Here is a 72,089-nt window from a genome sequence, read left to right as displayed (position 1 = left end):
GACAAGAAGCCATCTAGCTAATAACTATGGACCCAAAGGTCTGTGGTAAACTACTCACAACTCATCGGAGGGGCAAGGATGTTGATGTAGAAGCCCTGCATGGTCGATTCCCCCTCCAACAGAGTGTCCGCTTCTCCAAGATGAGATCTCGCGGATACAGAAGGTTATGGCGGTGGAAATTGTGATTTGTTGGCTCCCTGGATGTTTTCAGGGTACGTAGGCTTATATAGGAGGAAGAAGTACGTCGGTGGATGCCCGAGGGGCCCATAAGACGGGGGGCGTCCTCCTATCTCGTGGAGGCCTCGACTGCTTCTTGACTTGCACTCCAAGTCCTCTGGATCACATTTTTTCCAAAAATCACGCTCCCAAAGGTTTCATTCCATTTGGACTCCGTTTGATATTCCTTTTCTTCGAAATACTGAAATAGGCAAAAAACAGCAATACGGGCCGGGCCTCCGGTTAGTAGGTTAGTCCCAAAAATGATATAAATGTGTAAAATAAATCCCATAACCATCCAAAAGGGGTAATACAATAGCATGGAACAATAAAAAATTATAGATACGTTGGAGATGTATCAAGCATCCCCAAGCTTAATTCCTGCTCGTCCTCGAGTAGGTAATTATAAAAAGAGAATTTTTGATGTGGAATGCTACCTAGCATAATTCTCAATGTAATTTTCTTTATTGTGTCATGAATGTTCAGATCCAAAGGATTCAAAATAAAAGGTCATATTGATAAAAGAAATAGTAACTCTTCAAGCATACTAATCAAAGTAATCATGTCTTCTCAAATAGCATGGCAAAAGAAAGTTCATCCCTACAAAATCATATAGTTAGGCTATGCTTCATTTTTGTCACACAAAGATGTTCCCAACTTCTATACCCCCGATGACAAGCCAAGCAATTGTTTCGTACTTAAATAATCTCAAACTTTTTCAACCTTCACGCAATACATGAATGTGAGCCATGGATATAGCACTATGGGTGGAATAGAATATGATGATGGGGATTGTGTGGAGAAGACAAAAAACAAGGAAGTCTCACATTGACGAGGATAATCAACGGGCTATGGAGATGTCCATCAATTGATGTCAACATGAGGAGTAGGGATTTCCATGCAACGGATGCACTAGAGCTATAAATGAATTCTCAACAAAAGAAAACTAGTGGGTGGGCATCCAACATGCTTGCTCATTAAGACCTAGGGCATTTGAGGAAGCCCATCGTGGGAATATACAAGCCAATATCTATAATGAAAAATTCCCACTATTATGACAAAGACAACTTATGAGACTCACTATATGAAAAACATGGTGCTACTTTGAAGCACAATATATGAGACTCACTACATGAAGAACAAGGTGCTACTTTGAAGCACAAGTGTGGAAAAGAGATAGTAACATTGCCCTTTTTATTTATTTTCCCTTTTTTTTCTTTTTTCTTTCTTTCTTTTTGGGCCTTTCTTTTTTTTCTTTTGGCCTTTCTTCTTTTTTTTCTTTTTTTTCTTTGGGCAATGCTCTAATAATGATGATCATCACACTTCTATTGATTACAACATATGAATTACAAGTCGAAACTAGAACAAGATATGACTCTATATGAATGCCTCCGGCTGTGTACCGGGATAGTGCAATGAATGAAGAGTGACATGTATGAAAGATAATGCATGGTGGCTTTGCCACAAATACGATGTCAACTACATGATCATGCGATGGCAATATTACAGAAGTAAGTATGTCATGATGATGATGAACGGAACGGTGGAAAGTTGCATGGCAATATATCTCGGAATGGCTATGGAAATGCCATAATAGGTAGGTATGGTGGCTATTTTGAGGAAGATATAAGGAGGTTTATGTGTGATAGAGCATATCGTATCATGGGGTTTGGATGCACCGGCGAAGTTTGCACCAACTCTCAAGGTGAGAAAGGGCAATGCACTGTACCGTAGAGGCTAGCAATGGCGGAAAGGTAAAAGTGCGTAAAATCCATTGACTCAACATTATCTCATATACTTATTGCAAAAATTTAGAAGTCATCGAAAATCAAGTACTACGCGCAAGCTCTTAGGGGGATAGATTGGTAGGAAAAGACCATTGCTCGTCCCCGACCACCACTCATAAGGATGCACAAGCCAGGTACACTTCATGCTTCAAATTTGTTACACAACTTTAACCATAGGTGCATGCTACGGGACTTGCTAACTTCAAAAGAAGCATTCTTTAAATTCATAATCATCCAACTTGCATGACTTTAATATCACTACCTCCCTATCTCAAAACAATTATCAAGTATCAAATTGATCATAGCATCCAATTCACTTCCTATGATAGTTTTTATTATACCCAACTTGGATGCCTACAATTCTACGACTAATTTTATAACCATAGAAAATACCATGCTGTTCTAAAAGACTCTCAAAATAATATAAGTTAAGCATGAGAGACTAGCAATTTCTTCAAAATTAAGTCACCACCGCGCTCTAAAAGATATAAGTGAAGCACTAGAGCAAAACCTATCAGGATCAAAAGATATAAGTGAAGCACAAAGAGTATTCTAGCAAATTCTAATCAAATAGGCTTCTCCCAAAAGGGGTTTAAAGCAAGGATGATTGTGGTAAAATAAATAGAAAATACTAATATAATACACGAAGCTCCAAGCAAAACACATATCATGTGGCGAATAAAAATATAGCTCCAAGTAAAGTTACCAATTTACAAAGATGAAAAGGGGATGCCTTCCCGGGGCATCCCCAAGATTAGGCTTTTGGCTATTCTTGAATATCTTGGGGTGCCTTGGGCATCCCCAAGCTTAGGATCTTGCCACTCCTTATTCCATAGTCCATAAAAGCTTTACCCAAAACTTGAAAACTTCACAACACAAAACTCAACAGGAAATCTTATAAGCTCCGTTAGTGAAAGAAAACAAAACCACCACATAACATACTGTAATGAACTCATTATTTATTTATTTTGGTGTTAAACCTATTGTATTCCAAGTTCTCTATGGTTTATAAACTAATTTACTAGCCATAGATGCTTCGAAATAAGCAAACAACACACGAAAAACAGAATCTGTCAAAAACAGAACAGTCTGTAGCAATCTGTAACTAACGCAAACTTCTGGAACTCTAAAACTCCTACCAAAATAGGAAGTCCTGGACAATTTGTTTATTGATCATCAACAAAAATAATCAACACAAAAGCAAGTTTCTGTGATTTAACAAAACTACATTTGTGCGCGCAAAGTTTCTGTTTTTCAGCAGAATCAAATCAACTATCATCATAGGTTATCCTATAGGTTCTACTTGGCACAAACACTAATTAAAAGATAAAAACACATCTAAACAGAAGGTAGATGCAAGATTTTTTAAATAACAGCCAGGAAAAATATTGGGTTGTCTCCCAACAGGCGCTTTTCTTTAAAGCCTTTTAGCTAGGCATTGATAATTTTAATGATGCTCACATGAAAGACAAGAATTGAAGCGCAAAGAAAGCATCAAGAAACATGTAACAAACACATCTAAGTCTAACATACTTCCTGTGCATATGCATATTATAAGCAAACAAATTTGCATGGCAAGCAAAAACTAGCATATGCAAGGAAGTAGAAAGAGACGATAGCAATCTCAACATGACGAGAGGTAATTTAGGAAGATAAAAATTTCTACGACCATATTTTCCTCTCTCATAGTAATTACATGTAGGATCATAGGAAAATTCAACAAAATAGCTATCACATAATATATTCTCAACACGATCGACATGCATGCAAAGTTGACACTCTTCCAAGATAGTGCGATTAACATTAACTAAAGTCATGAACTCTCCAAACCCACTTTTATCTAAAATTTCATAAGATTGATCAAAATCTAAATATGTGGGATCTAAAGTTGACACTCTTCCAAACCCACTTTCAATAATATTGCAAACACTATTATCAATCTCATATTCATCATGGGGGTTAAATAAATTTTCAAGGTTATAAGAAGAATCACCCAAATAATGATCATTGAAACAAGTAGTAGACATAGCAGAACTAGCATCGCCAAGCTTAGGGTTTTGCATATTATTAGCACAATTGACATCAAGAGAATTTATAGGAAAATCATTGCAATCATGCTTTTTATCCAGGGAGTTATCGTGAATCTGTTCATAAATTTGTTCATCATAATTTTCAGATTCACAATTTTTGAGCAAAGCCTTATAAAGATAATCTAGTGCACAAAACTCACTAGCAATTGGTTCATCATAATTGGATCTCTTAAAAAGATTAGCAAGCAGATGAGGATCCATAGATCTTAGGTTCTCTGTTTAGCAATAAATAAGCATCTATTCCAACCAAACGAGCAAACGAAAGGGAAAGCAAAAAAGAGAGAGAGGAGATTGGGAACGAGAGGGTGAATAAAACGGCAAGGGTGAAGTGGGGGAGAGGAAAACGAGAGGCAAATGGAAAATACTGTAAATGCGAGGGAGATGAGTTTGTGAGGGGTACTTGGTATGTCTTGACTTGAGCCAAGACCTCCCCGGCAACGGCGCCAGAAATCCTTCTTGGTACGTCTTGAGCTTGCGTTGGTTTTCCTTGAAGAGGAAAGGGTGATGCAGCAATAGTAGCGTAAGTATTTCCCTCAGTTTTTGAGAACCAAGGTATCAATCCAGTAGGAGGCTCCTCAAAAGTCCCACGCACCTACACAAACAAACAAAGAACTCGCAACCAACGCAATAAAGGGGTTGTAAATCCCTTCACGGTCGCTTCCGAAAGTGAGATCGGATAGAGATAGTATGATAAGATAAATATATTTTTGGTATTTTATAATATAGATGCAAAAGATAAAGATGCAAATAAAAGTAAATTGGAAGCAAATATGATAAGAGATAGACCCGGGGGCCATAGGTTTCACTAGCGGCTTCTCTCAAAATAGCATAAGTATTACGGTGGGTGAACAAATTACTGTCGAGTAATTGATAGAAAAGCGAATAATTATGAGATTATCTAGGCATTATCATGTATATAGGCATCACATCCGCAACAAGTAGACCGACTCCTCCTGCATCTACTACTATTACTCCACACATCGACCGACTCTTGCCTGCATCTAGAGTATTAAGTTCATAAAGAACAGAGTAATGCATTAAGCAAGATGACATGATGTAGAGGGATAAACTCAAGCAATATGATATAAAACCCATCTTTTTATCCTCGATGGCAACAATACATTACGTGCCTTGCAACCCTTGCTGTCACTGGGTAAGGACACCGCAAGATTGAACCCAAAGCTAAGCACTTCTCCCATGGCAAGAAAGATCAATCTAGTAGGCCAAACCAAACTGATAATTCGAAGAGACTTGCAAAGATAACTCAATCATACATAAAAGAATTCAGACAAGATTCAAATATTATTCGTAGATAAACTTGATCATAAACCCACAATTCATCGGATGTCGACAAACACACCGCAAAAAGAGTTTACATCGGATAGATCTCCACAAGAGAGGGGGAGAACATTGTATTGAGATACAAAAAGAGAGAAGAAGCCATCTAACTAATAACTATGGACCCGAAGGTCTGTGGTAAACTACTCACAACTCATCGGAGGGGCAAGGATGTTGATGTAGAAGCCCTCCGTGCTCGATTCCCCCTCCGACAGAGTGCCGGCAAAGGCTCCAAGATGAGATCTCGCGGATATAGAAGGTTACGGCGGTGGAAATTGTGTTTCATTGGCTCCCTGGATGTTTTCGGGGTACGTAGGCTTATATAGGAGGAAGAAGTACGTCGGTGGATGCCCGAGGGCCCACCAGACAGGGGGCGCACCCTATAGGGGGGGGGCACCCTCCTATCTCCTGGAGGCCTTGTGTCACGACCGGTTTTTCAATAAAATTCTTATTGAGAAAATCGATCTCTTGATCCCAGTATAGGAAGAGTTATCCTTACTGGTAGACAAATACTTGAATACAGAAGACTAGTAGCATTAAATATATTATAGGGTTGAGATGAGGCTGCTCAACAATTTATTACAAACGCACCAATATTGCACATAAGGGCGGTTATGACACAGGGGTGTGGTAACATGGTACTAGATCGAGATAAAAGTGGTGGTGGAGAACTTGACTCCTAAACTGGCAGCTCATCAAGCGTCGAGGTGAGGCTCGATGAATTTATTTCTGGGGTAGCGGAAGCGGATATAATACAGTGACCAAATCCAGGATCGCACGAGACTGACTGGGATTCCTCTAGGCGTTAGACTCTAGGGGGCCAACTGAAAAAAAACAGAAACGATTCGGGAAAAAGAGAAAACACTGACAAGGGGTCCCACCCGTCAGGTTTAAATTTTCAAAGGGGAAAAACAGGGCTCGACGGCGCCCGAGAGCTACGGTGGTCGCCGGCGGCGATCCACGGCGAGGCAAGGGGATCGGGCGGTACCTACGTGTTCAGCATGTCCTTCCGCGTCGGTGGGTGGTGGTGGCGGTCGCCGGCGAGCACTATGTCGACGGCGGCCCTTGCTCTGGCGGACGGCCGCTCGGGTGGCATTGGATCTCGTCGGGGAGGGCTGCGAAGGTCAAATCGAAGCTTGGGTTAGCTCACTGGGTGCTCGAGGTGGATACTGACGAGGTTTGGGCGTTGGGGATGGCCTCACCGGAGTGAATCGGGCTGGTGGCCGAGGCGGATCGGGGCGGCCGGAGTTTGGGGAGGAGACCTCCTCGAGGTCCTCCTAGTGGCTTGGCGGAGTGTTGGCGAGGTGTAGTGGTGGTGCGTTCTCAAGAGCGAGCTCGAGAGCGAGCTCGGGGCTCCTTTTTATAGGCGATCCGAGGCGGTGGCCGTGAACGAAGTTCTCCGGCGATGGTTACGGCGGCGCAGAGCTTGGTCGGGGCGGTTTAGGGAGTTGGGCGTCAACATGGAGTTCCACTGGTTCCGTTTTGACGCTAAACTAGCTTGGATTAGGAGTCCTCGGGGGGGGGGGTCGATGGAACGGGGCGGCGCGGGCCCGTCGGCGGCAAAGGGCACGCCCTGTGCTTGCCGGGCCACGGCGACAGTGCTGCGGGGATGCACTGGCATGCATGAGCCACACGGAGGGCTAGGGAGCAAATGGCGGTGCAGAACGGCGTAACGGGCCGGTGCTGGCTCCGTTTGGCCGCCACGGGTGGCCCTGCCACCGCAGAGGCTGTCGGCGTTGAAGATGCTCGCCGCCATTGACGCCTGCGTCCGTCCAAGCGGTCGTGCGGTGCTCTGGCCAGGGGGAAGAGGTGGTGCGCAAAGTGCCAAGGTGCACGGGTGATCAGTGACCATTCCCTGACGAAAAACGACACTGCAAATCTGAATTTACTGAACTTACTGAAAATGCGCATGAACAGTGCCGGCCAAGTGTTTGACGAAATGATTTTGGCATGTGGGGATTTTATCTGGGGCTGATCTTTGGTGTGGTGGTTTCTCATTGCATCTGGGGGCTGCCTAAATTTTGGTAGAATTTTAGGGGAAGAGGAGATATGAATTTCACCAAATTTGACAAATCTGGTCCAAACTTGCAGAGAGAGAAACTTGAAAATTTTGAAGAGAGGAATAGTGGATCTTGATGGTTCTAGGTTGTGGGTGCCAAGGACTATCCAGAGGAGTTGGTTTGAGATCAAAACTCAAAGGGAATTAGGCACTTGCTTTGCAAATGACCTAGGCTTGAAATAAATGACATAATTGTTTTGGGGGGGGGGGGAATAAATGTAATAAAATCCAAAAATGGATTTAACTTGTTGGGACAGAATGTTTGGATTGCCCCAAAGTGGAGGGAGGGGTTTTTGGGAGATTTTACCACAAGAGGTATGGTAAATCCAAGGATGGTTCTACACAAAAGAGTAGCTCAAAAACTTTTGAGTTTCTTTTTAAAAGAAAGTAAAATTTCCAAGAAATGTTTTTGAAGGAGAGATATTTTAGAAAGAATTTAATAAGGCCTTTTTTTCAAACCAAGCAAGGCTTTCTCTGAAAACAAAAATAAAAAAAAATTGGAGTGTCACAGCACCTACCCCCTTAGGAAAAATCTCGTCCCCGAGATTTCAGCTGATCCTTAAATAGGTGTGGGTGCTCGGTCCGAAGGAAATCCTCTCTTTCCCAAGTTGCTTCACTCTTGGTGTGATTGCTCCACTGGACCCTGAAAAACTTGATGGTTTTCTGTTGGGTCCTCCTTTTAGATTCCTCTAATATTTTTATTGGATGCTCCCGGTAGGTGAGGTCTGGTTGCACGTCAATGTTTTCATGGGATACTTGTTTCTCTGGATTGCTTACGTACTTTCTCAATTGCGATACGTGGAACATGTCGTGGACATCGGATAATTCTTCGGGTAAGTCTAGCTGGTAGGCTACCGTGCCTCTTCGAGCCATTATACAGAATGGTCTGATGAATCTTGGTGCTAGATTTCCCTTAACCTTAAACCGTTGCAGGCCCCTCATAGGGGATACTTGTAGATACACGAACTCTCCGGGTTCGAAACTGATTTCCCGATGCCTTTTATCATAGTAACTCTTTTGTCGACTTTGAGCGGTCTTGAGTTGATCCCTAATCATCTTAACTTTTTCCTCGGCTTCCTTGAGCATATCTGGGCCGAAGATATGGTTGTCTCCGGTCTCTGACCAATTTAGCGGTGTACGGAATCTTCGTCCGTATAGAGCTTCAAATGGTGCCATTTGCAGGCTGGCCTGGTAGCTGTTGTTGTATGCGAACTCTATGTACGGCAAGCTTTCTTCCCAACTGGTCCCATAGGTGAGGACACATGCTCTCAGCATGTCTTCTAGAATTTGGTTTACGCGTTCCGTCTATCCATCAGTCTAGGCGTGGTATGCGGTACTGAATGCTAGTTTGCTTTCCCAGTGCCTGTTGTAGGTGATCCCAAAATCTAGAGATGAATTGTGTGCCTCTGTCGGATATTATAGTCTTTTGGACTTCATGCAGGCAGACGATACGGGTAAGATAAAGCCGGTCAAGCTTCTGAGTGGTGTGAGTTGACTTCACCGGGATAAAATGTGCTACCTTAGTTAATCTGTCGGTGATGACCCATATGGCATTATTTCCGTGTTGTGACCGAGGTAGCCCAACAATAAAGTCCATTCCAATCTCGTCCCATTTCCACTCGGGTATCTTGTTTGGCTGTAATAGTCCGGCTGGTTTCTGGTGCTCGGCCTTGATGCGTTGACAAGAATCACAACATGCAATGAATGTGGCTATGTCCCTTTTCATATCGTGCCACCAAAATTTTTCCTGAAGGTCCTTGTACATTTTTGTTCCTCCAGGGTGGATTGAATATGGAGCGGTGTGGCTTTCAGCTAGAATCTGTTGTTTGAGGTCCTTGATATTCGGTACGCAAAGTCTCTCTCCATACAACAATATTCCTTGCTCGTCTACGTTGAATTCTAAGGTCCTGCCCAAACTCACTTTCCTTTTTATGCCATCAATGCTGGGGTGTCCATGCTGAGCCTCCTTCATCTTTTCCATCAGGATAGGCTGTATTTCCAAATTCCACACACTGCCTTCGGTGATCATTATTAAGTTGAGTTTGGCAAATTCCTGCTGAAATTCTGGTCTCAAATTTGGTATACTGTCGTTGCCCGAGCTGGGGTTCCGACTAAGGGCATCTGCCACTACATTTGCTTTTCCTGGATGGTAGTGGATTCCAACATCGTAATCCTTCACTAATTCCAACCAGCGTCGTTGCCGTAGATTGAGTTCCGGGTGTGTGAAAATATACTTGAGGCTCTTATGGTCCGTGTATATTTCACAATGATTTCCAAGTAGAAAATGTCTCCATTCTTGGAGTGCATGGATGACTGCTGCCAACTCCAAGTCATGAGTAGGATAATTTTCCTCATGCTTGCGAAGTTGTCTGGAGACATACGCAACTACCTTGCCTTCTAGCATCAATACGCATCCGAGGCCTTTCCGGGATGCGTCGCAATACACCTCAAAATTCTTGTGTATGTTTGGCACAATTAATACTGGTGCCGTTGTTAATTTCCTTTTTAGCTCTTGGAAACTTTTCTCACAAGCTTCCGTCCATTCAAACTTCTTATCTTTCTTGAGTAACTGCGTCATTGGCTTTGCTATGGTGGAGAATCCTTCAATAAATCTCCGGTAGTATCCTGCCATTCCCAAGAAAATTCGCACATCCGTTACACTGGCTGGTGGTTTCCAGCCAAGTACGGCCTTGACCTTTTCCGGGTCTACTGCAGTACCTTCTTGGGTCAGTACGTGGCCCAGAAAACCCACCTGTCTTAGCCAAAATTCACATTTGCTGAACTTGGCGTACAGTTGATGTTTCCTGAGTTCTCCTAGTACAATTCTGAGATGTTCGCCGTGCTCTTCTGGTGTCTTGGAGTATATCAGAATATCATCGATGAATACCACAACAAACTTGTCCATATATTTCATAAATACTTTGTTCATGAGGTGAACAAAATATGCGGGGGCGTTTGTTAGTCCAAATGGCATTACTGTGAACTCATATAGTCCATATCTGGAGGTGAAGGCTGTCTTGGCGATATCTTCTGTTCGCACTTTCAATTGATGGTATCCCGACCTTAAGTCAATTTTTTGAGAAGACTTTGGCCTGAGCGAGCTAATCAAATAAATCGTTTATTCGGGGCATTGGGTATTTGTTCTTGATTGTGACCATGTTAAGCGCTTGATAGTCTATGCACAATCTCAGTGTCCCATCTTTTTTCTTGGCAAATAAAATTGGTGAACCCCAAGGTGAGGAACTGGCTCGTATGTATCCTTTCTCCAACAATTCCTTTATTTGCCTCTTCAATTCTACCAACTCGGATGGTGCCATTCTGTATGGTTTCTTGTAAATGGGAGCGGTTCCGGGTGCTAGCTCAATGCTGAATTCTATCTCTCGGACTGCTGGCATGCCTGGTAGTTCTTCGGGAAATACGTCTGGAAATTCACACACTACTGGAACCTTGTTCAACTCAGAAACGTCTACCTTGTTTAATCTCGGTTGCCGAGATATTTGTCTTTCTTTGGCTGAAACCTTTACCGTCTTCCCGTGATGGTGGGTGAGGATTACGCTTCGGTTGAAGCAGTCAATAAAACCTTTGTTGGTGGTTAACCAATCCATTCCTAGGATGACATCCAGTCCTTTACTTTCCAATACAATAAGGTGGCGTAAAACTTCAATCCTTCGAATTCAATGGCCACACCTTGACAGTAACTCTGGGTCACTTGCTTAATCCCAGGGGACTTGATGATCATGGATTTTTCCAAGGGAAGCATCAAAAAATTATTTGGCAAAGCAAAACTCTTCGAAATGAATGAGTGAGAAGCTCCAGAATCAAACAAAACCATGGCAGGTATTGTGTTGACAGGGAACGTACCAAGTACGATATCTGGGGCGTTCTATGCTTTCTCTTTGGTCATGTGGTTTAGGTGACCCTTCCTGTGGTTGTTATTGGGGTTGAAATTGTTTCGCTTGGGCGCTGAATTATTTCCACTATTGTTTGGCTTTGGGGTTGAGTTCCTTGGTTTGGGGCACTGCTTGGCATAGTGCCCTTCTTCTCCACAAGCATAGCAAGTAACGCCTAGGCGATAAGTGAACTCTTTGTCCCTTGCATGGAAATTCTTGATTGGGCGAGAATTATTCATTGTGGGTTTGTGTGTCCCACTTTTCTGGAAATCTGTCTTGCTTCGGTGGTTTCGGGTCTGACTAGTCTGGTCCCTTTTGCGTTTGCGGAAATCCTCCAAACTGCGTCTCTCATTTTCCAAGGTAATGGCCTTATCCGCTAGTGTTTTGAAATCTGGGAAGGTGTGTACGACTAGCTGGCATCTGAGTGCGGGTGCCAGGCCTTCCAAGAATTTTTCCATCTTCTTGCTCTCAGTCATACGCTCTTCGTTGGCGTAGCGGGACAGCAGAGTAAACTGGCTGTTGTATTCTGACACCGTCATGGTCCTTTGTCCGAGGTCATCAAATTCTCTCTTCTTGATCTTCATAACACTTTTAGGCATGTGTGCCCCACGAAAACTTTCCTTGAATTCCTCCCAGGTTATTTCATTTTCGTTGGGGTGCATGTGTAGGAAATTTTCCAACCACGATGCAGCTGCTCCCGTGAGATAATGCGGTGCATATAGTACTTTCTCACGGTCTGAACACTGTGCAATAACTAATTTTCTCTCCATGTCTCGAAGCCAGTCCTCGGCCTCAAGAGGTTTGTCAGTATGAGAAAATGTTGGGGGACGCGTCTTCTGTAGCTCAGACAATTTGGATTGCTGTTGATACTGTCCATGGTGATTTCCCATATTGATGACTTGGTTCATCATTTCCTGATGTTGTTGCTGACTCTGTTCATAAAGGCGACACACTTGGGTAAATGTTGTTTGACTGTCCTGTTGACTTGACTGTCCCTGAGTGAAATTGTGGTTTGGTGGTGTGCCATAATTTTCCTTGGGCTGATTTGGCATGGAGTGTGTCCAAGGACGAGACATCTTTCACTCTGGGATATATTTTGTAAAACTCGTAAGAAAAGAAATTGAGTCGCAACAGCCAACAAAATTCATAAATACGGAAATTTTAAAAGCTCCAGATTTTTTTTTCAAGAAACAATCAACGATTTGCGCACGGAGAAGGATTATTACATATCTTACATGCGAGCAGCAATTATACAATACATCACTCAGGATAGGCGTACATAATCCTGACATGTTATTGAGGCTAGTGCACTTCTCCAGACCCTACATGATGCGCGAACAAGCTACTTCTCACAACCTATGTACATATAAACACATAGTACAAGTCGGTACATTGCATGACGGCTCAGCGTACTCAGTCGGAGATGGTGAGGATCTCCCTTGGCCTGCCGAGGGTGAGGCGCACAGAGGCGGGGAACTCAACTTCCTCCTCGCTAATAGGCTCCAGACGTGAAGCGCTGCGCTGAGCTGGTGGAGCGGGTGCCATAGGCAGAGTAACACAAATAGGAGTGGGCGCAATGGGCGGAGTGACAGGAATAGGAGTGGGCGCAATAGGTAGTGCAGATCGAACTGGAGTGGGTGCAATGACTTGGTTGAACTCCTCGGTGGTAGGTAGGTGAGGAGCAGTGGCGAGAATGGTAGGTGAATGGGATGCCGAGGGCAAGATGAAAGTCAGCGGTGGAGCGGTGTGCAGGAGCTCCCTCCTGTTGGCGGCACAGCCATGGACTAAGTCCATGCGGGCAGCAACAAGGTCGTCCACCATGCTGTCGAAGGCTGCCTCTAGAGCTCGGAGGTACTCGACAAGCATCTCAAAGGCCTCATCACGCTCTCCTCTAGGGCAAGCGAATGAGTAGTGACAGGTGTATGGCACGTGGCATGGAAGGTAGCGGTAACGACAAGTCTTCATTGAAGGAAGGACATCCCGTAGATGAGCTATCGCCTCACGGGCAGCCATCTGCATAGCATGCTTCTCCGTAGGCATGGCTCTCCCCAAGAACCAGAAGCGGCGTAACTCAACACGCCCTCCCTTGAATTGCACCGCGGCCTGGTGCATGGTTAGACTATCGTTCATCTTGTGTGGGTAGAGTGTGAAGACGGGGCGCACTGATGGCCCCATCGCGACCTGGACGATGAAGGAGAGGTGCTGGACGAACCCCTCAGGCACGTTGGCGAACACCTGTGACTCATAGTCGTTGCCAGCCATCTACAAAAGTAGGCGAAAATTCGGAATGGTCAGATCATAAATTTATGCTGATTGTCAGAAAATGACTACATTTGTAAAACAAAATATAAACTCTACTATGCTATTAACCGACTAGCGATCGCACCTAGTGGCTTCCTACAGTCAGCCTGGCTCTGGTACCATGTTTGTCACGATTGGTATCTCAATAAAATTCTTATTGAGAAAATCGATCTCTTGATCCCAGTATAGGAAGAGTTATCCTTACTGGTAGACAAATACTTGAATACAGAAGACCAGTAGCATTAAATATATTACAAGGTTGAGCTGAGGCTGCTCAACAATTTATTACAAACGCGCCAATATTGCACATAAGGGCGGTTATGACACAGGGGTGTGGTAACATGCTACTAGCTCGAGATAAAAGTGGTGGTGGACAACTTGACTCCTAAACTGGCAGCTCATCAAGCGTCGAGGTCAGGCTCGATGAATTTATTTCTGGGGTAGCGGAAGCGGATATAATACAGTGACCAAATCCAGGATCGCACGAGACTAACTGGGATTCCTCTAGGCGTCGGACTCGCTATCGAATTCTTCATCCATGAGATTGCCTTCATCAACATCTGGCCAAATCAACAAGCCAGGTGAGTACTTTGAAAGTACTCGCAAGAAAATTTAGACAAAAGATATAACAAAAGCATGCATGAATGCGTCATGAGTAAAAATAATGATGCTCATCCAAATAATAAAAACTACACGACATGGTAAGTAAAACAAACAACTGAAAACCGATCGGGTATCTGGAGCAACGCCTCGAAGGGTAAATAAGAAATAATCATGCTGCAGTTGGGCGTCTAAGGGACACCACATAAAGGGCTTATATTGAAAAGTAAGAGACAAGAGTGCCATAGTCGGATGTCTGAGCGACATCTCAGAAAGGGCTTTTATTGAAAATAAATAACAAGTATGCCATAGTCGGACGTCTGAGCGACATCATGAAAAGGGCTTATATCAAAAGTAAATAACAAGCGTGCCACAGTCGGACGTCTGAGCGACATCATAGAAAGGTCTTATATCAAAAGTAAATAAAAAGTGTACCACAGTCGGACGTCTGAGCGACATCACAGAAAGGGCTTATATCAAAAGTAAATAACAAGTGTGCCACAGTCGGACGTCTGAGCGACATCACAGAAAGGGCTTATATCAAAAGTAAATACAAGTGTGCCACAGTCGGACATCTGAGCGACATCACAGAAAGGGCTTGTATCAAAAATAAATAACAAGTTAGTCCATCCACAAGAATAAACTGTTAACCGGACTTAACACTCATGTGGTTCACCGGAGTTTATTTACTGAGACTGACCTGTGACAAGATAAGATGGTCATGCTACTTGGACATGTACAAGATGATTTAAAGGATTTTTGACTCTCCAGAGTTTGTACTAATTTGCCCACAGCCAACGGATTTCCGTAGTCACAAAGGACTAGTTCCGTTTACGGTATTTTAGTAGAAACACGTCTAACTAGTACACACCCATTCCACCTCACGATGCCAGGGATCACCCTTGACAACGTCCAAGAAAAACTTTGAGACAGGGAGGTCACAACCTCGAATAGCATGGGATCAAATTTCTATATGCGCGCTCTAAGGGGTGCCCCCCTCTCGGTCCCAACCGGAAACACCCATGCCCCCTTACCGGATGACGGGCTTTCATCCAGGGCCATGGAACCCTCATCCCGGCCTCTCTATTTGGTGTGTACCAGGAAAATGGTTTGCAACTTACTAAGCCATATTCCTTGCGGAAAACATGTGGTAGTACAGGAAAGGAAATGAATGGGAATGTGACTTGATTCACGTTGGCACTGAAGTCAAATAGACTAGCATAAGACTGGCATGCCACAACACTGCCATCTTACCCATTTTCATGCCATCACATGGCCATGCAAACTTATATCCAACACATATGGATTTCCGAAACTCACTTGCATCACCTTTGCATGAAATATAACATTTAACGAAATGCTCATAAACATGCCATGAAACTACTAAAATGCAAACATGCAACAACCACTCATCATATCAAAAGTTCAAACATGCTTGCCTGGTTCTGAGTAGTCGGAGTCTAACTTAGCGAAGTTCGCGGCTCCGTCACCTCCTCCGGTATCTACGGTATAAGAAAAATACGTACTTAACGTAAATACCGCGAGTGCACAGAAAAGTGTTCCAAATATTTTTTCAAATAAATAAGACAAAAAACTAGACAGAAAAATAAAGATGATAGAAAAAGAATCAATCAACAATAATTTTCTGTTTAAAATTTATAAAGGTTTTAGAACCAGGGACTTATCTGTGATGAAACAGAAAGTTTCCAGGGGGCCAACTGAAAAAAAAACAGAAACGATTCGGGAAAAAGAGAAAACACCGACAAGGGGTCCCACCCGTCAGGTTTAAATTTTCAAAGGGGGAAAAATAGGGCTCGACGGCGCCCGAGAGCTGCGGTGGTCGCCGGCGGCGATCCACAGCGAGGCAAGGGGATCGGGCGGTACCTACGTGTTCAGCGTGTCCTTCCGCGTCGGTGGGTGGTGGTGTCGGTCGCCGGCGAGCACTATGCCGACAGCGGCCCTTGCTCCGGCGGACGGCGGCTCGGGTGGCGTTGGATCTCGCCGGGGAGGGTTGCGAAGGTCAAATCGAAGCTTGGGTTAGCTCATTTGGTGCTCGAGGTGGCTACTGATGAGGTTTGGGCGTCGGGGATGGCCTCACCGGAGTGAATCGGGCTGGTGGCTGAGGCGGATTGGGGCGGCCGGAGTTTGGGGAGGAGACCTCCTCGAGGTCCTCCTAGTGGCTTGGCGGAGTGTTGGCGAGGTGTAGTGGTGGTGCGTGCTCGAGAGCGAGCTCGGGGCTCCTTTTTATAGGCGATCCGAGGCGGTGGCCATGAACGGAGTTCTCCGGCGATGGTTACGGCAGCGTAGATCTTGGTCGGGGCGGTTTAGGGAGTTGGGCGTCAACGTGGAGTTCTACTGGTTCCGTTTTGACGCTAAACTAGCTTGGATTAGGAGTCCGGGGGGGGGGTTCGACGGAAAGGGGCAGCGCGGGCCCGTCTGCGGCAGAGGGCACGCCCTGTGCTTGCCGGGCCACGGCGATGGTGCCGCAGGGGTGCGCTGGCATGCATGAGCCACGCGGAGGGCTAGGGAGCAAAGGGCGGCGCAGAACGGCGTAACGGGCCGGTGCTGGCTCCGTTTGGCCGCCACAGGTGGCCCTGCCACCGCAGAGGCTGCCGGCGTTGAAGATGCTCGCCGCCACCGACGCATGCGTCCGTCCAAGCGGCCGTGCGATGCTTTGGCCAGGGGGAAGAGGTTGTGCACAAAGTGCGAAGGTGCACGGGTGATCAGTGACCATTCCCTGACGAAAAACGACACTGCAAATCTGAATTTACTAAACTTACTGAAAATGCACATGAATAGTGTCGCCCAAGTGTTCGACGAAATGATTTTGGCATGTGGGGATTTTATCTGGGGCTGATCTTTGGTGTGGTGATCTCTCATTGCATCTGGGGGCTGCCTGAATTTTGGTAGAATTTTAGGGGAAGAGGAGATATGAATTTCGCCAAATTTGACAAATCTAGTCCAAACTTGCAGAGAGAGAAACTTGAAAATTTTGAAGAGAGGAAGAGTGGATCTTGATGGTTCTAGGTTGTGGGTGCCAAGGACTATCCAGAGGAGTTGGTTTGAGATCAAAACTCAACGGGAATTAGGCACTTGCTTTGCAAATGACCTAGGCTTAAAATAAATGACAGAATTGTTTTGGGGGGGGGGAATAAATGTAATAAAATCCAAAAATGGATTTAACTTGTTGGGACAGAATGTTTGGATTGCCCCAAAGTGGAGGGAGGGGTTTTTGGGAGATTTTACCACAAGAGGTATGGTAAATCCAAGGATGGTTCTACAAAAAAGAGTAGCTCAAAAACTTTTGAGTTTCTTTTTAAAAGAAAGTAAAATTTCCAAGAAATGTTTTTGTGGGAGAGATATTTTAGAAAGAATTTAACAACGCCTTTTTTTCAAACCAAGCAAGGCTTTTGCTGGAAAAAAAATTGGAGTGTCACACCTCGGCTGCTTCTTGACTTGCACTGCAAGTCCTCTGGATCACGTTTGTTCCAAAAATCACGCTCCCGAAGGTTTCATTCCGTTTGGACTCCGTTTGATATTCCTTTTCTTCGAAATACTGAAATAGGCAAAAAAACAGGAATACGGGCTGGGCCTCCGGTTAGTAGGTTAGTCCTAAAAATGATATAAATGTGTAAAATAAAGCCCATAAACATCCAAAAGGGGTAATATAATAGCATGGAACAATCAAAAATTATAGATATGTTCGAGACGTATCACCACGCACTGGGCCGCAGGCAGGAAAGTCTGGATACCCCCATATCCAGAACGCCAACACGACCGCTTGAGGGTGTCGATCTGAGGAAGCGCATTTACCAGCCGCTTCATGAGACCTAAGTGGCTGCTAGGTAAGGCCTCGGCTGGCCATAGACGGATTATCACATCCTTCATGGCCAGTCCGGCCACGCTGTGCAGCTCAGACATCTGCTTCAGCCGATCACTCAGGGGCACTGGAAGTTCTGGCGCAAGGTACTGCGACCAGAAGAACTTCTCGTCGAGCTCCCCTCTTTGGCTCGAAACAATGCAGCGGCATCTGCAATACTCTTCGGCAGATCCGCAAAGGCGCCTGGAGAACTCCAAACTCGGGTCAGTAAAATATATCTCTTACTTGTATATCTACTCTGCATGATAAAGGCCTTACCAGCCGCAATCTGCCTCGCCTCTTGAATCTCTTGCCGAGTGCCCTGTGCATCAACCTGGGCCTTCTTCAGGCTCTCAAGAGCTTTGGTGAGCTCAGAGGCTTGTTCTGAACTCTTTTGCTCCAAGGACTCACATCGGTCGATGGCATCCTTGAGCTCCTGTTCGACCTCCTCCACCCGTGCCTCATGTCTGTGGCGGGTGGTGTGCTCCACCTCTAACTCTTTGGCCGCTTTGTCCACGACCACCTTGCTCGCCTTCGCCTGTTTCTTGGCTTCGGAAAGGGCACTCTTGAGGGACTCGACCTCGGCTGCGCCAACTGCGAGTATAATTATAATATTCTTAGTCAGTTTAGAACCGACTAGCATGAATATAATTTTTGGATATGTTGAAATGTCGTATACCTTGGGTTTGATTGAACCGCTTGTTGATGCGGTTCAGTTCCTCATTGGTTAGCCGTAGCTTTTGACTGAGCTTGGCAATTTCTGCGGCTTGGGCAGTAGCCGCCAGCTTAGAAGCCTATCAAATAACATATACAATGCATTATATACTTGTTTATGATCCTCTGTTCAGATTGTCCTAATCCGGACAGAGTCTCAGGGGCTACTATCTACACACGGGCTTCACCTCACACACATATATATACACAAAATACTTGTGAAGAATAATACGTCAGTTACCTCGAAGCCTGCCAGTAGGCTGTGGAAAGCTTTGGTCAGTCTGCTCTTCATGGACTAAACCTTCTCCATAACCGCACCCATAAGGTACTACTTATTAGTAACACGTGAACCTGACAGAGAGAAGAGATCCTAATCCTTAACCCCCGATGGAAGAATGGACTGACTCAGATCAGAATGCCATGAGGTAAAGGAGTAAAAAGAGCCTTACGTTCCATCCCACAATCAATTCCCCTACATATAACTAAAGCATTTCTAGACTCAACATCGACCAGTTTGGCTTGGAGAACCTACAGGCAGTCCGGCTCTGATGCCAACGCTGTCAGGACCCTGACTGAATGGCACATCGATCTAGCTTGTAACACTTCATATCACTTTGCGGCCTCACGCACGGTATTCCCACGGGTGTCGCCTTACCTTGCCCGGGAACGTTTGCGCCTTTTGGCACACATATATGATAGTGTTGCTAGCATCCATATGACAAACATCCCGGGCTGACATGGCTAGTCGTGAACCCAAAGTGGCGCTAACTTACAGGGACATGCATACATGACCCAGCAACGAACGTGTCGGTCATCAGCAAGTGAATCCAGGCTATAGCACTGGGCTAGCAGGACTCCGGTAAACCAGGCTGTAGCGGGCTAATAGGACTCTGGTATTCATCGCGTGACATTTCCCTGAAGGGACAGACATAGGAACGAAGAAGGACACATGCCGGCCAGCCTAAGTGTTTCGGAGCAGTAGCAAGCTAACATGGCTCAGTGGAAGCACTAGGAGACATTTCCCGGTAAGAGAGGCTACTTAGGATAAACAACTAGGTAGTCAGATCCCACACATACCAAGCATTTCAATCATACACACAATATGCTCGATATGTGCAAATACAACAAGGCATCACAACATGCCTCTACAAACACAAGTGCTTTATTTAAAGGCTTAGAGAGCCATACATAACATAAACACAAGTACTGGTCACACGACCCAACATTCCAGTCATACAAGCATACAAGCCAACATCGGAAGTAACATGTCTGAGTACAGACAACTAGGAAATAAAAGAGGCTTGGGTAAGCCTGACTATACTACATGGTCCACCGTAAGCTCAAGATCACCACCTGGGCTTCAGCCTACTCGTCGACATCGACGTCTATGAAGAACCCATCAAAAGGTGTTGTAGCGTCTTCTATAAAACGTAAATTAAGCAACATGAGTACAAAGGTACTTAGCAAGACTTACATCAGATCCTACGTACATGCACATTATCAAGAAGGGTTGGTGGGGTTATTGCAGCAAGCCAGCTTTGACTCTTGGCTAAGCTATCTTACGAGACTCCAACTTGAAATGGTTTTGCGCACTCAAGTCCACTACTCACCAGTTCAATACACTACCAAGGATCCACCTCTGTCATCCTACGGAAGAGCCATCGTCGGCACTCACGCTTATCTTGAGGCTTTTAGTAGTATCCATTTACTTATCTATGAACTGTATAGGCAACCAAGTAGTCCTTTACCGCGGACGCGGCTATTCGAATAGATGATGTTAACCCTGCAGGGGTGTACTTCTTCATACACGCTCTCACCACTTACCGCCGTTTACACGACATGTACTCGGCAAACTTCAAGCGGAAGCCCAACGTGGGTGTCGGCCACGACCTACCTAAACACCTAAGTCTCTAGTCCAGGTTTATCGCCTATCTAGGTTCCATCCGCAGGGATTCTGGCCGAGGTTTCCACATACGGCCCCGAACGATGTGTGTAGGGTTCCCGAGATACCTAACGGGCATCCGGTACACAGTGCCACACACCTACCGCATCACAGCCCACCCCGCGGGTTAGCGCTGTCCACGGCCTCCAGTAGGCTACAAACACCAGAAACTACTTGCAATTCCTGGACAGAGAACTAGGGTGAATAAGAAGCCGAGAGGGTCCATTGGTTTCGGGCCCAATGCATGGTAGTAGCTGAATCTTAAATCACACATGCAGATCTCAGCGCTTAAGGACGGTTTCAATGAAACAACCCACCATGTACTCCTACATGGTCTCTCATCGATACCTTTATCAAACCGTGTTCAACACGTCACTCTCATTACCGACATGATCATTTCACTCTAGCCCATCACCCAGATGAACCAGACCTGACACAACTCTAAGCTTAGCATGCATAGCAAGGTAGGAACAACTCAAACATATGGCTCAATCAACTCCTACACATGCTAGTGGGTTTCATCTAGTTACTACGGTAATGACAGGTCATGCAGAGGAAATGGGTTCAACTACCGTAGCACAAAACAGTTTGAAACGCGTTGTCTTAATGCAGTAAAAGAGAGCAGAGGCGAGAACATGGGATTTTATCGATATGATCAAATGGTTGGTTGCTTGCCTTGCGGGGCCGTGGACTGGTATTGCTCTTCGTTAGGGTATTCGCGATACTCCTCGGGGGCAGAACCTGCCGCAGAGAGCACCGATACACAGTCATCACCAAACAATATGCAACAACATGATGCATGCATGAGACATGGAAAAATGAGTGTATTGGGCTAATGCAAGTAAGACCAGATGGGTTTGAACCATTTTGAATCAAAGATTCAAGTTTCAAGCTCATCCATGGCCATTAATAGTGCTTTATCTTTTTCTGCACTAAACAGCAGGTTAACTTGTTTGAACATGCATGAGACCAGTACAAATGGATAGATTGGATTTTTCTGATCATTTTTCATATATGACACTTTGCATTTGGAGCTACAGATTAATTTCTATGATTTTTTGAAGTTTGTAGTATTTTCTGGAATTTCCTGTATAAGAATAATTCCAGTAAATAAATTACTGCGTCAGCATTGCATCAGGGTGACATCAGTGGTCAACGGGACGGTCCAGGTCAAACCTGACCAGTGGGTCCCACGTGTCAGTGTCATTAGTTTAACTAGCTATTAGTTAATACTAATCCTAATTAATTAACAGGGCTGGGCCCCACCTGTTATTGACCTAGGGGGGTCAAACTGGGCCCACCCATGGTCAAATGGGGTCAGTGGGGTCAAACTCGCCGACGTTAGCCGCCGGCGAGGCCAGACGCGGCGGTGCGGTGCGGGTTTTGTGCTCCAGTGACCAAAAAGGCGGCGGAGGGCACCAACGTGATGCGGGGAGTGAGCTGCGTCCAGTTGTGGTGGTGGTTGGCCTCGGGGTCGCCGGAAACGACGCCGGCGACGAGTTTGGCGGCGGCTGGAGCTCGGGTGAGCTCGGACCCGTCGCTATGGGGCATGGCGAGGCGCGTGGAGTAGTGCGTTGAGCTCCTGGGGGTGCGGTAGGCCTAGTGGACAAGGTGGCTTGGCAGTGGCATGGCCGGAGCCTCGTCGGTGATGTGCTCGGCGGCGGCGCGTGCGGGTGAGCTACATGCAGTCGCTATGGGGCTCGAGAGGGAGAACGGAGAGGATACAGTGGTAGCTAGGCTGACGACGGTTGGGACGGAGCTGACGGCGAGGTTGGGGACGGTCTTCTGCGACGGTGATGGCGAAGGGGATCTCCGACGGTGGCAGAGTCGGGCGAGGTTGATGCAGTGGCTTCGGGGAACGCAAGCGCTCGGGGCTCGGCCTGCTCGACGGAGAGAAGGGTGGAGGAGCTCGTGGACACGGTCGGGCGGTGCGGAGACGGCGGTGGACGCGAGAACTACGGCGGCGTGGCTGCGGCAGCGTTGGCCATGGCAGAGCAGAGCGAGGGAGAGGGGCAAGGGGAGAGTGGACATGTCCAGGGGGTTCGGGCCGCGACGTGGAGGTCGTCCAGCCCGTCTCGCAGCGAAGCGGCAAGCAGGTGGCGCCGTGGCGAGCTCGCGCTCATCGCCGTCACCTCCCTGCCTGCCTGGTAGGGACGAAGCAGCTGGCTAGCACGGGCCAGCACAGTGCTGGGCCGCCAGGTGAGCCGAGGCGTGGGTTTGGCCAGGTAAGAGGGTTTTTCATTTGTTTCTATTTTATTTTTATTTCTGTAGGTTTATTGCATTTCTAAAAATACTTAGGCATCTCCAAAAATCACCAAACTACACATGGCCACTGTTTGGAATATATCCAGCATGGAACATTTTAGTTTGGGATTATTTGAGCATTTGAAATATTTTATATTATTTAAGTGCCCAAATTCAAATAACTAATGATTTAATCCAGTGACCTTAGGATGACATAGAAATTTGTGCATCACTTCTGGCAGTGGTTTAAGACCAAGGCAGAGGTGATGAACATTTTAGAAGGGCATTTCAGGTTCATTGAAAATATTTTTAGTAAACCCTAGTTGGTTTCAGGGGGTGTTGGGGGTTCTGTCATCCCCATTTCAAGTTTCTGATGAATGATAAACATGATGCAAGCACTCTAGTGCATGAACTAGCTAGGGTGTGACATGGCCTTTGGGATTACACCTCGGTGTCCTCCATGATAGGGGGAGAGAGGGCGCTAGATGGGCCGTCACTCTCCGCCTCCCCAGGGGCTAGAGAGTTGCCCGTCGGAGAAGAGGGGATCGGGATCTCGTGCGGAGGGCTAAAAAGCATAAAAGAACTTGAGCATGATAAAGGCAGATTAAAGCGATAATTGATGAGTAAGTTTCTAATACTTACATTTCGGCCAGGGGCTTCTACCTTTGGACCCGCTCCGGGCCATGTTCGGACTCCGAGCCCGAACTGTTCGAGAGGACCACCTGCCCTTTCTTCGGCGTCGCCCCCTCAAGGTTCTCGGAGGCTGTCCTTTTTCCCCTCCTCGTCTTGATGGGGGAGTCGCTCTCCGCTTCCTCATCATCCTCCTCTCCCTCTTCTTCGTCCTCGTCTTCCTCGTGGGAGGAGATGGGCTTGGTCTCTCCCGACACAGCTTCCGGAGGGCCTTTGCAGCGGGGCCCGTTCTTTGGACCCTTGCTCTTCTTCTTCGCCTTCTTCTCTGGCGGCTGATAAGGCACCGAGACTAGCATCTCCTCTAGCTAAGGAGTGACTGGGTTTTCGAGCAGTGGAGTCGGACACTTGATCCGCTCCAACTTCTTGGTCCAACCCTGTAACAAAAGACGGGCTGATGAGTTCGGCATAGATGGAATGTATACATATAAACTAGGAATGTCTTCGGATATATCAAATACTTACTGGAGAGGACAGATACACGACATTGAGGCCTATGTCTTCGGTCTCCATGGGCCAGCTGCTCTTCTGCACCTTGAAAAGTAGTTTCCACATTCCCTCGTGTGCGGTGCCAAGGAAGTGTTGTAGCACCATATAATGAGGCCTATGTCTTCGGTCTCCATGGGCCAGCTGCTCTCCAGCTTGAATTCCCACATGGGGGAAGCCCGACGCTGGCAGGGGAGAATGCGGCGGAAGACCATGATCTAGACCATGTTCGTTAGACCAACGTTCTTGTCACGCCCAATATGCGACCCTATCCTAAAGGAACTCGAAGGTCCCACCAAGGATAGAAGCACATATTGGAGACGCTTTTGCAAGGTGGATATCATTACATCAACATTACATAATAGATGAGGATAGATACAAGAGGCATAGAATGCCACACGAATACAACATCATCATACATAAGAGCATCATCCGACTATGGATGAAACACAAACAGAAACTCAAACGACATCCACCCTGCTAGCCCAGGCTGCCGACCTGGAACCTATCCCCTGATCGAGGAAGAAGCAGAAGAAGAACTCCAAAACAAGAAACATCGCTCTCGTGTCAAGATCATCGCATAACATGTACCTGCAACTGTTGTTGTAGTTATTTGTGATCCACGAGGACTCAGCAATCCCATTACCATGGGTATCAAGACTAGCAAAGCTTAATGGGGTAAAGGAAGGGGTAAAGTGGTGAGGTTGCAGCAGCCACTAAGCATGATATGGTGGCTAACATACGCAAATAAGAGCGAGAAGAGAAGCAAAGGAACGGTCGTGAAGCTAGCAATGATCAAGAAGTGATCCTAAATTACTACTTATGTCAAACATAACCCAAAACCGTGCTCACTTTCCAAACTCCGCCGAAAAGAGACCATCACGGCTACACACACGGTTGATGCGTTTTAATTAAGTCAAGTGTCAAGTTATCTACAACCGGACATTAACAAATTTCCATCTGCCACATAACCGCGGGCACGGCTCTCGAAAGTTTATACCCTGTAGGGGTGTCCATACTTGGCCCATCACAAGCTCTCACACTCAACGAAGGATATTCCTTCTCCCAAGAAGACCCGGTCAGTCTCGGAATTCCGGTTTACAAGACATTTCGACAATGGTAAAACAAGACCAGCAAAGCCGCCCGACTATGCCGACAAATCCCGATAGGAGCTGCACGTATCTCGTTCTCAGGGCACAATGGATAGGTCAGCCTACGAGTAAAACCAGCCTTCGAGTTGCCCCGTGGTGGCCCCGCAGTCTGCCCGGTTCGGACCAACACTCGAAGGAGCACTGACCCGGGAGGGTTAAATAAAGATGACCCTCGGGCTCCGGAAACCCAAGGGAAAAAGGCTTAGGTGAGGCAAATGTTAAAACCAAGGTTGGGCCTTGCTGGAGGAGTTTTATTCAAAGAGAACTGTCAAGGGGGTCCCATAAATCACCCAACCGCGTAAGTAACGCAAAATCAAGGAACATAACACTGGTATGACGTAAACTAGGGCGGCAAGAGTGGAACAAAACACCATGCATAAGGCCGAGCCTTCCACCCTTTACCAAGTATATAGAATCATTAATTAAATAAGAGATATTGTGATATCCCAACATAATCCTATCCACCATGGAGCAATCTTCAACTTCACCTGCAACTAACAACACTATAAGAGGGGCTGAGCAAAAGCGATAACATAGCCAAGCAACGGTTTGCTAGGAAGGGTGAAACGGGTTAGAGGCTGACATGGCAATTTGGGAGGCTTGGTCAACAAGTGATAGGTAGCGCAACATAGCGATATAACAAAGCAACTAGCATAGCAATGATAGTAGTGAGATCCAGGGTAACGGTCATCTTGCCTGAAATCCCGCAAGAAAGAAGAACGAGACCATGAAGAAGATAAATGGATGTAGTCGAATGAATCCTCACAACTCTGGAACGAAACCGAAGCTAGTGAGAGAAGCAAACCGGAAAGTAGGAAACAACATGGTAAACAACCATAACATAATCATGGCATGATGCACAACCAAGTATGATGCATGTCCGGTTTAAAGAGGCATGGCATGGCAATGTGCACAAACAACACTACAAGTTAAGTGGAGCTTAATATGTAACAAGTTGCATATTGATGAAACACCACATTTGATTATTTCGTTCACTCCCGTTTAGGTACTCAACAATATTAAATGTTGTTAAACATGGCAAGGGGTAAAGCATAATAAACTACCTATCTAGGCAATTTTAAATCTGGCCGGAACAACAAACAACAATTCCGGAAAATCCCCATATGTATATTTCGAATTTGGTACTGTTTTGCCCTAAAAATATTTTATTGTTGTTAAACAGGAAAATAAAGTGCACCATGTCAAACTAGGCATTTTTCCACCCCATTTACATATAAAGTTTATTAAATTTGGAGCTACGGTTATTTAGTTATGAAATAAATCATTTTAACATGGCATTTGAGCAAATTTAATCAAACAGCATTTCAAACATATTTAACATGGATGAAAGCAGCAAATTATGAAACTAGATGCAATTCTAAACATTTTACATATATAAATCATTTTAATCCGATGCACGGTTTATTAGTTATTAAATGCATGAAGAACAAGGGATTTTCTGTAAAACTGTAAACTCCTGGATAATGTCTAAATTCGCAGCAGGGGAAAAACACATCGGGCCGAATTGAACAGTGCACTGAGGCGGCTGGGCTGCTCACCATGGGCCAAGGCCCAGTCGGTGGAGGAGGAAGCAGCAGGCCGGCGGATCTGGTGGCCCACGGCGAAGGCGAAGCACAGGAGGGCGCGCGTGGGCGACGTGGCGCTCGTCCACGCTGGCACTGGACCAAGTCAACAAGGGGAGCACTGGTCGCCTCGTTCGTGAAGCAGGGAATCAAGCACCAGGAGGAAGGCAGCGGCGGCGCTGGAGGGTCCTAGCGGCCGGATCCGGCGCGGCCGGATCCGGCGCGGCAGACGAGGTCCAGTGGACTTGGGGATGGAGCGAATCCTGCGCATGGAGGCAGTTCAGGGCGCGCATCCGAGTTCCATGGCTGGCGAGCTGCAAGAAGATGGCGGCGGCTCTCTTGTTAGAAAGAGAGATGGAAAATAGAAGAGGAAGGGAGAGCACGGGCGGCAGAGGAGGCGCCCACCGGCGAGCAGCGGGTTAGGAGCGACGACAACGAAGCAGGCGACGCCTAGGGAATGAGGCAAAACTCGGGTGCGGTCATGGCATTCCTCTACACGGGAGAGAGATTAGAGGAGGAAGGAGGGGGAAAAAGGAAGAGAAAGAGGAGACGGGCAGCGACTCATCTGCTCGTCGGCAGCAGCTTAACGGAGGCGGCCGGACTTGGAGGTCGAGGTCACCGGCGAGCTGGGTCACCGGAGCGGCGCGGTGATGAGGCCATCCATGGCCTCTGGTATGGTAGGGCAGAGGAGTTGGATCGGGGCTCCTTTCCCCACGTTCAAGCTCGGCTAAGGAGAGATGGTGCTCGGGCGCAGCGAGGCTAGGGTGCTGCAGGAGGATCCCGATGGAGAGGCGGAGTGGAAGGAGAGGTGGCGGGCTCGGGTTGGTGTGGTGGTGAACACGAGGAGGGGATGGAATGGGTTCGAGCGATGGGGATCCTGAGGTGGGAGATGAGTGCGGCGGCAACAGGGAAGGATGGATGGGACAAGCCTAGGGTTAGGCAGATATTTATATCAGATGAATTTAGGTTAGGGGATATCAGGGATCGTAATCGGATAGCTGAGTAAAATATAGGTTAGGGAAGCCAAAGAAGAAACCGAAGATATTTTAGGGATGTTTGGGGATGATCCGGACCCAACGGCGATGACTGTCCGGGTCGGGTTCGGGGGAGTTTCGGACGAGTGCGAGAGTGGGCTATGAGCTGGCAAGAGAGGTTAGGTGGTCATGGTCAAGAGGGAAGGAAAAACCCTATTGGTCTCAGAACGGTCAACAAAGGCAAGGGGGACGCGGCAACTATGAACGGGTGCAAGCTTTATGAAAACATGCAGATGCAATGCGCATGATGCTATGAGATGAGATGCATGACATGAACAAAATGCAAAATGAAAGACAAAAACCCAACCACGGAGGAAATAATATACCACATAGACGGAAATGGCAAGAGTTGGAGTTACGTATATGGAAAGTTACATCCAGGGTGTTACAACACTCCACCACTACAAGAGGATCTTGTCCCGAGATCTAGGATGGCATCGGAGAGAAGCAGAAAAGGAAGAGGACAGGTAAACTAAGTTGCTTCTTCGACAAAAGAGTGAAACCAAAGAAACTTGAGAGGTTGAAAAGTTGAAAGAAAGAACACAACAGAGTTGAACACAATTGAGAGCACTACGGTAGAGAATAGAAAGAAGGAACACCATGTGAACCTTGGAGGCTGCAAAGCTATGAACTACAAGTACAATGGACAAGAAGGAATTGGAACCATTCTGGTTGAAATGAGATAAACACGGAACACGGAAGATCAAATTCGGACAGCACTCCAATTGAAAAAAATATGCAAGACTTGATAAGATGAAAAGAACTTGAAGAGATGACACAAGACTCCAGTTAAATGGATAAGCACGAAAAGAACACGATCATCACAATTCGAGATGATGAGTGAAAAGAGCAACATCACAATGCCTCCGAAAGAAAGAATAGAGGATAGATCATTGGAATAATAGAATGGAGAAGAAAATGCCAACTTCTGCCACAAATGATCTTGGAAAGCACCCTACCAAGAAGGTTAGAATGGAGTTGTTGGAAAACCAACAATGAAACGAATAAACTTGTAGTGGGCTTATGGAAACATCTCAACACTTGAGGTGAAATTCTGCCACTAACGAAAAAACAATTGCTTGTTTGAGATCAACGAATAGATGAAATCTCCTTTCGCCGAGAGGATAGGAGAAAACTTGGATCATTGATAAGCACCACAATAGAAACATTCCTTAGGGAAGGCTTTAGGTGAAATATGACACAAGATAACTCCAACGAAGAGATTAATATGGGTTGAAACAATTCATGATCGAAGAGAAAATGATGGTTTCACAATATCTCATTCCCGACAACTTGTGAATCATGAAACAAGAAGGAAAATTATCAAGAATGACATAACACCACCTCAAAACTTAAGGTAGGAAGAATTGCACTTCGGATGCAAGATGAATAATGCTTGAACTCCTCAAAACAAAACATGTGTTGTGCACCATGTTTATTTTAGAGTATAGCTTGGCGGATCATAACTTCGAGAGAAATCTTGAAGAACAATTGAAGAATGAAAGGAATCCTCGATGAACCACCATGTAGAGCCTCCATGAAGAACTCTGGTAATAAAAGGATGATAAAAAGAAAGAGAAGTTGAAAACACAAGGTGAAGCCTTGCAATGATTTAGATGGAGCTTCGCGACGATAATGCAGAAAACTTGGAACTCCAGAAAATATAAGATGAAGCATCTTGAACGGAGAAATGTGACATGATGAATAACTCTGGAAAGAAGAAACTAGATCACTTGGATGAAACAATAATAAGAATTACGTTATGCGTATCCTTCACCAATTTAAATTGATGACAAGCAACGGATTTGGCATACTACTTATTCTTCTTGAGGGATTAAGGATAGACATAGCGCAAACTTGAGAAGGTATTGATGGAACCACCGGTGGGATTTGGAAACAACTAATGAATTGATATGATAACAAAGGAAGTGAAATCTTGAACGAACCACCGTAAAAATTGAAAATGAGAGTAGCAAAGGCACAATTCATCGAGATGAATTGGAAAATGAATGAAGATACTTGAGGGGATTTAGATACATGAGAACAAAGAGGCCATGAACTGATTAGAGGTTATTTGAATGATGCACCGGTAAGATTTGGAGAACGATAGCTACACACTAAGAATGAAGAATTATGACATGATGGCCTTCGGAGGAAAGAAATGGAAACAACTTATGAAATGTTTCGGATGGGTGAAAAGAATTCCCACAATCGAAAACAATTATGAGAGGATGGCATCAAACTTGAACTACGAATCTTTGGAAGAACGGGTAACGATTTAAGAGGAACTCTTCTTCGGTCTTCAAAATCCGAGAATGACGACAAGAAACACCACCCAATTGTTGAGACACTCCGGAACAAAGAAGAATAGAAATGATGAACTTACGATGAAAATATTCTAAAAGCGATCTTGGAGAAGGAATATGACTGATGAAAATTCATTATTACGTCAAACTTCGAAAGACTTTGGGAATCACTCCGGATAAATAAGAAGAGTCAGGTAAGATCCTAGGAAAAGACATGTGGGTTAGGGCCCACTCAAAAGAAAACACCGTTGAACAATTTTAAAGAGAGGTTGCATCGGTTGAATTAAATGGCTTGAATGAGATAACAACCTCGAAATATCTTGAACGGGATTGAGAATGGAAACACAAGTCTTGTGAGATATCTTCAGCACTCCAGAACAAATGAATAGGAAGAAGTGAATGATTAAGAGGTGCATCGGCATGAGAAAGCATTAGAAACGAGGAAAGGAATATGATGAATATCGAAGGCTTGAATTGGATCCACCAGAGAAGAAACAACAATCAAGGATGATGAACTTGAAACTGTTGAGCATCTTCATGGGAAATCACCGGATAAGAACATTGAAAGAAAAGAATGAAGAGACTTCCCACAAATAAAAGGATGCATGATTAAGAAATCTGAGTCCTTGAAGAAAAAGGGTGGGAGGGCGGGAAAACAAAGGCAACTTGGGGATGGATGAAACGGATACCGTTGAGAAAACTTAGAATTGATCTCACAAATGTTGAAATGATCGGATCCACTTGAAGAGAAGCACACCGGTTGGAAAGAATTGACATGACAATGTCGATGATCAAAGGATTAGTACTCCCATAGAAATATGAGAACACCACTTGAAAGGTATGGAATCAACACTTGACATTGAAGCAACTCATATACCACAACTCAAAACAAAACAAAGGATTGGCTTGCAGAAATAAGCCAGAACAAATACATATGATAGATATTTACACAATCCCGTATCAGGCATCTGTCGGAAAGATATTCTAGGAGATACTTGAATTCCCTCCTATAAACTCCCAAAATTTTCTGGTTATGCAATCTGGTGTTGGGGATACAGAGGAAGCAATATATCTCACCCAAACTAACAATACCTACATCCAGTTGTATCCATCCATCAACACATAACCGAGAAAACTCCAGAAATCATGTACCTCAACCTTCGAAAAGCATCCATTATACGAGCTATGGCAATACTCCCGAAATCCCCAATAATGGGTGGCGGCGAGGTTATCTCACCAACAACTGCATAAAAGAGATTTTCGATGTCGGCAAAACTCAGGTATTCCAGAACTACAACGATAAAATTGTGATGACAACACCTCAGAGCTCAACTCCCCGGGACACTGCCACAATCCCTAAATGTCAGGAGGCACCAAGAACAATGTTCTCGTCACAAGACTATCGGAACAATCCCAAGATACCCGCGTGATCCTAAAAAAAATTTGTGAAAATTTGAGGAGAGGAAAGAGAAAACATCTACGTCGAGAGTCCTCACCAGAGCGACGAAGGGGCTGAGGAGTAAAAAAAGAACTCCGATATATATAATCCTCAGACTCAAAATAGTTTTCTTCTAGACTCAATGTCGGATTTAGGGTTCCGGCAGACCCTTGAGGTTCGAACACTGGGGTGCGCGCGGAGGTTTCGCCTTCTACCTACCTATTCCTCACCAAATCGCTAGGATCTAAACTATGAGAAGAACAACACAAGAGACACAAGATTTATACTGGTTCAGGCCACCATTGTGGTGTAATACCCTACTCCAGTTTGTGGTGTGGTGGATTGCCTCTTGGGCTGATGATCAACAATACAAGGAAGAACAGCCTCGCGAGGGTCTGTTCTTGTGGTCTCTCTCTCTTTGTGCCGGCCGGATGGATCCATTCCTCTACCCTGTGGGTGGCTAGTCCTATTTATAGGCGAAGGCCCTGGGCCTCTTCCCAAATATTGAGCGGGAAGGGAGCCAACCATTGGCCAATTTGAAGGGGAACATCTAGTACACTTATCCTGACTAAAGTTGGTCCTCGCATGTCAAAGGCTCTGGTGGTGACGCCGACTTGGGCTCCACGGTGACCTCCATCCTGCTGTTGGACTGGTCTTGGTCTTGTTGCACCGAAATGGATGCCTTTGCTTGATGCTCCCGCCTGCGCTTGCTCCCCTTGCACCAAAGAGGAAAGAAGGACACTGCGTGGGCTGGTGCCCTTGGTCGTCATGGCTTGCGTCATGGGCACCTCGCGAGGTACCCCGCCTTGAACTCTCCGCCTCCTCGTGAGCCAGCCTGACGAGGCCGTGCCTGAGGAAGCTCCTTGTCGTCCGCCCCGTGAGGCTTGGCCCCTCGCGAGGGTCTTGAGCTTGTGCTGATGAAGATGGGCCGTGTTGGGCCCCCCTTTGAGCCACGCCGCAGGCCGCAGACAGGCAAGTCTGGGGACCCCCGTTCCCAGAACGCGACACTCAACAACGGCCAACAATCAAGGGGGCTCCTATGGTCGGTCGAGGCTCTGATACCAACTTGTCACGCCCAATATGCGACCCTATCCTAAAGGAATTCGAAGGTCCCACCAAGGATAGAAGCGCATATTGGAGACGCTTTTGCAAGGTGCATATCATTACATCAACATTACATAATAGATGGGGATACATACAAGAGGCATAGAATGCCACACGAATACAACATCATCATACATAAGAGCATCATCCGACTACGGATGAAACACAAACAGAAACTCAAACGACATCCACCCTGCTAGCCTAGGCTGCCGACCTGGAACCTATCCCCTGATCAAGGAAGAAGCAGAAGAAGAACTCCAAAACAAGTAATATCGCTCGCGCGTCCAGATCATCCCATAACCTGTACCTACAACTGTTGTTGTAGTAATCTGTGAGCCACGAGGACTTAGCAATCCCATTACCATGGGTATCGAGACTAGCAAAGCTTAAAGGGGTAAAGGAAGGGGTAAAGTGGTGAGGTTGCAGCAGCGACTAAGCATGATATGGTGGCTAACATACTCAAATAAGAGCGAGAAGAGAAGCAAAGGAACGGTCGTGAAGCTAGCAATGCTCAAGAAGTGATCCTGAACTCCTACTTATGTCAAACATAACCCAAAACCGTGTTCACTTCTCGGACTCCACCGAAAAGAGACCATCACGACTACACACGCGGTTGATGCATTTTAATTAAGTCAAGTGTCAAGTTATCTACAACGGACATTAACAATTCCCCATCTGCCACATAGCCGCGGGCACGGCTCCAGAAAGTTTATACCTACAGGGGTGTCCCAACTTAGCCCATCACGAGCTCTCACGGTCAACGAAGGAAATTCCTTCTCCCAGGAAGACTCGATCAGTCTCGGAATCCCGGTTTACAAGACATTCAACAATGGTAAAACAAGACCAGCAAAGTCGCCCGACTGTGCCGACAAATCCCGATAGGAGCTGCACATATCTCGTTCTTAGGGCACAATGGATATGTCAGCCTACGAGTAAAACCAGCCCTCGAGTTGCCCGGTGGTGGCCCCGCAGTCTTCCCGGTTCGGACCAACACTCGAAGGAGCACTGGCCCAGGGGGGTTAAATAAAGATGACCCTCGGGCTCCGGAAACCCAAGGGAAAAAGGCTTAGGTGAGGCAAATGGTAAAACCAAGGTTGGGCCTTGCTCGAGAAGTTTTATTCAAAGCGAACCATCAAGGGGGTCCCATAAATCACCCAACCGTGTAAGGAATGCAAAATCAAGTAACATAACACCGGTATGACGGAAACTAGGGCGGCAACAGTGGAACAAAACACCAGGCATAAGGCCGAGCCTTCCACCCTTTACCAAGTATATAGATGCATTAAATAAATAAGAGATATTGTGATATCCCAACATAATCCTGTACACCATGGAGCAATCTTCAACATCACCTACAACTAACAACACTATAAGTGGGGCTGAGCAAAAGCGGTAACATAGCCAAGCAACGGTTTGCTAGCAAGGGTGAAAAAGGTTAGAGGCTGACATGACAATTTGGGAGGCTTGGTCAACAAGTGATAGGTACCGTAGCATAGTGATAGAACGAAGCAACTAGCATAGCAATGATAGTAGCGAGATCCAGGGTAACGGTCATCTTGCCTATAATCCCGCAAGGAAGAAGAACGAGACCATGAAGAAGACAAATGGACGTAGTGGAACTAATCCTCACAACTCCGGAACGAAACCGAAGCTAACGAGAGAAGCAAACCGGAAAGGAGGAAACAACATGGTAAACAACCATCACATAATCATGGCATGATGGACAACCAAGTGGCATGGCATGGCAAAGTGCACAAACAACACTACGAGTTAAGTGGAGCTCTATATGTAACAAGTTGCATATTGACGAAACACCACATTTGATTATTTCGTTCACTCCTGTTTAGGTACTCAACAATATTAAATGTTGTTAAACATGGCAAGGGGCGAAGCATAATAAAACTACCTATCTTGGCAGTTTTAAATGAGGCGGAACAACAAACAACAATTCCGGAAAATCCCCATATGCATATTTCGAATTTGGTACTGTTCTGCCCTAAAACATATTTTATTGTTGTTAAACAGGAAAATAAAGTGCACCATGTTAAACTAGGCATTTCTCCACCCCATTTACATAAAAAGTTTATTAAATTGGGAGCTACGGTTATTTAGTTATGCAATAAATCATTTTAACATGGCATTTGAGCAAATTTAATCAAACATCATTTTAAACATATTTAACATGGATGAAAGCAGCAGATTATGAGACTAGATGCAATTCTAAACATTTTACATATATAAATCATTTTAATCCGATGCACGGTTTATTAGTTATTAAATGCATGAAGAACAGGGGTTTTTCTGTAAAACTGTAAACTCCTGGATAATGTCTAAATTCGCAGCAGGGAAAAAACACATCGGGCCGAATTGAACAGTGCACTAAGGCGGCTAGGATGCTCACCATGGGCCAAGGCCCAGTCGATGGAGGAGGAAGCAGCAGGCCGGCGGATCTGGTGGCCAACGGCGAAGGCGAAGCAGAGGAAGGCGCGCGCGAGCGACATGGCACTCGTCCACGCTGGCGCTGGACCAAGTCAACGAGGGGATCACTGGTCGCCTCGTTCGTGAAGCAGGGGATCGAGCAGCAGGAGGAGGCAGCGGCGGTGCTGGAGGGTCCTGGCTGCCGGTTCCGGCGACGCGGCAGGGCAGACGAGGTCCGGCGGACTTGGGGATGGAGCAAATCCTGCGCATGGAGGCATCTCGGGGCGCGCCTTCGAGTTCCATGGCTGGCGAGCTGCAAGAAGATGGCGGTGGCTCTCTGGTTAGAAAGAGAGAGGGAAAACAGAAGAGGAAGGGAGAGCACGGGCGGCAGAGGAGGCGCCCACCAGCGAGCAGCGGGTAAGGAGCGACGATGACAAAGCAGGCGACGGCTGGGGAAGGAGGCAAAACTCGGGCGCGGTCATGGTGTTCCTGTGCACAGGAGAGAGATCAGAGGAGGAAGGACAGGGAAAAAAAGGAAGAGAAAGAGAAGACGGGCGGCGACTCATCTGCTCATCGGCAGCAGCTGAACGGAGGCGGCCGGACCTGGATGTCGAGGACACCGGCGAGCTGGGTCACCAGAGCGGCGCGGTGATGAGGCCATCCATGGCCTCTGGTACGGCAGGGCAGAGGAGTCTGATCGGGGCTCCTTTCCCCCCGATTGACCTCGACTAAGTAGAGATGGGGCTCGGGTGCATCTAGGCTGGGGTGCTGCAGGAGGATCCCGATGGAGAGGCGGAGTGGAAGGAGAGGTGGCGGGCTTGGGTTGGTGTGGTGGTGAACATGAGTAGGGTATGGAATGGGTTCGAGTGATGGGGATCCCGAGGTGGGAGATGAGTGCGGCGGTGGCAGGGAAGGATGGATGGGACAAGCCTAGGGTTAGGCAGATATTTATATCAGATGAATTTAGGTTAGGGGATATCAGGGATCGTAATCAGACGGCTGAGAAAAATAAAGGTTAGGGAAGCCAAAGAAGAAACCGAAGATATTTTAGGGATGTTTGGGGATGATCCGGGCCCAACGGAAATGACTATCCGGGTCGGGTTCGGGGGAGTTTCGGACGCGTGCGAGAGGGGGCTGCGAGCTGGCAAGAGAGGTTAGGTGGTCACGGTCAAGAGGGAAGCGAAAACCCGATTGGTCTCGGAATGGCAACAAAGGCAAGGGGGACGCGGCAACTACGAACGGGTGCAAGCTTTATGAAAACATGCAGATGCAATGCGCATGATACTATGAGATGAGATGCATGACATGAACAAAATGCAAAATGAAAGACAAAAACCCAACCACAAAGGAAATAAAATATCACATAGCCGGAAATGGCAAGAGTTGGCGTTACGAATATCGAAAGTTACATCCAAGGTGTTACAGTTCTTCCTCGGCACATTGATAATACGCGCCTGTAGTGACAGCACCTCCGTCTGGGACCCCCAGTCGAGGCCCTTCGCGTTCCAGGAGGTGAGCCTCATGGGCGGTCCAGATCTGAACTCTGGAATGGCTGCCCACTTAGTGCGGTGCGGCTCGGTGATATAGAAACACTTTTGTTGCTAGATCTTCACGGTGTCCACAAAGGCCCCCTTTGGCCATGTGGTGTTCGGCAGCTTGCTAATCATAGCTCCACCGCAGTCCGCGTGCTGCCCATCGACCACATTCGGCTTCACGTTGAAGACCTTGAGCCATAGGCCGAAGTGTGGGTGGACGCGGAGGAGAGCCTCACACATGACTATAAACACTGATATGTTGAGGAATGAGTTCGGGGCTAGATCGTGGAAATCTAGCCCGTAGTAGTACATGAGTCCGCGGATGAACAGGTGGAGTGGAAAACCTAGCCCTCTAAAGAAGTGGGGAAGGAAGACGACCCATTCGCCGGGCTCTGGAGTGGGAATGACTTGACCTTCAAGGGGGATCCGGTGCTTGATATCGGCGGCGAGGTGCCCCACACTCCAGAGATCTGTCCTTCTCTGTCACTGAGGAGGCCTCCCACTTGCCTTGAGAGACAGAAAAGGACATGGCTGGAGAGGTTGGTGGCAGTGGGGAAGATCGAAGCTTGGGCACCGGAGCTCGGATATGGGAAGGCTGAGGAAGGGAGTAGGCATGGGGTGGAAGAGATGGATCTCTATCTGCTTATGTAGGTTGTGAATGCCAAGTGCCCACCCCCTAGCCTTAAAACCTCTCCTGTTCCCGATGTGCGTAGGTGCCGCGGTCGGTTAGATTACCCAAACACCATTGATATGCAATCCCGCATTAAGTGGGCACGATCTCTGTTTGACAGGACGTGCCAATGAGGCGTGGACTCGAAACATGGAATATGGGGTGTGAAAATGGTTCAAAATGCTGAAGGATCAAGTCTGACGCTTCATTAAAAAACTTGTCAGTAAAAGACACTATTCTTATTTTTTATATATCCTGCCTTCACAGCTAAGGGTTGTGAAAATCCAGATACAATTCTTTTATAGAGGAAAGCCGATGTGCATTCTTCAAGGAATCCGCCTTGCAATGCCGAAGACAATCTGAACACCGAGTAATATCATCATCGAAGACTGGTTTAGGGGCTACTGTGGGAGTCCTAGACTAGGGGGTCCTCGGGCGTCCGGTCTATTGATGTGGGCCGGATTGATGGGCCGTCTAGATACAAGATAGAAGATTATCTCTCGTGTCCGGTGAGGACTCCCATATGCATGGATGGCAAATGTAGGTGTCCGGATATGTTATTCCTTTCTGTAAAACCGACTTTGTACAACCCTAAGCCCCTTCGGTGTCTGTATAAACCAGAGGGTAGGTCGGAGGCAGGATCACAACATTGCTAGGCTAGCTAATCTAGGGTTAGCCTATTCGATCTCGAGGTAGATCAAGTCTTGTAACCCCTATACCCTCGAATATAGTCAAGCAGGAGTAGGGTTTTACCTCCATTAAGAGGGCCTGAACCTGGGTAAACACCGTGTCCTTTGATTCATAGTTACCATTGGTCTTCAGGCGTACAACTTCCCCCCCCACTGGAGATATGCCGGTTTTGACACCGATACTCCCTTTCGGCCTACTAAAGACCCATGTTATTTATGGGCTCGAGATATTTACACACGTTAGCGACCTGTTGTTACTGAGGGTCAAATTATGTTTAGGCTTGTTAAGGCCCACTGTAGGCACATGCCTACCAAAAATAAGAAAGCTTATTGTGATTTAGGCCCAAATATTTTTAGTGGGCTACATGCAACTTACGGCCCATAATCATTTTTAGCCCAATTGGAATTGTGGGCCCGATGGATGTTGTCACGTTGGGCTCCTACGAAGCTTTTAGTCGAATACATTTCTAAATAAACCTACAGTATACAAAAATAGCATCATAATTTATACAACCTTTGGCAGCACGACAAATGTTGTATCACAACAAAATAAATTCCAGCCATACAACAAAAGGCATGTTGGCATAAAGTTATAGTCACCATCAGATGTATAGAAGCACAAATCATTTGACCTGAATGCTAATGTTTCAGGCTGTAGAATAGGATGGAGCAGCATGATCATCCCTTTGTTTCGCCATTGCTCTTTAACAATGACGCAAATGTCTGATAGTCTGGTTACAAAACCACTCATATCATGACAACATTTGTCAACCACTATTCCTGTTTCCGAAATGACCTCCATTAGGGATTGGACTTGTGTCTGGAGCACATATATATCACTCTGTCTAGCCAGAAGATTTTGTTCAGTAGGCGATTTGGACGCGGTTACTAAGGGAGTCCTGGATTAAGGGGTCCTCGGACAGCTGGACTATTAACATGGGCCGGACTGTTCGGCTATGAACATACAAGACAGAAGACTTCTTCCAGTGTCCGGATGGGAGTCTCCTTTGCGTGGAAGGCAAGCTTGGTGATTCAGATATGTAGATTCCTTTCTCTGTAACCGACTTTGTACAACCCAAGTCCCCTCCGGTGTCTATATGAACCAGAGGGCTTAGTACATATGGCACAATCATAATCACATAGGCTAGACTTCTAGGGTTTAGCCATTACGATCTCGTGGTAGATCAATTGTTGTAATATTAATATTTATCAAGATCAATCAAGCAGGAAGTAGGGTATTACCTCCATAGAGAGGCCCCGAACCTGGGTAAACATCGTGTCCCCCGTCTCCTGTTACCATCGACCTTAGACACACAGTTCTGGACCCCCTACCCGAGATTCGCCGGTTTTGACACCGACATTGGTGCTTTCATTGAGAGTTCCGCTGTGTCGTTATGGAGTATGATCGGATTGGGCATAAACCCAATCAAAGAGAGATTAACTCTCCGCCGGTCACCCATCAAATAGCGGTGGTGGAGGAGCAATGCAGCGATTCTTCCTCTATTTTGAGGACGAACTATGTCCGGATTCCCAAGCTCTCCGAGCCGGATACCCGTTCGCGAGAGGGCATGACCCAAACTCCGAACTTAGAATCGGATAGCGGTCCAGATAAATTGGGCAACATCCTAGAACCCGAACTGCCAAGTTCAGAAGTTCCTCTGCCCCTGGGTCTCAGATCGGGTTAGGGGTCGGACTTAAATCCACCCACCCTCCCAGATACGGGCGACCTTTCCCACATTAGACAACAATTCGAAGAGACAGTACATCACTTTTGGGACAGATTCCTCCTTGTAATGAGCAAGGTTAAGGATTATCGCGAGGAAGACACAATCTCATTCTTTTGCAAAAATTGCATGGACAAGGGAATCCTTAACGCCATAAGTCGCTGTGACATATCACAATTCGCGGACTTGGCAGCCATAGTACATAAGTATTGTGTGATGGAAAGCGCCTGGAAAACCCAGGCGAAATTCTGGGATCCTCCGGCTCTCACTAAACCCCTTGTCCGAACCAAAAGGGTGCACTCTCGCAGATCACCAGATCCAATCACAAAGAAACCAAAACCCACTATAGGGCGTGGAACCGTACTGGAGGGATGGCTCAATAGGCCATGCAAAATTCACACCACACCGGATACCGTACCAACACACAGCCTTAGAGCATGTTGGATACTTCCCAAGGTGGCCAAGAGCGGCGAGGATCTCCTCATTAACAATACCGCAGAGCATCATCCCATAGAAAACAACAATATAGTGTTGACAGTGTTCAAGACTTTCGCCTCAAATAACAGGTGCAAGAGAGCACTCCGCGGCCTCGCCGAAGTCTGCCATGTTGCAGCAATAAATCCTTGGAACGACACGACCATAACCTTTACCACCAGTGACGAACCTCAATTCCGAACAGTCCGAGCACCAGCCGCTTTGGTCCTTAGTCCAATTGTGAATGGCTTCCGTCTTACTAAAGTGCTCATGTACGGCGGCACCGGATTAAACCTCATCTATGAGGAAACTCTCAATAAAATGGAAATAGACAAGAGCCGCATTGAGCAAAGCAGCACAACCTTCCGAGGAATTATCCCTAGTCGGGAGGCACGATGTGCGGGAAAAATCACACTTGATGTGGTATTCGGCACGCTGGAAAATTATAGGTCCGAAGAGATAACATTCCAAGTGGCCCCATTCAGTAGTGGATACCACACCCTTTTAGGGCGGGACGCATTCACGAGCTTCGATGCTATACCCCATTATGGTTACATGAAGCTCATGTTGCCCAGGCCCAATGGAATCATAACTCTAGCCAGTGATCCGGACATAGCACTTCGCGCCGAAATAAAACCGCCTCCCTGGCCCTCGAGGCATTATCCAAAGCCCTCACGGCCGAAGAATTAACTGCATTACGCTCCACAGTAGATAGGGACGACATGATACTCGATAAGCTATCCAAGTCCACCTCTTTCAAACATGTGGACGAAATCGTCAAATTCCAAGTCCACCCAATGGACTCTACAAAAATAGCAGCCACAGGGGCACAACTGAACCCCACAATCGACGCCACACTGCGAGCGTTCTTACGGGAGAATTGGGACATCTTCGCCTGGCATCCTTCAGATATGCCAGGGATCCCACGCAGGCTGGCCGAGCATAGCCTCAACATATTGAAGGGATACTAGTCGGTCAAGCAGACACTACGACGCTTTTTAGAGCCTAAACGACAGGCTATGAGAGAGGAGCTAGCCAAGTTACTCGAAGCCGGATTCATCAGAGAAATAAAACACCCGGACTGGCTAGCAAACCTGGTGATGGTACCAAAGAAGGATAAATCCTGGCACCTATGTGTCGATTTCAAGGACCTCAATAAGGCTTGTCCCAAGGATCCCTTCCCCCTCCCACGCATCGATCAAATCATCGACGCTACCGCAGGACACGACTCATTGTGTTTCCTCGACGCTTACTCCGGACACCATCAAATCAAGATGGCGGAGTTTGACCTAGCCGCAAAAGCATTCATCACCCCATAAGGCCCTTTCTGTTTCAATACCATGCTGTCCGAGCTCAAAAACGCCGGTGCAACCTACCAATGCATGATTTAGACATGCCTGGAAAAACAAATCGGCAAAACAGTTGAGGCATACATGGACGATGTGGTCATCAAGACCAGACACGTCGAATCTTTAATAGACGACCTAAGGATCATGTTCGACAACCTCCGAACATATGACATCAAGCCCAATCCGAAATAATGTGTTTTCGGCGTTCCCGCCAGAAAGTTCCTGGGCTTCATCGTTTCCAACACAGGAATTGAAGCAAACCCGGCTAAAATTCGAGCTTTGTCACAGTTGGCTGCCCAACAGACCTCAAGAGAATCCAGAAATTAACTAGATGTGTGGCTGCCTTAAGCCGCTTTATCTCCCGATTGGGAGAAAAGGCACTACCCCTCTATCGCCTTCTTCGACGCGCCGAACACTTCGAGTGGACGGATGCAGCCACGGCCGAAATAAAGGCTGCACCGAACATTGGCGAACCCATGCTATTATATATAGCTGCAACACACCAAGTTGTAAGTGCAGTGCTCGTGATCGAACGAGAGGAGGACGGACATAAGTTGCCGCTTCAAAAGCCGGTATACTACATATCCACTGTCCTCACACCATGCAAGTCACGGTACCCACATTATCAAAAGATAGCATACGTGGTCTTCATGGCATCCCAGAAATTACGACACTACTTTCAAGAGTGTTCAATCACGGTGGCCTCCAAAGTACTACTCAACGATATAATAAATAACCGTGATGCCACGGGCTGGATTGTTAAGTGGGCCGTCGAGCTCCTCCCGTTCGACATTATATATAAACCACGACGAGCCATTAAATCACAAGTACTAGCTGACTTCGTCGCCGAATGGACAATAGTCGAACTCCCTAAAGAGTACGGCGCATACTCCAATTGGATCGTGCACTTTGACGGCTCTAAGATGCTGGCTGGTCTAGGAGCGGGCGTGGTCCTGACATCCCCCACTAGAGATACAGTCCAATACGTACTCCAAATACTATACATAGACTCCAACAATGCAGCCAAATATGAGGCTCTGTTGCACGGTCTTCGGATGGCAGTCTCCATGGGCATCCAACGCCTAGAAATGCGTGGGGATTCGAACCTCGCAATATCTCAAATAAATGGAGACTTCGATGCCAAGGACCCGAAAATGGCGGCTTACCATAATGTCGTCCTCAAAATGTCAGCTCGATTTGAGGGGCTTGAATTTCATCATGTGGTATGAGAAAACAATCAAGCGGCGGACATCCTCGTCCGCATCGGCACTAAGCGTGACCCCGTCCCACCCAACATCTTCTTGGAAAGGCTGTTCAAGCCATCCAAGGTGTGGCAAGGGGAGACCGGCAATACTAGTCTGGATCCGACCACAACCCCAGATCCCAAACACACTGACATAATCGGAGGCTCTGCCACTGAAATAACACCTTCGGCCCATCTAATCATGGCTGTCATCGCCCCATGGACCGAACCCTTCCAAGCCTACCTAAATAGGCAAGAACTCCTCGAGGACCAAAATGAGGCACGTTGCATTATGTGGCGCTCTAAAGCCTACAAGGTCTACAAGGGACAACTTTATAAGAAAAGCGCTATCGGGGTACTTCAAAGATGTATCTCCGAAGAGGAAGGGCGGTAGCTCTTGGCCAAAATTCATGCAGGACTCGGCGTCCACCACGTCGCAGCTCGGGCCCTTGCAAGAAAGGCCTTCCGCTCAGGTTTCTCCTGGCCGACAGCCTGAAAAAACGCACAGGACCTCGTCCAACATTGCATCGGTTGCCAGCTCTTCGCCAACCAAAGCCATAGGCCGCCCACGGCTCTCCAAACAATCCCCATAACTTGGCCCTTTGCGGTCTGGGGGCTTGATATGGTCAGACCCCTTAAAGGAGGAAGCCATAAGAAAAAAATACCTGTTGGTCATGGTGGATAAATTCACCAAATGGATAGAGGCCAAACCAGTTAAAACGGCCGAATCCGGACCAGTGATGGACTTCATATCAGGGGTCGTGCACCATTACGGTGTCCCCCATAGCACCATCACCGATAATGGCTCCGACTTCATAGCCGACGAGTTGAAAACTTGGTGCGGCAACATGGGCATTAAGCTCGCTTACGCCTCTGGCCCCCAAACAAACGGTCAAGTCGAACAAGCAAATCATCTTATTATGAGCGGCATCAAACGCAGACTAGTGCGATCCCGAAAGGAATCAGACATGCACTGGGTCGAGGAGCTCGACTCTGTACTATGGGGGCTGCGGACCACGCCAAATCGCACTACCGGATACACACCATTCTTCAAGGTGTATGGCGCAGAGGCGGTATTGCCCTGTGATATCATTCATGACTCACGTCGAGTGCGCATGTATGAAGAGAGAGAAGCCGAGCTTGATCAGTAGGACAATTTAGATGCCCTGGAGGAGGAGCGCGACATCGCAAAAGCCTGTTCCACATTCTATCAGCAACAGGCTCACAGGTATCAAAGCACAGAAGTATGGGCCAAAACTTATAACATTGGCGAACTCGTTCTATGCCTAGCGGAGAAGAAAAAGGACATGCTCAAGCCCAAGTGGGAGGGTCCTTTCATCATTGATAAAGTTCTCACCGGAGGAGCGTACTGCCTGCGTGATGCATCAGATAATCGACTCGAGCCGAACCCATGGAACGCGGCCAGACACCGAAGATTCTACGCCTAGCACCGAACTCTGTGTTCGTCCCCTTCCCTACGCCTTTTTTCTAGTTATATCATCTTTCTTTCTTTTTCTGGCTCTAAGGCTTTAAGTGTGACTCGACTACACACTCTTGACATGCTAAAATCATCAAGTATGCGCGCTCACTATTCCTGGGGGCTTCTTATACAGAAGCTTAAGACAATTATTTTCCGGGCATCATGCCCACTGCATATGTGTCGCTTTTCCATATGTACCTTTTCTTCACCATTATATGCATCGATATGACTTAAGTTTTGGCCAATCTGGGTTGCCTGGCTCCTGTGTTTATGCCATACGTTCCCGTTACTTCAGCTAGGGCATAAGGGGAGCACCTCTACAATTGTTACTGCCGGATACTCCGGGCGTGTATCCCAGACTGGGTGAAGCCGAAAGCTAGCATTCTTAATGGAATATTCGATCGGTGAACTAAAGATGTTTCCTACCTATTACAATACAAACCCCCAGATGTTGCATATACTGCGTCTCTACTCGTAGTTCGGACATGCACATTAATGCATGCGTACCCAGTGAAAGGAACCCTTAACGGAACTATTCTCCCTGGAAGATGTTTCTTACTATCCATGAAATATAACATAGCTAGTTGGGTACTTGTCTGTTCAAGCAATTATGACCCCTACGCCTGGTATCCATGCGTACCCCAATTTACATAACTGAGCGGGTATTCGGAAACACTCCGGACTGTCGGGTGCAAAGGCTGAAGCGAAAAGGTCCGCCATGACTAATGATTTACAATCCGACTAGGGACAAAATATGTCCATTGAAGTACATAGTCACTTAGACCCACATACTTCTTCTTCTATGCCATCCAACTGGCTGTCTAGCCTACAATCCTGTTGGGAATACTTTGTGACTAATCCTACCTGGTCATATACCAGACTAATAGGAATCTCTTTTCCATCTGACCCTACAGGTCCGACCAGGGCCATGTGATTCGGATCAAGCTTGGTGTACCGTGTTTTTACCATGGCCCAAGCTTCCCTCGCACCTTGTCAACAGGCAGATATCTTATATAATCGGAAACGCCGCCGCGCTCCCTTGAGAAGTTGTACAAGCTCCCCCATGCTTCCTGGCATGGAGGCGTATGTCCACAAGGCCTTGGCAATACCCTGCATCACATGCCGAACTTGTTCGTGCAGTTGCGAAAGCTCTTGCAGAAGATCGCCTGAGGATCCGGGCTTCTCCTCTTCGGGATGACCAGCCAGTATACCTACAGACATAACTCTGTTAGCCTGTTTCTTCGCCAAACTATATAAAGGTTCGTTTGAGCACATACTAAAAATGCCGCGTTGAAGCCTCCAATTCTCCTTCACAGAGTCTGCAAGCTAGGCCCGAACATCTTTCAATTCCACGCCCAGTCGGGTATTGGCATCCGGGAGATCATTTTTCTCTCGCCTGACCCATGTAAGTACACGCTCGCCAGCCTCTAGTTGTCATTGAGCTCGTTGTTCATCCTCTTGTGGGATCTCCAGAGTCACTCCGGGATTGCCTGCGGAATCTATTGTTAGATCTGCAAACATGTCGAATACCAAATGGTACATGTAATTACGTTTTTTATCGATCGAGAAAAATATTACCAGATGAGGCCTTCTTGGATTCCTCCATTTCGGCAGCTGCGGCCCTTAGTTGGGCTTTACACTCCTCCAGCTCTTGAGACAACTAGGTATTCTTCTCTGTAAGAACCTATTCATACAATGATCCTTAAATCAGTTGTACCAACAGTTTCAAGTCTCGGGGGCTATTAATATACATAATTATCAGATTTTTCTTACCCGTATATCTTTTAAATACTGATCTGTGGCTCTAGCAAGCCCATCTTGAGCAGCTCGGATGTACGCGTCTCCCGAGTTGAAGGCATTTAAAGCCTCTTCGGAAAAATTAGGGTCGCGGAGTGCGGCCCGCCGATGCCGATGATTCATAGCGCTCTCCACCTCGGAATTTGTAGCAGATATTCTATCCGCACCATCTGTAGGAGGACCGTCCGGTGTTGTCCCCACGTTAGCCTCCTCCCTCGAGGCCGGTTTTGGAGTCTGACTAGTAGAGGTGTGACGGGCAGGATCCCCGGATACAGTCCGAAGATGCTGTTTCTGTCAAGGCACAACGGATATTGTTATATTTTAACGATGACAATAACGGAGCATGTTTTAAATCATACCTCTTCGATGGCGGCTCGGCCCTGTTCGCTTCCCTTTTAAGCCTACCTGGCTTGGGCGCCCCTTGTTGGTGAGTCGCCACAGGTTCGGCATGGCGCACTGATGGCTTTCCCTTTATAGCATAATATATCTGCGGTGGGTAAGGTGAAAGAGGGAATCCTTTTCGAAAGATAAGTCTCATATTTACTTACACGTGGTGCCGGGAGGAGGCCAGGATAATCAGCGATGATGGCCACCAAGGTACCATCACAGCTCGCCTGATAAAACACCCTTTCGTCGAACTCCACAAATATGTCTGGATCCTCTTCGAGTCCGGGGTTGAGGGCCCGGTTGTGATCCTCTGGCTATGGAGGCGGGCTGTGGATCTCCCTCATGGCTTTTCGCATTTCCTGTTATGGACTAGCAAGGTGAAAATTTGCAAGAAAAGACTGCGGGAAGGAATAGAGTTGAGTAAGAGATAGTGACTCACCCATCTTGGGGGGTTGTAAATGGAAAATCCATTCCGTGGCTTAATGCAGATGAACTCCTCTTCTTCTCATTTGTATAAATCGAACAGTATTTTCGCCAGAGCGGTGGCGGAGTCCGGACCTTTCCGATCACAGCAGGTGGCATCCTCTTCTCCGTTGAAATGCCACATGGGGCACCCACGATACTGGAGTGGCTGCACCCCACACATTATGCATATTGACATAACCTCGATTATGGTCAATCCAGATTTGGCAAGCGTTTTTATCCTGCCCATCAATTGAAGGACCTCTCTGCTATCTTCCTCCTGGGGGCTCCGGGGAACCAGCTATGGCGCTTCTTCAACAGAGCATTTGTAAACTCAGGAAGACACATCCGAATAGGGTCAGGAAGGGAGACGTCCTCTATATAAAACCTCTCAGAAGGCCAATCTTCGGATGTCTTCTTTGGAGTGTTGGACATGTATTCGGTGCCGGCGATGCGCCATATTTCGGCTCCACCCACTTGGAATATTGATCCCTCTTAATTGTGAGGGACGAGGCACAACAACCTCTTCCATAGCTCGAAATGAGCTTCGCAACCCAGAAACAACTCGAAAAGGGTAACATAACCTGTGATGTGCAGGATGGAGGCAGAGGTGAAATTGTGCAGCTAGAGGCCGTAGTACTCCAGGAGCCCGCGAAGGAATGGATGGATTGGAAATCCGATGCCCCTCAGCAACTAAGGGACAAGGCACACTCGCTCCCCCCTAGATGGGTTGGGAAAATTCTCTGCTTGCTCCCTGCCGTCAAAGGTGGCCAATCCAGCTCGAACAGGGACAAGATGTGCCGTGGGATATGGTACACTCCTCCCAATCACCTGGCTTGGCACTATCGGGGCGAGAGGAGGAGCTGCAGTGACTGGCCATGATGGGATGGTTTTTTCGGGCACGCTCTGATGAATCCTCGCTTGGGGAAGATGGTGTGATTTGGATCTGAGGATCCCCGTCTCTTTAATAGATGATTTATTTACATGGTCAGGGTGGCAAGTGTAAAAATGCCCCGGCTTCGCGCATTTGCTCGACACGTGGCGACTAACATTATTAAATTACAGAAGCCAATGAGAGCAACATTAAATGGGAAGCCGGTCATTACAATAGGTACTCTAGAGAATTCGGAGAAGAACCCGCCTTGCAATGTCGAAGACAATCTGCGCGCCGGACTCATCGTCATTGAAGCCTAGTTCAGGGGCTACTGAGGGAGTCTTGCATTAGGGGGCCCTCAGACAGCCGGACTATATACTTGTGCCGGACTGTTGGACTATGATGATACAAGATTGAAGACTTCGTCCCGTGTCCGGGTGGGACTCCCTTTGCATGGAAGGCAAGCTTGGCAATTCGGATATGTAGATTCCCTTCTCTGTAACTAACTCTGTGTAACCCTAGCCCCCTCCGGTGTCTATATAAACCAGCGGGTTTAGTCCGCAGGACAACGACAATCATAATCATAGGCTAGCTCCTAGGGTTTAGCCTCTACGATCTCGTGGTAGATCAACTCTTGTAATACTCATATCATCAACATCAATCAAGCAAGAAGTAGGGTCTTACCTCCACAGAGAGGGCCTGAACCTAGGTAAACATCATGTCCCTCGCCTCCTGTTACCATTAGACTTAGACGCATAGTTCGGGACCCCCTACCCGAGATCCGCCGGTTTTGACACCGACAGTCGCGCTCCAAGGACTCACACTTCTTGACTGCGTCCTGGAGCTCCTGCTGGACCTCACTGACCCTAGCCTCGTGCTTCTCACAGGCGGCCTTATCCTTGGCCGCTTTCTCCTCGGCCTCGTCCAACGCCTTCTTGAGGGTTTCCACCTCGGTCGCCGCTCCTAAACAAATACAATGGCAGTTCAGCCACCACAATTTATTCATCCTTCCTGACTATATACAAGGTTATCGCATTCCTCGGCTATCCTCTAGTTGCTTTTTAACGCGGTCGAGCTCCTCCTCGGCCTGCTCCAGACTCTGCTTCAGTCTGGAGATCTCAGCAGTGCGAGAGGTCACAGCCAGCAGCGATGCCTGCTTATTCACATAAACATTTTAAGTTAGTCTCCTGCGAAAATTATTTGATCCTCTGTTCGGCTCTTCTTTCCGAACACTGGACAAAGTATCAGGGGCTATTGTCTATACTGTGATATTCTTTTTATAGTTGTGTTGCTTACCTCAAAGCCCATTAGAAGGCTCGTGCACGCTTCAGTCAGTCCGCTCTTCGCGAACTGGATCCTCTCAATCACCATACCCATAAAGGTACGGTGTTCGTCAACAATGGAAGCGCCTTGCAGCGCTTCCAATAAACTTTCCGGCGCCTCTAGATGGATAGAGGTCACCGGTGGATTAGGCGCGCCTCCCTCTTTTGAAAGAGGTGGCCCTGCCTGATTCCAGAGCCATATGGGTCCCCAGAAATGTATTCGCCTAAGGGCCAAATTGGATATGGCCCCCATCGTCGGTGTCCATGGGGGTTTGCTCCCCCATGTGTTCGGCAACCAAGGTTTCACCCTCCGGCCCCACAAGGACGGTCTCCTAAGCCTCTCCATGGAGTGAGATCCCTCGAGACAACACCTCGGTGTTCTCAACGGCCTTGGATCCATCGCCTCTAGATCCAGCGAACCATCTAAAGAGGAGGATAGCTTGAGGTTGGACCGAGATGGACTGTAATACACAATTCAGCACATTAAAACAATGAAATAAAGAGGCCGGATATATGAACGTGTCCGGGCACTTAAGATTTGGCCAGGGGCTTGTCCCTGTGCTCCCGTTCCTAGCTGCTGTCGGTGGCCGCTGCGGAGCTGTCCGGAAGGGGGGTTTTCCCCTTCTTGGATGCCTCGGCTTCCAGACGCGTGGAGGCCGTCCTTTTCTTTCTCCCCCTACAGGGGGGAGTGGCTTTCTTCTTCCTCCTCCTCTTCCTCATCGTCCTCGGCTGTGCAGGAGTGAGCCTTGGCTTCTTCGGACGTCATGTCCGAATTGCCCTTGCGGCGGAGACCACCTCTGGTCCCCATGGCTTTCTTCCTGGCCTTCTTCTCCGGCACCTGATAAGGCGCCAAAACCAGCATCTTCGTCAGAAGTGGGACTTCTGGGTCTTCAGGCAGCGGAGCCGGATAGTTAATCCGCTCCACCATCTCTGTCAAGGCCTGAAAAAATTAATGGGGAGGCTTAGATGCCTTCCTCGACTATGCAAGTAAAGGGTATACCTTTTAAGCATGAAACAACTTACCGGACTAGCAGGGTGCGTCAAGTCATGCCCGCGATCCTCGGTCGTGGGCGGCGATGCCTTGTTGGCCTTGAAGAGCACCTTCCAGATATCTTCATGCGTCGTGCCGAAGAGCTCCAGTAGGGTCTGGTGATTGGCTGGATCGAACTCCCATAGATGGCAAGTCCGGCATTGGCACGAAAGGATCCGGCGAACAAGCATCACCTGGATCACATTGATGAGCTTGATTCTCTTGTTTATCATGTTTTGGACGCGCGTCGGAGCCCCGTCAGCTCGTCTGGGGAAGACCAGGTCAGGCCTTTATCTTGCTAGGAGGTAAGCCGCATCGGGACTCCGGTCCGGAATGCGGGAGCCGCGGCCCAGTTGGTGCCGCGCGGCTCTTTGATGTAGAACCACTTTGACTGCCACCCTTTGACAGTCTCCACAAAGAATCCTACGGGCCATGTGGCATTGGGCATCTTACCCACCATGGCACCTCCGCACTCTGCTTGTTGGCCACTCACCACCTTCGGCTTCACATTGAAGGTCTTCAGCCATAGCCCGAAGTGAGGTGGGATGCGGAGGAAGGCCTCACACACGACAATAAATGCTAGGATGTTGAGGATGGAGTTGGCGGCCAGATCGTGGAAGTCCAGCCCTTAGTAGAACATTAGTACGTGGACAAACGGGTGGAGAGGGAATCCCTCTCCTGGGGCTCCGGGGTGGGGACGATCTGTCCCTCGAATGTAAGTCGATGAGCTATTTTCGTGGCCAAGTAACTGTCCTCACGGAGCTTGTCATGTCCATCTCCTTCACGAAGGAGGCCATCCACTTGCCTCCTGCTCTAGATCCGGACATGGTTGGTGTGCTTTTTTGGACGGAGAAGGCGAGAGCTTGGGCGCTGGAGCTCAAGAATGGATGGGCAGAGGAGAAAGAAGGTGTGGGTGAAAAAGAGTGAATCATGATCCCTTTATAAAGGCAGTGAATATTACGCGCCTCCCTACTCGCCTTGAAACTTGCCTATTCCCCAAGGGTCGTGCAGGTGTCACTGTTGGGTTACCCATGCCCATTTTGATGAGAATCCCGCATAAGGGGACACGATCTCTGCTTTTACAAGACGTGTCAATAAAACCGCACCTCGAAATATGGAGCAGCAGGCTAAAAACGGTTCGAAAAATGACCGGGCAATGGCGTTATGTCACGCTACAAAAAGTTGTCAGCGGATTGGACTCGTGGAATATTGTACTCTCTATGATTGTATGTGGTATTTGTTTTGTAGAGCCGGATACGTTTTTAGTGTCCAAAGACTATTGTGGAGTAATCGGAGGAGGATCCCGCCTTGCAATGCCAAAAACAATCTGCGTGCCGGACTCATCGTCATTGAAGCATGGTTCAGGGGCTACTGAGGGAGTCCTGGAATAATGGGTCCTCGGACAGCCGGACTATTAACATGGGCCGTTATCACTCTGCCAAGTTAAAAGTGTCTTGTCATAAATGGCATTTTGAAAATTTAGAAGCAGTACAACCTAGAAATCAATGCAAGATGCAACCACTATCAAACTGCCATGTTAAAAGCATCCAACCATGAGTGATTGATGAGGGATACATAATAGCATTACTTTGATGTAAGAACATGGTATGATAGATAGATGCAGTGTATTCTAGACACAGAAAGGCATGTCATATGCACAAGTATAACGTATAAACTTAGCAGGCTCAATGTAATAATAATAGAAGAAATACAAGCTAGACAACATACGAAACATGAAACCATGTATCACACTGTCAACTTAGAGCAAGCACCTGTGATGATGTAGTTGGGGAGATGAACTCATCATGTAGACTTGAGACTTCAACTGCATTAGCAGTAGAAGTGGCAAATCTATAGAGTCTCCGTTTGCGTCGGTCTGGAGGACCAACAACATCTCCTAACTTACTATTTTCCTTCCTCTTTTTTGATATTGCCTGCTGAAGTCAAAACCATAAGAAGATGATCAAAATTAGCTCTGCATAACCGATTGATGCATGATACAGACAAACACTACTTTGATGTAAGGCAAGCGCATGATAGGAGGATGGAATATATACATAAAAAACATTTCATATTCACACATACAATAGGAGGATGGAATATGTATGAAAAACAGTAAGTAGAAGGCATTTCAACAAAATTTGAAGAAATGAAAGCTAGGCACCATATGAACATGCAACCAATATCACTCTACCAGGTAAAAATTGTCTCATCGTAAGTTCCATTTCAAGAAATTAGAAGCAGTACAAGCTAGAAGACAATGCAAGATGCAACCTACACACACTCCCAAGTTAAATGTGTCTTATGGGTAAGTGATTGTTGCAGGTATAACTTGTAAGCTACGCAGATGCAATTCAACAAAATTAGAAGCAACACAAACTAGAGATCATATGGAACATGCAACCACATAGAACAGTGCCAAGTTAGAGCAAGCACCTATGATGGTGGAGTAGGGGAGATGTTCTCATCATCTACACAGCTACATTGATTGTACAACATTGTGTTGACTTGCGAATCTTGTTGGGAGGATGGCGGAGTAGAATCTGTAGAGACCCTTGATACGTCTCCAACGTATCTATAATTTTTTATTGTTCCATGCTATTATATTATCTGTTTTGGATGTTTAATGGGCTTTAATATGCTCTTTTATATTATTTTTCCGACTAACCTATTAACCGGAGGCCCAGTGCCAGTTTTTTTTTTGCCTATTTTAGTGTTTTATAGAAAAGGAATATCAAACGGAGTCCAAACGGAATGAAACCTTTGCGAGGATCTTTCTTGTACCAAAATCAATACAGAAGAGTTGGAGTTGAAGTCTAGGACTCTACGAGGATGCCACGAGGCAGGAGGCCGCACCCAGGGGGTAGGCGCGCATCCCACCCACATGGGCCCCTCATAACTCCACCGACGTACTTCTTTCACCTATATATACTCTTTGATGTAGGGAGGAACCCTAGGGGCCGATCTTTCACGTTTGGAGTGGATCCTACGGGGAAAACGAAGAACACGCGGAAGATCACGATGGAAATCACGAGGGGAAAATGAGAGAAACACTCAACCGACACGAATATGATCACACAAGTGCTAGATCGTCGAGGCACAAAGTAACACGAGATCCATAGTCAACAAGGGACGATACAAAGGTAGTCGTTCTTCTCCATGAGGAAGTCTTGATTGTCTTCTCCGGATGGAGGCCTTGAATCTGGATGGATCTTCTCCGAAGAGGTGCGGACCCTCACGAGGAGTAGATCCGTGCGGATGAGCAATGCTCTATCTCAAATGAGCTAAACCAATGCTAAGTCTCAAAGTGAGGAGGAGGAGTCCTATATATAGGCTAAGGGGGCGAAGGGGTACATGGGGTTAGCCCAACACGCGCGCACAGGCGGGGTCCGGATGATCCGGGTGGGGAGCCGGATGATCCGGGTAGAGGCCGGATGTGCTGGTGGCGCAGGCGGTGGCGGTGCAGGTCCGAATGTCCAGCTGGGGGTCCAGATGTCTGGGCGGGGTCCGGATGATCCGGGTCGGCGTCCGGCTGATCCGGCTTCAGGTGAGAGCTTCGGGTGTCTTCGGGGCGAATTAGCTGGATCGTTCGGACTAGGGTCCGGATCGTCGGGGCTCTGGCCGGATCGTCCGGGCCCTTGTCCATATCACCCAGCCAGCCTGGGCGTTGGTGCTTTTCCTCTCTGTCTTCACGTATGTCTTCCGCTTCCGGTTCTCCTTGCTTCCTAGCTTCTCCATGGCTAACTCCTTGGTACCTGAGTATGCAAAGTGTCTCCGTTTGAGGTACTAGCCATGTCTCATGTGAATCGAAAGGGAGTTGTGACAGGAGTGATGTCACCTCGATTTCGAGAGCTCTTGCACGTGCTCGAGTCATAGGTCCAAGTGGTGATGTAGGGGATGTAGATGCGTCCATGGGGATGATCGTGGGATGCTCCGCATCATCTCCCCCCCCCCTTGTGAAAGATCCGACCTCGGATCGAAATCTTCATCACCATGGTAAGGCAAGAGGTCTTTGACATTGAAGATGTCACTCACATTGTACTTGTTGCTTGGTAGGTCGATCTTGTAAGTGTTGTTGTTGTAGCATGCTAGCACCTTGAAGGGTCCATCGGCTCAAGGGAGAAGTTTGGACTTGCGTTCGTTGGGGAAGCGGTCCTTGCGAAGGTGTAGCCACACGAGATCGCCAATGTTGAAGATCATGGGTTGCTTGTTGACGTTGAGCTTGGTCGCTAGTCATTGTACTTGGCGCTCGATGGTGTTCCTTGTATCCTCATGCATCTTGTTGATGTAGCTTGCCCGTGCACTCGCATCCATGTTGGTGCGCTCTTGTAGAGGAGGAGGTAGAATGTCCAATGGGGACAACGGGTTGAAGCCGTAGACGACCTCGAAGGGGGACTTGCCGGTAGTCGAATGTCTTTCACGGTTGTAGGCGTACTCGGCGATGGGTAGACATGCCCCCCCACTCCTTGATGTTCTTCTTGATCAACACGCAAAGTAGAGTGGAGAGTGACCGGTTCGTCACCTCCGTTTGGCCATCGGTTTGAGGATGGTATGTGGATGAGAACAAGAGCTTGATTCTGAGCTTGGAGCGTAGCGTCTTCCAAAAGTAACTCAAGAACTTGACGTCACAGTCGGAGACGATTGTCTTTGGTACTCCATGGAGGCGCAAGATTTCCCTACAAAAGAGATTTGCAACTTGTGAAGCATCGTCTATCTTGTTGCAAGGAATGAAATGTTCCATTTTAGAAAATCGGTCCACAACAACAAACACGGAATCCTTTCCATTTTGAGTTCTAGGTAAACCAAGTACAAAATCCATGCTAATGTCTTCCCAAGGTTGATAAGGAATAGGAAGAGGCATGTAAAGACCATGTGATTGAGCTTTGGACTTAGCTTTGCGACATGTAGAGCATTGGTTGGTGAAGCGTGAGACGTCACGGAACATCTTGGGCCAAAAGTAGTTGTTGGAGAGCGTGGCGAATGTCTTGTCGCGTCCAAAATTTCCCATGAGTCCGCCTCCATGAGCCTCTTGCAAAAGGAGCAAACGAAGAGAAGACTCAGGAATGCATAGTTTGTTACCTCTCATAAGATAACCATCCTTGATGTAATATCGTTCCCAAGATGTATGCGTCAAACATTTAGCATAAGAAGTAGCAAAATATGGACCATTAGCATACAAGTCTTTTATGTTCTCAAAGCCAATAACATTCAACTCAAGTTTAGTGACAAGCGTGCATATGCGTGAAAGTGCATATGCAACTACATTTTCCTTGCCCTTAATGTACTGGATCACATAGGGGAAAGATTCAATAAAATCACTCCATTTGGCATGACGCTTGTTCAACTTAGTTTGACCTTTTAAGTACGTAAGCGTTTCATGATCGGTATGTATGACAAACTCATGAGGTCCAAGATAATGTTCCCAAACATGTAGCACATGCACTAAAGCATACAATTCTTTGTCATATATGGGGTAGCTAAGTTGAGCGTCGGAGAGTTTTTCACTAAAATATGCAATGGCTCGTTTTTCTTACATCAAAACTCCGCCAATTCCGGTACCACTTGCATCACAATGAACCTCAAAAGTTTTCTAAAAGTTGGGCAAAGCAAGAATCGGAGCATGAGTAAGCAAAGACTTGAGCTCATCAAAAGCGGTGGATTGCAAAGATCCTCAAACAAAAGGAGCATTCTTCATACTCAAGGCATGCAAAGGAGCGGCAATTGTGCTAAAGTCTTTCATAAAGCGACGATAAAAACCCACAAGGCCAAGAAAGCTACGCACTTGTTGCAAATTGGTGGGTTGGGGCCAAGTTTTAATTGCTTCAATTTTAGATTCATCAACATGGACACCCTTGGAAGAGACAACAAAACCCAAGAAAACAAGTTTGTCAACACCAAACGTGCATTTTTTCAAGTTGTCATAAAGACGTTCCTTGTGAAGGGTTTGCAAAACAGCCCTAACATGATTAAGATGCTCTTTCATGGATTTGCTAAACACAAGAATATCATCAAAGTAAACCAGAACAAACACTCCAATATCAGGACGAAGAACAAAATGCATAAGTCTCATGAAAGTACCGGGAGCTTCCGATAAACCCATACGCATCACTAACCACTCATACAAGCCAAATTTGGTTTTGAAAGCAGTTTTCCATTCATCACCTTCTTGTATGCGGATTTGATAATAGCCACTTTTAAGATCAATTTTTGAGAAAAAGGCGGCACCGCTAAGTTCATCAAGCATATCATCTAGGCGAGGAATGGGATGCCTATATCGAACGGTAATAGAATTTATAGGTCTACAATCGGAACACATGCGAAAACTTCCATCTTGCTTAGGCACAAATATAACTGGAACGACACAAGGGCTTAGGCTTTCACGTACATGATCGTTGTTGATTAGTTGTTGTACTTGCTGTTGGATCTCCTTAGTTTCTTCGGGGTTGACACAGTATGGAGCTTTGTTTGGAAGGGGCGCTCCGGGGATGAGGTCGATTCGATGCTCAATGCCTCGTAGAGGAGGTAGGCCCAGAGGTAGCTAAGCGGGGAAAACATCTTGGAATTCCTGCAAAAGAGATTGAAACACTAGAGGTAGCTCGTGAGAGGTGTTAGTTTTTGGTTCTCCATCCTTGCACACAAGGACAAAGTGCATAACACTCGATGGGTTCTCACACACTTCTCTCATCTCACTTTTTGTGGCAAATAGGACTAGGTTTTTCTCTCTAGGCGAAGAGGCGCTCAAGTTTGGCTTGTGGCTCTCACTCACTTTTTGGTGGATCACTTTCTCACTCTTCTCTCTACGATGGGTGACTTGCTTGTCGGCTATCACTTTACTAGGAGACATAGGTCGGAGCACATAAGCCTTCCCTTTCATCTTGAAGCTATAGTGATTAGTACGCCCGTTGTGGATGACACAACGGTTGAATTGCCATGGCCTACCAAGAAGGAGGTGGCAAACTGCCATTGGGACGACATCACACTCCAAAGTGTCCTCATATGCACCAATTTTGAAGGAGACTTGAACCATATGCTCAACTCGGATAGTGCCGGAGTCACTTAGCCATTGGACTTTGTAGGGGTGCGGGTGCTTCATCTTGACCAATTGAAGCTTGGAGCATAGTTCTTCACTTGCCAACTTGTGGCAACTACCTCCATCGATGATGACCTTGACGGACCTTCAATTGATGCCGAACTTTGTGTGGAAGATGTGGCATCGTTGGTCTTTATCTTGGTGATGTTGAAGAGTCAAGATGTGGAGACCACGAGAGCGGGGCTCGAATCCTCATCACAAAACACTTGATCATCTTCATCCTCTTTCACTCGCCGGGGCATGGCCACTTGCTGAAGAGCTTCCATCTCCTCATCACTCATGGAGTCATAGGTGCTGTCGGCGTCAAAACCGGTGGATCTCGGGTAGGGGGTCCCGAACTATGCGTCTAGGCGGATGGTAACAGGAGACAAGGGACACGATGTTTTACCCAGGTTCGGGCCCTCTTGATGGAGGTAAAACCCTACATCCTGCTTGATTGATATTGATGATGTGGGTATTACAAGAGTAGATCTACCACGAGATCAAGGAGGCTAAACCCTAGAAGGTAGCTTATGGTATGATTGTTGTTCGTCCTATGGACTAAAGCCATCCGGTTTATATAGACACCGGAGAGGGCTAGGGTTACACAGAGTCGGTTACAATGGTAGGAGATCTACATATCTGTATTGCCAAGATTGCCTTCCACGCCAAGGAAAGTCCCATCCGGAAACGGGACGGAGTCTTCAATCTTGTATCTTCATAGTCTTGGAGTCCGGCCGATGATGATAGTTCAGCTATCCGGACACCCCCTAGTCCAGGACTCCCTCAGTAGGCCCTGAACCTTCAATGACGATGAGTCCGACGCGCATATTGTCTTCGGCGTTGCAAGGCAGGTTCCTTCTCCGAATAATTTATAGAAGATTGTGAACACCAGGATAGTGTCCGGCTCTGCAAAAGAAATTCCACATACCACCGTAGAGAGAATAATATTTACACAAGTTCAATCTGCTGACGTATTTTGTGGCGTGATGTCACACCACTACCAAGCCTTTACTCTAATTGTTTTTATTGTACCACCTCAGCGTGTTTAGCGAAGCGGTTTCCTTGGCACGTCTTGTCGAAGCAGAGATCGTGTTCCCCTTATTCCAGGATTCCCATCAATACGAACGTGGGTAACCCAACCGCGCCATTGATTGCGGCGCTTGGGAGATAAGCGAGTTTTATCAGGCTGGTGGGGACGCATGTTTTCGTCCGCCCATATAAGGGGATAAAGATCCAACCCTTTTACCTACGCCTTCTTCCTCCTTTGCTTATCCATCTCCGGGAACCCGAGCTCCAGTGCCCAAGTCCGCACATCTCACCTCAACCTTCTCCAACTATGTCCGGAGCGGGAGGCAGGTGGATGGCCTCCTCCGTTACAGAGGGGCACATCCAGAAGCTGCGCAGCGCCGGATATCTATCCAACGACATCGCGCACCGGCTCCCCGATGAGGGGGAGCTCATCCCCACCCCCAGGCCCCATGAGAGGGTAGTATTTCTTTCCCATTTCCTCCGCCGACTGGGCTTCCCACTCCATCCCTTTGTCTGGGGGCTCATGTTCTACTACGGCCTGGATTTCCATGATCTAGCCCCGAATTTCATCCTCAATATCTCGGCATTTATCGTCGTGTGTGAGGCCTTCCTCTGCATCCATCCCCACTTCGGCTTGTGGCTCAAGACCTTCAGTGTCAAGCTGAAGGTTGTGAAGGGCAGCCAAACGGAGTGCGGAGGCGCCATGGTGGGCAAGATGCCCAATGTTACTTGGCTCGAGGGCACCTTCGTGGAAACCGTTAAGGGGTGGCAATCGGGGTGGTTCTACATCACCGAGTCGCGTGACCCTGAATGGGCAGCGGCCCCCGAATTCAGATCTGGCATCCCCATACGGCTCACCTCCTGGAAGGAGAGTGGCCGGACATGGGGTGATTCGGAGGAGCTGACCGGACTTCAAGCCTGCATCCAAAAGCTAGTGAACAAGAAGCTCAAGCTTGTCAACGTAGTCCAGGTCATGCTCATCCGCCGGATTCTCCCGTGCCAACAACGGGACTTCAATATGTGGGAATTCGATCCGGCGCCGCACCAGACTTTGAGCGGGCTCTTCGACACTACGTACGAAGAGGCCTGGAGGGTGCTGTTTAAGGGCGCCGAGGCTCCCGCATCTACTACCGAAGATCGCGGATTCAGCTCGCAGCACCCGGCTAATGAGGTAAGCGATTTTGCCCTTTACGGGACACTTGTTTTCCATAGTTTGACTCTATGCAGGATCTAAACCCCTCCTTTGACAGGACTGGCTGAAGAAGGCCAAATGTACTATCTGTCCGGTCCCATTGCCAGAAGACCCAGCGGACGCCCGCTTAACGGGGCTGTTGGCTCCGGCACCTCACGTGGTGCCAGAGAAAAAGGCCAAGAAGAAGGCCACGGACACTCGAAAGAGTTCCCGTTTTCAGGTGTCATCGGATGATGACTCCGAGGCAGACTCCTCCCACAAAGACGAGGAGGAGAAGAAGGAGGCCTCTCCCCCAGCGGGGGAGGGAAGAAAAGGAAGGCCTCCCCAACGAGGGAGGCCGAAGGGTCCAAGAAGGGAAGGACTCTTCCCCCGGACTGCTCTGCCAGCGCCGGCGATGACGACGAGGATTGGCCTCCAAGGGCCAAGCCTCTGGCGAGATCGTAAGTATCCGGACTCCCGAATAACTTCATGGTTTTTCTTTTCGCCACACGGTGTCTTTCTAATGCTGTATACTACCCTGCAGTCCGCCCAAGGATGATCTTACCGCTTAGTCGAGCGGGTCCTTGGGTGCGTCGGATATGGATTCTCTTCCGACCGCCGCCACCCCCCGTGATGCGGACGATGCCGAGGTGGGATCCCGGTAAGGGACCCACCAGGAGGAGGAGGCCCCGGAGGTGCCGCAGGGCAACCTCTCAGACTTTGCACCGGACTCCGCCCCGGAACATGTAGTGGCTCCGGAGTCCGGTGGATGGCCCCTACGTAAGAAGGGCAAGACCGTGACGCCGGCGGCCTCCGTCCAACCGGAGGTGCCGGATAGCTTGCTGGAGGCGCTCAACGGCGCCTCCATCAAAGAGGAACACCGCACTGTCATGAGTGCAGTGATTCAGAAGGTTCGGCTCGCCAAGAGCGGGCTGACCGAAGCCTGCAGCAGCCTTCTAACAGGCTTTGAGGTAAGAATTTTGATATATGTAAAATAGTACTGCATAGACAGTAGCCCCTGATGCTCAGTTCGGTATTCGGAAAGAAAAGACGGACTGAGGATCTAAAAAGATATACGCAGGAGACATAAAAAAAGTATGTCAATATGGGATTGCAGGCTGTGCTGCTGACCTCTGCTGCCCTGACTGCCGAGGTCAATACTTTGAAGCAAAGCCTCGAGCGGTCCGAGAACGAGCTCGGCCGTGCCAAGAAGCAGCTCGAGGATAAGGAAGGTGAGTAACGCCTTATTAAAATTGTACCTTACAGAAAAGGATTTGGTTGCAAGAAGGATGACAAGGATAACATGGGTATTGCAGGGGCCACAAACGAGGTGGCGACCCTGAAGGAGGCGGTGTCCGCGGCCGAACGTAGTGCGGCCGCGGAGCACACCGAGCGAGAGAAGTAGGAGGCGCGGGTGGCGGACGTACAGCAAGAGCTCCAGGCTCTCGTGGAAAAACATGAGAGTTTGGAGCATGACTCGAAGACTCGAGAGGCCGAGCTTGCAACGACTCTTCAGAGTGGCAAAGCCGCTAAGGCCGAAGCCTACAAGGCCCTGCAGGAAATCAAGGCGTTGAAGAAAATAGCGGCGGGTAAGGCATTTTTCATGCAAAGTAAGCATGTGAGTGTGAATTACCTATCACTTACCCGAATTCGGAGCTCTCCAGGAGCGTTCGCAGATCTGCCGTGCAGCGTGCCCGATGCTGCCGCTTTCTATAGGGCCGAGCAGGGGAGCTCAATGGAGAAGGTCTTCTGGTCTCAGTATGCTGAGGCTGGACATCCGGTGCCCCTTAGTGACCAGCTAAAGCAGTTGGTCGAGCTCCACAAGGTGGCCGAATAGGCCATGAAGGGCCTCATAGTTCGGCTGTGGCCTAAGGAGGCCATGCCTGGGAGCTACTTCGACCTGGTGCGGCGGCTGGTGGATGCGTGTCCATGGGTTGAAGTCATCAAGCACTCCGCCTGCATTGAAGGTGCCCGTTGGGCCCTTGCCCGCGCAAAGGTGCAATGGGGCAAGATGGATGCTGAGAAGCTTGTGACGGACGTGCCACCGCCGGGCAAGGAGTATCGCACGCCCGAGATGTATTATAAGAGTGTCCTGAAGGGTTCCCGCATTATTGCGGGTGAGTGCTCCAAAGATGTAATATTTGAGTAGACTCGCATTTTGTTATCCTGTGCGCTGAAAACTTTGTTCATATGCGCTAAGCAACGCTTGTTAATTTAAAATATTACCTTCTGTGCGGCCGTTTATCAAATCTGAGAGATGGCAAGTCGTCGGCTTCAGCCCCCATGCCACGAGTGCTGGGGTGTTCGAGATAAATTTGAGCACTCTTGTTCCCATTTTTGGGTCCATCTAGGGAGGCGCTCAACACAACGAACAAGGCAACCGGACTTATAATGCTTGAACACTCTCACTTAGCCATAGAATTCTATAATTTTAAATTTCGGCGAAGCCCCTAGTGTTCGGAAGGCCGAATTTGGGGCGCTATCCACGCCTGGTCCGGACAAAGCCGGTTCCTCGCTCTAAGCGGCATAAGTCTTTAGGGACTCGAAAAAACCTCTCGAACAGCGACCGGCTCTCGCCTCATCATGACGGTCAGTTTTAGCTTTCTCCACTGAGGCGCTCGCCCAGCTCAACTGGGGCGCAATCGCAGTGGTTCTCCCAGTGCTACCTTAGCCGATACAACGGAACATAAGGTACCAAAACATGGGAGCCGGGCAAACCCAAATATTGACCCAAGACATGATTCAGAGCCGATGCATATAATGCTATAAGTTCGGGGTGCCGCACTTGTGAAAGTGTTCGGACTTATCACACCATGATGCGGGAAGCATAAGCCCCTGGTGTATTTAGCCGTACCAAAGTGTACGGATGCAACATGTCATATATGTATAAGAAAGAAATGCAATTATAAGCAAAAAGGTGTTGCATTGTTTATTCAAGAAATACTGCTGTGAATGCAGAACGATACAAATGGTGCGATAAGCATGGGATGGGACTATTAAACATGTCCCCCTCCAGGGGTAGGCTGCGGAATGGTGTATTAAACAGATTTAATGCTCGTAATGGAGACCACCTGGATATTCGTCGTAGCCTTTCTCCTTCCCTGGTTGTTGCATCGTGAGTTCGGCAGGTCTACTGCCGGATAGGGCCTCTGATGAACGGAGTCCTGTGGGTAAAGAAAAGAGAGAAAAAAAAGAATGACACACTTGAGAGGCCCTGGTGTGGTTAAGTCGCATTTTGGGCCTATCGTGGCCGTGCCCCTCCCCCTATGCCCATGGTATCTCCAGAGCGTAATGATGTACGCGAAGGACCTGTCTTGAAATTTTGCAGGGGCTGGGGTTGGGGCCGCATTGCTACGCGTGCTCGGAACGTGCCAGGTGGTCTTGTTGTAGGTTACTCCGGGCGCGTTTAGCCGTGTCCGGTCGCTTAGCGGCCAGACTCGAGAATTGCCTTAAGAGGCTGCATTGTACTTCTGCCGCGAGAGCCGCTGTATGTTCCTCCGTTCGGAGAGAGCGTTTAGTGTTTCCGTTGACCGTGATGACTCCTCGAGGGCCTGACATCTTGAGCTTGAGGTATGCGTAGTGCGGCACCGCGTTGAACTTTGCAAACGCGGTACGTCCGAGCAGAGCATGATAGCCGCTGCGGAATGGAACTATGTCGAAGATTAACTCCTCGCTTCGGAAGTTATCCGGGGATCCGAAGACCACTTCCAGTGTAATTGAGCCTGTACAATTGGCCTCTACACCTGGTATGATGCCTTTAAAGGTCGTCTTTGTAGGTTTAATCCTTGAGGGGTCTATGCCCATTTTGCGCACTGTATCCTGATAAAGCAGGTTCAGGCTGCTGCCACCGTCCATCAGGACTCTGGTGAGGTGAAATCCATCGACGATTGGGTCTAAAACCAATGTGGCGAATCCGCCGTGGCGGATGCTGGTGGGGTGGTCCCTTCGATCAAAAGTGATCGGGCAGGAAGACCATGGGTTGAACTTCGGGGCGACTAGCTCCATCGCGTATACATCCCTGAGTGCATGCTTCCACTCCCTTTTGGGTATGTGGGTTGCGTATATCATGTTCACCGTCCGCACTTGTGGGGGGAAACCCTTCTGTCCTCTATTGTTCGGCGGTCGGGTCTCTTCCTCGTCATCGCTATGCAGCCCCTTGTCGTTGTTTTCGGCAATTAACTTGCCTGCCTGCTTGAATACCCAACAGTCCCTGTTGGTGTGGTTAGCTGGCTTTTTAGGGGTGCCATGTATCCGGCACGAGCGGTCGAGTATTCAGTCCAAATTGGACGGACCCGGAGTAGTTCTTTTGAATGGCTTTTTCCGCTGACCGGGTTTGGAGCCTATGAATCCGGCATTGACTGTCGTATCCTCACTATTGTCGCTGTTAATGCGGCATTTGTTTTTGTTGAGACACGACCTGTCATTGCGGTCCTTGATATCCGGACTGCCAGAATTTTTGCTGATGTTGTTGCTACGGGCTAGCCAGCTGTCCTCATCCACACAGAAGCGGGTCATTAGTGATGTGAGGGCTGCCATGGATTTCGGCTTTTCTTGTCCTAGGTGCCGGGCAAGCCACTCGTCGCGGATGTTATGTTTGAAGGCCGCGAGGGCCTCCGCATCCGGACAGTCGACGATTTGATTTTTCTTAGTTAGGAACCGTGTCCAGAATTGTCTGGCCGATTCGTCTGGCTGCTGAATTATATGGCTTAGGTCGTCAGCGTCTGGTGGTCGCACATACGTGCCTTGGAAGTTATCAAGGAATGCGGCTTCTAGGTCTTCCCAACTCCCAGTTGACTCTGCTGGCAAGCTGCTAAGCCAATGCCGGGCTGGTACTTTAAGCTTGAGTGGGAGGTATTTGATGGCGTGGAGATCATCACCGCGGGCCATGTGGATATGAAGGAGATAGTCCTCGATCCAAACCGTGGGGTCTGTTGTGCCATCATAAGATTCAATGTTCACGAGTTTAAACCCTTCGGGGATTTGATGATCCATTACTTCATCTGTGAAGCATAGTGGGTGTGCGGCTGTAACATCCCAAAATTCTAAATTTTGGAATGTTATAATAAATAGATAGATTTGATTGATTCTTGGATTGATTGACTGAAAGTGAGTGAATTTGAAACTTTTGAAAGTTAAATGAGAGGGAATAAAAGGACTTTCCCAAACTTTCATATTGCTTTCAGATCTCCATGAATTCAAATTCTTTTCAAACACAAAACCCTAGAGAGAAGATGACATGACTTCTTCCATTTAAAAATGAAAAGGGTGTTTGAAAAATAATTGAATTTCATTTCGAAATATTCCAATTCTGAAACTTTATGAGACTCAATGATTTTCACGAGAGAAGATAAAATGACTTCTTCAAATTATATGAAATATGAGTTGGGAGTTTCAGAGAATTAAATTCAAAGCTCTTTTGAATTTATTTTCAATTTGGAATGTTATATATGAGATCATCATGCATATCTTATTTTCTTGCATTTTGGTTGATCCTAGAAATTTCACGCAACTCAAGGACCTTCGGAGGGAATTGGAGAATTCGTTATTTTCGTATTTGAGAGTTTTCTCGAATTGAAAAGAGGATCATGTGACTTATTTATTTCATCTTCAATAATTTTTCGGATATCAAAAATATAAGAGAGGGAATAATATGACTTTCCCAAAATATAGGAAAAGTGACGATTTAATAAATAAATCAAATTTTCTTTTCCGGTGTTTATTCGCATTTTATTTGGATAGGGAAAAATGCGCGTTTTCGAAAATTGCATTTTAGGCCCCGTGTTAAAGTTCATTTTGTTCGACTCATTTTTAGGAGTCGGGGAAAATTGACTTTATTAATTTTGGAGTTCGTTTAGATTTTCTTTTATTTATTTTTCTGCACGGGAGACCGTTTAAAAAAAATCCCGCAGCGCCTTGGGCCAAAGGCCCAAGCGGCCAAGAGGCCAAGGCCAACGCGCGCGCACAGGGAGCCAGGAGCCGCCGCTTCCTTCTTTTGCCTAGTCCTAGTAGGACTCTTGTCCTATGTTCGTTTATTCCGTATCTATTTCTAGATCTTTTCCTCTTGTTTCCTAATCCTAGTCTATTTCTTGTCCCCTACACCAAGCAAAACCCTCCCCTCCCCAATATAAATACCCAAGCACCCCCCCTCTAAATCATCAAATCAAAACCCCCTCTCCTCCCCAAGCCGCGCCCCACCCCGCGCCCCTCAGCCGCGGTGCCACCCCACACCTGCGCCGCCGCCCTTGTGCCCTACCGCCGCCGCCTCACCCGCGCCGCGTCCTGCATCACCCGCCGCCGCCGCGCCTTGCCTACACCGCGCCACCCCACACCCGCGCCGCCGCCCTTGTGCCCTAGCGCCGCCGCCTCACCCGCGCCGCCGCCACCGTTCGCCGCCGCCTTAGCGCCGCCGCCCTAAGCCGCCGCCCCTCACCCACGCCACCGCCGCCGCCGCCCTACGCCGCCGCCGCCGGAGCCCCTCACCGGAGACCTCGCCGGAGGTACCGCGCCACGTCTCTTTTCTTTTCCTCGGATCGGTTTTCTTATAAATCGTCCCGATTCTTTTCTTCTCCACCGATTCGTTTTTCTTTCCGGTTCTTCGCTAAACTGTTCCGGCTTCCTAGATTGGTTTTCGTTCTTCTTTCGGACCGTTCATCTCAACGAACGTGATCGCCGATTATTCCCGGTTAACAACGCCCGTTCGTTTAACCGTTCGTCTCTTTCTTTTCGTCGGATTTATTCTGCGATCGCGATCTCAGATCCGATCTTCGTTCTAGTTTATCTTCTCGCCCGTTTATCGGAATCAGGTGATTCAAGCGCCTGGAGTTTCGTCTCGAAACCGCCGTTCCGTCTAATCAACTTAAACAAGTTTTTGCTACTGTAAAATTTTGACCTAGTTTCAACTTGCTAGAACCGAGTTGTTCTTCCGCCGTTTGTTTTCGGTTTCTTTGTTCGGTTCCTTCTTTCTTTGCAACCGGAGTTCTTAAGTTGAACTTTCTGGTTCGTTCTCTCGTTCGAGTTTTACCTGTGCATTAGATGAGTACTTATTGCGTGGTTACTATTGTTTGCTTACGATAGATTGACCGGAGTGTGACGAGTAGATCTATCAAGAGTTTTAAGTGCGAATCATCTTCATCTACATTGCAGGCAAGTTCACACTTTGATCATACCTTTTCTACAACCCAGTTTTCTGCATTAGATCAATCCTCAAACATTGCATGATTAGGATCTAATTAAATTGTGGGATGGGAAGTAGATGAGGTAGTACCTATCACCTGTATTACTTATGAAACCTTTGGGAGTTACTTCTACGTTTGCTTAATATGCCATGCTATGCTAGTAGACGTGGATTGGATGAGTGATATCCATGACAGATGTGAGTTTGTTAATTAAAGGTTTATCTAAGGTGGCAAATTAAATACACATCTGGGTGGATTGAGGCACCTGGAGTTCCCAGGACTTGCCTATTTTTTTGGAAATCCCGGGGTACCGTGTGATTTTCCTATGGACCGCCACCCAGGCTCAAAGGGATCATAAGATAATTCATACTAGTAACTTACGTGTGCAGCCACAAGCCATTATGGGCTCTGGCATAGTTGACTAAGTCGTGTGAACTCTTATAGTGGTGGACTAGCAGATGTAGTTGATGTAGGTGTACCGGTCCACCCATCATAAGGTGCTAGCGCTTCTGAAAGACTATGTCTCGGTCATCCGTTTCTTAAACACCATGTAGTGCGAGAAACCAAGCGGAGGCGATCGAGTCTTGTGGGGAAAAGTGCGCAAACCTCTGCAGAGTGTACAAACTAATCATGATTAGCCGTGTCCCCGGTTATGGACATCTTGAGTCTCTAGTACTTGAATATCATTGTGAATCTCAACATGTTACTTCTAATTAATGTTGTTGGGTTTTAATTATTTTTAATTGGGATTGAGAATGCTGTCAACCATTCTCAATGTTTCACAACCACCATGATAGTAATTAATTTTATTCCTTTGTAGTAGGGAAAAATTGGCTTTACGCAAAAACCTTATAACCATGGAGCTTTTCCACCAGCCATATATGCATATAGTGATAGCCATTGTTCATCATTTTCTCTATGGTGTGAATTTGCCAGTACATTCAATGTACTGACCCGTTTCGGGCTGCAACGTCTTATGTTGCAGGTTTCTTACGACGAGTAAGTGTTATGTTAGGGTTACGATTTCTACACTCAACTTTGCCGTTGGTGTTGATGGGAATCCACAACCTTGTTGCTTCTGCTATATGGATTGAGGTAATAGTATTTACGTTACTTTATACATGTGATTTACCTCTGTTATAAATCCTTCGAGTACTGTGTGTGTCAGCATACTGATCCAGGGATGACACATAAGCATAGAGACTAGATCCATTCAGGTCGGGTCACTACAAGATGGTATCAGAGCACATGTTGACTGTAGGACGTGACCCTAGAAACTGGCAAGCCCATAGCAAAGATTTTTTTTCTACAACTTTCCCTTTCAAAAGATCTTTTACCTTTCTTCTCTTCTGAGCTTATTCAAAAATTCTCTTTAGTGAGACCATACCCCTTTCCCCTTTTGACCACACGAAGATTCGACTGATGAGACCACCCCAAGAAGTACAGGATATCAGACAAGTAAGACCATTCGGAATGAAGAGGATTTTACCATACATTATGATAATGGAAACTACAGCTGTTGAAGACTCTGAAGACAAGTAGAATTTGAAGGCTCTGAAGAATCCCCAGATTTGTATGACCTAGGACTGCTACCCTTATGGAACTTGGCAGACTATGGAAGTTGTCAATACCCGATATCAAGGTGTATCGGAGAAAGACCAAAACATGGAGAATGGAGAACTCAAGGATTTGTCAAAGAAACCCTAAGGCAGGAGATATCAACTGGCAAGATAGCTCATGGCAATGACAAGAGCAGAATCACGGTTATCCGTGATGTCATCGCCCGCTCATGCTACTGTCACTGTGCTGAGTTCAGGATGCATTTCTTCAGAAAGGATTGGATGGTAGAAGGCTGATGGAGCATCGATCAGCAAAGGATGCAGTTTTAAACTTAGCTGGTGTATCACCAAGATCTGGAGTAGTACATCAAGAAGTTTAAGGTGGAGCTCCAGGAAGCCATATTTTGACAGGGAAGCATTTCGTGAAGAATTTAGGTGCAAGAAGCTGATGTAGACAAGCTGGAGGAGCAAAACCTCTACATACCGGAGATTCGTCAGGAACTGAAGGACAGTCTGATCATGGTTCATGCCAAGGATGTTGAAACCCGGAAGTTTGGAATGCAACTCCAGAAATATTAAGGGACGACATGATAGACTTTGCGACAACAAAGATGAGCTGGCAAAAAGGACTTGAGAAAGACAAGTATGACCGGAAGAAACCATTGGAGACATAAACAATGCTTGAAGAGTTTGGAGACGTTGAAGATTTATTGACCTTTAGAAGACCAAACCCCTGCTATATACCTACGCTAGATGTGACATTTGTGAGCTGTCATTTGTTTGATGTTTTTCCCTACAGCCACAAATAAAAATCTGTCTTTTCAAAACTTTTGTTTGTATTGTGTGTATCCCTCTCCCTCTCTCTTATCTCACCCCAAAACCCATGGACCCAATAGAGGATGAATGGAGATGAGCTTATATTTTCTGGACCGATGAGTCAATTGGAGACAAACCGATGGATTCAGAACATGGAGGATCATATGGAGAACAACCCTATAGTCGGAAAGGATATGGCCCAGCATGCTCTTCAATGCTTTGAAAGAGGTGCTGCTACTTGGTGGAGGATGTACCAAACCATGAATGGATGGCAAGGAGCAACCACTTGGAAAGAATTTAAGTTGACTTTGCTAAAGTCTCAGTTTGTGTCCCAGAAGTTGAAGCCTTATGGAAAGGATATGAAGAAACCTTGCGCCTGCAAGACTTGTGGAGAAATAGGACACACCCATAAAGAACACAAGGATGAATGCCCTAATTGTGAAGGAAGTCACCCAGCTAAAGAATGCCCAACTAGGCAGATCACTTGTTTCTTGTGTGAAGGGACTACCCCCTACCCTGCTCAGTGTCACATTTACCCCATGGTACAAAGAACCATCCAGCGGAAGAAAGAAACAACGAGAGGAGCCCTTATGGAAAGTTTAGAAGAACCCGTGATGAAGGAAGATGTGGAGGACACACCCAAAGAGGAACCAATTAAACCCTGCACCAAGTCATGCTATTCATGTGGAGAAGGACACATCTCCCAGAATTGTATGAATGGGGATCTAGTAGAATTCCCGGTTGAGGAAGTAGAGTATGACCCATAGGAAATAGAAGCCCTGATTGGAATGGAAAAGTCCAGGAAGAGAAGTAGATTGGATCCCAGGAACAAACCAATTTCTACAAAGAAAGACCTGAGTCATATCACATGTTTCAGGTGCAAAAATTCAGGACATTACTTCAATGATTGCCCAAAAAGGAAGCCAAGGACCCAAGTAGGCTATATAATCACAAGGAAACCTCGAATCTTCCCAGAAGTAATATGTTTTCGTCGTAATGAAGCAGGGCACTTTGCCAGAGAATGCCCCAAGGAGAAGGAAACTTGTGCTAGATAGTTGAGTTTGCAACAAAAGAAATGGAGTAGTAGAAGTGAGAACATTTTCTTTTGTATTGAGGTGTTGAGTTGAGGCATGTAATGGAAAAACAGGAGATTGTAATGATTTGAGAAGCAATAAAGTTAGCACCGTTGGTAAAGATATGGATTTTATGAGTTGTTACTCTATGAAGAAGAATTTTGGCATTCTGAGGATAAGAGAAATATGGTCTATGGAAGGTTTGTGCATTTTAAGGGTGGTAGTACCCTGTAAGAACCGTTAACCCCTGGAAAAGATAAGCATACTCCACTGAGTGGATTTCGGACAAAAATGAATACGAGTTTTGCCTCGATATGCGTGATGCCCAAGAGTGTGTGGGATGAAGATGGAGACCGTCAGTTGTTTGGACCAAATGTGATCAAGGAGTTAGAAGAGAATGTTAAGTTGATTTGAGATAGACTGAAGGTAGCTCAGTGCAAGTAGAAGAGTTACGCAGACGTAAAAACTCAAGGAGGAATTCTATGAAATTGGAGAACAGAGCATGTCTTCATGTGTTCCCTCTGCGAGGAGTTAAATGATTTGGAGTTAAGGGACAGTTAGCCCCGAGGTTTGTAGGACCATACCGAGTTTTGGAGCATATGAGAGAAATGGCCTACAAAGTTTGAGTTACCGGAAGGACTGTCAGGAGTTCAGGATGCGTTTCACGGTTCCCAGTTGAAGAAGTGCCATGCAGAGATGGCCAATATTCCCCTGTAAGGACGCTTGACCGCGGAAAGGATAATGATGTTCCACGAAGTGGAATATGGACGTCATAAGTATAAGTTTTTTTTCTCGGTATGTGGAATAACCCACGAGGATGAAGAGATGGATTACTATTTGATATAAAGGAGGTATGATGTCGGAAATATGGATCAATTGAAACTCCATGATGAGTCTGAGTAATCATGTCCTAGTATGGTGCCAATAGAAGGAAGAAGACAATACAATTGGATGGATTTAAGAATACTAGGAAGTTGGAAGTTGGAACAATGATAAGTTGCCCCATGATAAGTTCAAGGATTACAAGTGACGAGATGGACCATAACCCATAGGCCCCAAGACCTGCCAAGAAGCAATGCACATTCTTGCTGAAGGAAAAACCCTAGAAGTGGATATACCTTTGTCGACAGACGATCTTATAGGAGTTACGCAAAACCTGAGAGTTGTGAAGGAACGATAGATGGTTGTTTGGCTTGCAGAATCTATGGATTTATCCGAACTTGGTTCGTCGACAAGAGAAATTCTACAAGGCTTGTGAGGATGACCGAGTGTTAGAATGCGAGATTCGCTAAACTGTATACAAGGTAATGATTTGGGTGCGGGATGGATTGATCACCATACCGACTTACTCTTATTATTCGCCTTGCTATATGGGATGGTAAATCTGAGTGACTTACCTATAGTGGAGAGACGACGATCAAAACCTTGTTTAAACCTTAGAATGGTATAAGAATTTTTCCCTTGTACAAGGCAGCTTTACCAACCGTAGGTTATACGGTGAGGATCAACCCAGACCAATTTCCCGCAGGAGAAACCCTAAATTGTTGACCACCATGAGATATCGATAGTTGTTTAGTTTTGGCGCCAGATCCGTCAGCTAAAGAAGACCCAGTTTCGGAATAACCTTACCAAGATGAAAGGACAGAAGAATTGAGGAAAAGGTTATGCCACTACCGGAAGAGCAAAGAGAAGGAATTTTTCTCGAGGATTTGAGGAGACCGACACTGTTAACAATATGGATGGAGTATATGAGTATTGATGGAGCTGTAACGATGTTTCTAAGGGTGGTAGCATCCCAGACCCTGGAGACGATTGTTGGATTTTGAGGAGACCCCCAAACCCTAACCTATTTCTTGCTAGCCTCTCCGAATCTCGAGGACGAGATTCATTTTAAGGGTGGTAGGTTTGTAA

Source organism: Triticum aestivum, chromosome 4B (assembly GCF_018294505.1).
Source record: "Triticum aestivum cultivar Chinese Spring chromosome 4B, IWGSC CS RefSeq v2.1, whole genome shotgun sequence".
NCBI lineage: Eukaryota > Viridiplantae > Streptophyta > Magnoliopsida > Poales > Poaceae > Triticum > Triticum aestivum.
The sequence above is the reverse complement of the archived record's forward strand: the minus strand, read 5'-3'. Positions refer to the sequence as shown.